The following is a 70,184-nucleotide window of genomic DNA, read 5'->3' on the forward strand; positions in this document are numbered from 1 at the left end:
AAACTCTACAATGTTGAATTGATTGTCTCCTACATGGGATATTATTTCCTGGTTATTCTTAGAGAAAGTTCGAATGATATTAATATTTTCCTTCTTTGGAATCCAAACATTCAGAAGAATGTTCAGAACCCACAAAGATGTTTTATATCAAAAGAAATACAATTATACAACTAAAATATTGACCAAATAACATAGTTTCTATGATTTGAGATTGTAGGTTGTAAATGACAAGGGGAAATTCTGATTATGTTATACTGTGATGAATGTTAACACTGTGTGTGCGTCATTCTCAACTGATCTTTTCCAACAAACCAGAGAAGCCTATAATTATGCGATTTAGTATTTGGCATAGGCCTTTTCAAATGTTTTTCTTAGGTTCTATTTTTTTTAAATATCCACTATTCTTTATATTACCTTTAAGAAATGCTATACAATTGCAGTAACTAAGGATGTGAGCACATTGTTATCAGGTTAAGCATATCGAGGGTATCAGTATAAGGAAGGCAATAAGAGTTTAAGTGGAGGATAGAGTTACTTGTATGCAAAAGAAAAGAAAAAGGGTAGTAACTCTCCGATTTAAGTTGCAATGTAAATGCAGTTTGTCTGTCTCCTTCTAAAGGGGGCTGGCAGTCCAATGAAGCAGCAGCAGCATTCAGGGAATAACACTGCTTCAAAGTCGCGTCACTTTTGCTATAAAATGTCAGGAATGTTTTCTTTCCTTTGGCCAATTATCTAATTTCCCTTGCTGCCCATTTCAGGTAATATCTGTTGGAGGAGCAAATCAGTGAACCCTGATTGGGTCTATACCGAGCTAAATTCCAAATAATCATAGCTGGGTTTTTCTTTCCCACCTTCTGTGTGGATGGGGCGGCTGGTTATCTATTGTACAACTGTGCAGACCGCAAAAAAGTTTTTGTTGACAAAAAGAGTTGATATATGGGAAAAAGAAGATGAAAATGTCAGTTTTAAATGTTTCTGAAAGCCTTGAGCTTCTCAGAAACAGGAAGTCTTCATTGCTTTCTTCAGAAATTTGTTCTGGGCTAAGTGAGCAAAACACTTTTTAATGTCAGATATTTTAAATAACTTGGAGAAAGCATTTCTATGATACTACAAAAGTCCTTTATATAAACTGGATTTCTAATATTGTGCTTAAGAATGCTCATTTGAAATATTGTTTCCGATCACTATTAACGTCACAACTTGTATTTGTTTTAGCAGAGTATTATCTTTTGCATAACTTCACAATATCTTCAATTATTATTTACTATATAGTAGAACCTCATCGTTGCTGTTTTAACAGTAATAATTGTAATGTATTTATATATGTGTGATTTATGTACTTCCTAGACAGTCAAAACCATCTGTTTTCCTTCCTTGTCACTGCTTGAAAAACCTTTGAAGAGTTTCTGATGCACATTTAAAAGTATTATTTCAGATGAAAGAGAATTCGTGATGTTAGACCTACCTCAAAAGTTTTAAGTTTGTTCTTAAGTCACTTTCAGATAAATTAACAATCTGGGAATAATTTACCCTACCTATTGTGGTTGCTAGAAAAAGGCACCTTTCTGATAATGAAACAGACATCCTTTCATTCCTGGAATTTCCTGTTGAGAGTGTAGAGTTTTCTGAGCAATATGTAACATTGGTTAGTTATGCAATATGTTGAATTTTACCGCCAGCTTTGTTTAAAAAGGGTGTGAGAGGCTTTGATCAACAGGAATGTGAAGTCAAAGTTATGTGTGGCATCATCTTACCACCTGTCACATGAATAAACCCAGTTTCATAAGCAAAAGAAAAAAAAGAAGAAGAGAAAAGAAAGAAAGAAAAACTAGCAAAGACTTAACATTTGATAAGGATGCAAAACAATATTCATGAACTTAAAGGACAAACACACAGGCACACAATCACCACCACAAGCCCCATCACCACATCAACAAAACAAAGATTAATAAAAACTGAGAATAGAACATGTCTTATAGTTGATATTTTGCCATCAAATTTTCATTAAGTCTGGTTATGAATTCCCAGTGAATAACTGCTTTCATGCACATTTTAAATGTTGTTTTTACAAGAATTGGGAATTAATAAATTGCTCACACTGACAAAAAAGATGTTGTAATGCCAAGCCAAAAGTCAAAAAATCCTAGAAATTCTGGCTAATGTTCGACCACGAGTTTCCTACTAGCCACTTTGGATTTTAAAGCATGACTTCCTCTGGAGGGTAAATTGACCAAATTGCTTTAACAAAATCTTTTATTTTGAATCATTTCAGTTTCCAAAACATTCAATGTTAGTAAATCAGACTGGGAGTCATTTCATTTGGAACAGAATGTCCCTTGGAAAGAGTTTTGGGATTTTTCTCTAATTTAAATTTGAGGCCAGACTGATGAATGCTATGACCAGGGATTATGTCATAGAACAGAGAAATATAGTAATGACTCACATATTAGAAATAGACCACAAGCTAGTATCTGTCACAATGTTGCTATATAAAAGATAGTTCTCTGTAATAAATGAAAGTTGTGAAAGTTTCATATTGAACTATATGTAGTCAGCTTTCTGTGATGGTTTGAAATTAAAATCATTACTTTAATTGAGGCAATACTTAGAAAACAATGGTTCCTTCAGCCATCCATGAATACTCTTTTTATCCAAATTTAAGTCATTCTGCTGCCACAAACTTTCTGTAGGATCGTAAACAATTTACTATTTATTTAAATGAAAACACTAATATTAGCTTTCTTCCCCATAAAACTATTCAGAGGAACAAAAAGGATAGCTGTGAAAACTGTAAAAAAATTTTTTCTTTTTTTTATGTTTTACATTGGTGTAAAATTTACATAGTGAGATGTACATATCTTAAGTGTACACTTTAATGAGTTTTGAAAATGTAAATAGCTAATCAAGAGAACATTTTCATTTTTTTTCAGAAAATCCATGCTGTTTTCCATTCATTCTCTTCTCCAGAGGAAATTGCTGTTCTGATTTTTAGTTTTGCATACTCTTGAACTTTTAAAAATGGAATCATCCAATGCGTACTCTTTTATGCCTGGCTTTTTTTTTTTGGTTCAACTTAATGTCTGTGAGATTCACACATGTTATTGTGAATATTAGTAGTATACTTCTTTGTATTCAATTAAATATTCATTGGATAATTCAAATGAAATATTCAATTGTAGAAGTATACCCAGGTTTCTTTCTTCATTCATCTGTGGATGGACAATTGGGTCATTGTCAATAGTTTGGCTATCATGAAGTGGCTGTAAACATTATTATAGAAATCTTTTTGCATGTCATAGGGAAAAGATTGCCATAAAATTATTGTCACTCTTCTTATTGAGATGTGGCATCTTTGTTTCATACTCTTGAATCTGAACTGGCCCTGTGGCTGGTTTTGATCGATAGAATTTGGCAGAACTGATGCTGTGTAACTTGTGAAAAGAGATCTACAGCTTCCACCTTGGTCTTTTGGAATGATTCTTCTTGGAACCCAACCTCTATGCTTTGAGAAGCCTGAGCTATGTGTAGAGGCCACACAGAAGAGAACCAAGGCACTCCGGCTGATAGGCCTCACTGGGCTCCCAGCTGACAGCCAGCACCAACCTGCAACCGTGTAAGCTATCGTCTTGTACTTTCCCACCCAGTCACATTTCAGATGTCTGCAACTCCAGCCACATGGAGCAAAATATCCAGAGAGATGAGTCCAGTTCCCTATCAACCCAGATAATCCTGAGGCAGTAAATAGCTATTGTTTTAATCCACTAAGTTTTGAGATCAGTTTTTACACAGGAACAATCAAATTATTTATTTTCACTTCTTGTGGATAAGTATTAGGAATAGAACTGCTGGACCATATCATATGTGTATATTAATCTTTACAGAAAATTACCAAATTATTGCCAAAGGTAGTTTTACCTTTTCATACTCCCACTAGCAAAGTAAGAGTGCTCTGGTTTCTCCATATCCTCGTCATAACTCTTTTTAAATTATTAGCTAGTGGCAGTTATTGATGCTATCCCATTGGGTTTTTAATGATTATTTCATGATTACTAATAATGTTGAAAACTTTTCCTTGTGTTTAATTATCATGTGTAAATCTTCCTTTGTGAAATCTATTTAAAAATCTTTTGTCTATCTTGTTGTAAAATGAGTTTTTGTCATTTTATATTTGTTTTTTGGAGTTCGTTGTATATGCTAGATACAAGTCCTTTCATTGATAGATAAATGTATTGTGATTATTTTTCTTTTTTCTTTTTTCTTTTTTTTTGAGACTGAGTATCGCTCTGTCGCCCAGGCTGGAGTGCAGTGGTGCAATCTCTGCTCACTGCAAGCTCCGCCTCCTGGGTTCACGCCATTCTCCTGCCTCAGCTGGCGAATGACTACAGGCATCCGCCAGCACGCCCAGCTAATTTTTTGTATTTTTAGTAGAGACGAGGTTTCACCGTGTTAGCCAGGGTGGTCTCAATATCCTGACTTCATGATCCCTCCGCCTCGGCCTACCAGAGTGCTGGGATTACAGGTGAGGCACCGCCCACAGCCCTTGTGATTTTTCAGTCTATATTTTGACTCTTTATTTTCTTAAGAATGCCTTTGAGGAGGATAAAGTTTGAATTCTGATGAAGTTAGCTTATCAGTTTTTTAAATGATTAATCATATTTTATGTTTGTCCTCTCTGATAAATTATTGTCTGCCTCCAAGGTTGAAAAATATTCTAAGTTTTTAAAAAGTTTTTGTTTACCTTTTATATTCATATATATGTAGGCCATATTGAAGTAATGTTTTATGAATGGTCCAAAATAGTAATTGCGATACATTGTTTCACTTTTTAGTATAACTATCCAATTATTATAACAAGATTTTTGAAAACTTTTCTCATTAAATTTACTCAGAACCATTACCAAAATTCAATGATGGTATACATGTGTGTCTATTTCTAGACTTTATATTATTTCATTGGTCTATTTGTCTCTTCTTACGCCCAATGTCCTTATTAATCTAGCTTTATAGTAAGTCTTGAAATCAGATGGTGCATCAGCTAACGGCTGTAGCATTGGTCAGTTTGAATGCTTTCTTTCTATCTTTAGCTTTTAAAATGGCTTCCTTCCTTTAACATCATATCATATTGAATGGAGCATCTAGAATCTCCATTTTGAAGCATATGTCTGTAGGCAGCCATAGCCCCTAAACAAATCTTAAAAAAAAAAAAGCAAACATCAAAGGCAAGCCAATCACAACATTATAGCATTATTACAGGTATTGCAAGTGTAATAGGTTAGCATATATGTGCTTGTAGAAATGAGGTGTTACCACTCTTGTAGTTTAATATGGTCAGGGAGAACTCCAGTTAGTTTCTGTTTAGTACCACCAAGTACATGTTCAGCATTTCCTTTCATAGCTACTATTGTCCCCTTAAGATTATACTTTTTATATTGAGGAAATTGTACAGGCAAACCTTGTTTTATTGTGCTTAGCCTTATTGCACTTCACAGACATTGCATTTTGTACATGTTGAATCTTTGTGGCATATCAGGAGAACCCACTCCCGATGGTTACGTGAGTTCTTTTCTATTTCCTAGGTATGTCTGCTGGTTTGAGAAATAAAGGGAAAGAGTACAAGAGAAAGAAATTGAAAGCTGGATGTCTGGGGGAGACATCACATGTTGGCAGGATCCGTGATGTTCCCCGATCCATAAAACCAGCAAGCTTTTACTAGTGATTTTCAAAAGGGGATCAAGTGCACGAACAGGGTGTGAGTCACAGAGATCACATACTTCACAAGGTAATAAAACATCACAAAGCAAGTGGAGGCAGGGCGAGATCACAGGACCACAGGATGGGGCGAAATTAAAATTACTAATGAAGTTTCGGGCGCTCATTGTCATTGATAACATCTTATCAGGAGACAGAATTTGAGAGCAGACAACCTGTCTGACCAAAATTTATTAGGCGGGAATTTCCTCGTCCTAATAAACCTGGGAGCGCTACAGGAGACCAGGGCTTATTTCATCCCTTGGCCATCCACCATAAAACATGGTCACCCTCAGGAGGCCGTTCATGGACTTACCCTCAGGGCACATTCTCTTTCTCAGGGATGTTCCTTGCTGAAAAAAAGAATTCAGCGATATTTCTCCTATTTGCATTTGAAAGAAGAGAAATATGGCTCTGTTCCGCCTGGCTCACCAGCGCACTCAGACTCCAAATCTTATCTCCCTTGTTCCCTGAGGATTGCTGTTATCCTGTTCTTTTTCAAGGTACCCAGATTTCATATTGTTCAAACCACATGCTCTACAAACAATGTGTGAAGTTAACACAATCATCACAGGGTCTTGATCATCCTCCTTAGTTTACAAAGAAGATGACGGGATTTAGAGATTAAAGTAAAGGCAGGCATAGGAAATCATAAGGGTATTGATTGTGGAAGTGATAAGTGTTCATGAATCTTCACAATTTATGTTCAGAGATTGCAGTAAAGACAGGCATAGGAAATTTTAAAAGTATTAATTTGGGGAACTAATGAATGTCTATGAAATCTTCATAATTTATGTTCTTCTGCCATGGCTTCAGCTGGCCCCTTGGTTTAGGTTCCCTGACTTCCCACAACAGTGGCAACCCTGCATTGAGCAGGTATATTGAGATCATTTTTCCAACAGCATTTGCTCACTTTGTCTCTGTGTCACATTTTGGTAAATCTTGCAATGTTTCAAAATTTGTTATTGTAATTATTTCTGTTGTGGTCCTCTGTGACCAGTGGTCATTGTTGCTACATTGTAAATGTTTTGACATGCCACAACTGTGTTCAATTACGAGGGTGAACTTAATGGATAAATGTATGTGTGTGTTTTCAGTGCTCTGCTGACTGGTCATTCCTTCATCTGCCTCCTTCTCTTTGGACCTCCCTATTCTCTGAGATATAGTAATATTGAAATTAGACCAATTAATAACCCTACAATGGCCTCAAAGTGTTCAAATGAAAGGAAGGGTCACATATCTCTTATGTTAAATTTAAAACTTGAGGCTGAGAGAGGTCAGAAGCTATGTCTCTTGCACCAAACAGCCAGTTGTGAACGAAAAATAAAAAAATAAAAAAAATAAAGTTCTGGAAGCAATCAGAAGTGTTATTCTACTGAATACACAAGCACAAGAAATAAGAAAGGAAAACAGGCTTATGGCTGATATAGAGAAAGTTTTAGTGGTCTGGATAGATCACATCAGTCACAGTATTTTCTTACCAACACCTAATCCAGAACCAGACTAATTCTCTTTGAAGAGCTGATTCAATGAAGGCTGAAAGGAAGCTAAAGAAGAAAAGTTGGAAGATAATAGAGGGTGGTTTATGAGGTTTAGGGGGAGAAGCCTTCTCCATAACGTAGAAGTCCAAGGTGAAATAGCAAGTGCTGCTGTAGAAGCTGCAGTAAATTATCAAGAAAATCTAAGATAATTGATAAAGATGATTACACTAAACAACACATTTCAGTATAGAGAAAAAAGCCTTCTATTGAAAGATGTCATCTAGGACTTTCATAGCTAGGGAGAAGTCAATGCCTAGCTTCAAAGGTTTAAAACTAGGCTAACTTTTTTATTAGGGCTAATGCAGCTGGTGACTGTAAGCTAAAGCCAATGCTCACCATTTAGAAAATCCTAAGGACCTTAAAAAGAATGCTAAATCTACTCTGCTTGTGTTCTATAAATGGAACAATGAAGCCTGGGCAACAGCATATCTGTTTACAGCATAGATTACTGAATAATTTAAGCCCACTATTAAGATCTACTGCCAGAAAAAACATGTCTTCTTTCAAAATATTACTGCTAAGTGGCAATGCAACTAGTCACTGAAGAGTTTTGATGGAGATATACAAGAAGATTAATATTGTTTCCATGCCAGCTAACACAATATTCATTCTGCAGTCCATGGATTAAGTAGTAATTTTAACTTTCAGGTCTTATATAAAAAATACATATTGCAAAGCTATAGCTGCCATGGTGATCCTCTGATAGATGTGAACAATGTAAGTTATAATCCTTCTGGAGAAGATTCACAATCTAGATGCCATAGAGCATTTGTGATTCATGGGAAGAGGTCAAAATATCAACATTAACAGGAATAGTATGAAGGAAGTTGATTCCAACACTCATGGATGACTTTGAAAGTTTCAAGATTTCACTGGAGGAAGTAACTGCAGATGTGGTGGAAATAGCAAGAGAACTAGAATTAGAAGTGGAACCTGAATATGTGACTTAATCCTGAAATCTCATGATGAAAGTTGAATGAATGAGGAGTTGCTTCTCACAGATGAGTAAAGAAAGTGGTTTCTTTAGTGGAATCTACCCTTAGTGGAGATGCTGTGAAAATTGATAAAATGACCAATGATTTAGAATATTACATAACTGAGTTGATAAAGCAGTGGCTGGGTTTGAGAGAGTTAATTCTGATTTTGAAAGAAGCTCCACTGTAAGTAAAATGCTATCAAACACTATGACATACTGCAGAAAATTTTTTTATGAAAAAAATTTTTTTATGAAAAAAAGTCAATCAACGACACTTCATCATCTTATTTCAAGACATTGCTGCAGCCACATAAACCACCTCCCTGATCAATCAGCAGCCATCAATATGCAGGTAAGACCCCCTACCAGCAAAAAGATTATGACTCTGGAATCTCAGATGATCCTTTACACTTTTTTTAGCAATAAAGTATTTTTAAATTAAGATATGTGCTTGGCATGGTGGCATGTTCCTGTAGTCCCAGCTACTCAGTAGGCTGAGGAAGGAGGATCACTTGAGTTCAGGAGTTCTGGGTTGTAGTGCACTATGCCAATTGGGCATCCACACTAAGTTCAGCTTCAATATGGTGACTTCGTGGGAGAAGAGGACCATCAGGTTGCCTAAGGAGGGGTGAACTGACCCAGGTCAGAAACAGAGCAGGTCAAAACTCCCATTCTGATTAGTAGTGGGATCATGCCTGTGAATAGCCACTGCACTCCAACTTGGGAAACATAGTGAGACCTGGTTTTCTTAAAAAAATAAACAAAGGTATGTACATTGTTTTCAATAGACACAGTGCTACTGCACGCTTATGAGACTATAGCATAGTGTAAATATAACATTTATATGCACTCAGAAACCCAAACATTTGGATGACAGCCTTTATTGCAGTAATCATTTTAGTGCAGTGGTTTGGAACCGAACCTGCAACATCTTTGTGACATGCCTGCATATACATGGGGCTATAGACAGGGCTTTGAAAAAGAGATTGCCCACAGGTTATACTTTGGAAGGAAGCTGGCAGAATATAGATGAATAGGTAGTTACAATTACTTCTCAATACTCAATGGGTAAAATGCTGAATGCTGCTAAGCATTAATGATGACAAGAAGAAGAAAATATATAATTTCTCAGCAAAGGTGACACATAGAGCTCATTTAAATGAATAAGGATGATTAATAGGCTTTAGGTGAGGTGCCATGTGGCACTGCAGGAGTGACGAGTTAAGTAGAATATGCTAACTCTGGTGCTGTGGATGCCCACGAGTAAAACACATTAGCTAGTATTTCAAAATATTATCCTGTTACATAAGTCTGCCCCCAAATTACAATAGCTGACTCTAAGCATCCATCAACTTTGATTTCAGTGTTAACAACATATTTTACAGTTGTGATTAAATATTTTCTTTTTATATTCAATGGGCAATCTAACATTCGCATTTGCTGTCTTCTGCTCTTTGGGGCCTATCAATGAATCAACCAGTCAATCAAACTTGGGCTCATACTAGTTTTAAATTCCCTTCCTGGATTATGAATTTGTTACATCAATATTAACTAATGTGTTATTCATTGTGCTTAGGCAAATTCAAATCAAAACCACAATGAAATATATACCTACAAGGATGACTATAATCAAAAGGCCAGATAAAATGAAGTGTTTCAAGGATGTGGAGAAATTGGAACCCTCATACATTGCTGGTGAAAATATAAATAATGCAATAGTTTTGGAAAACAGTTAACAGTCCTTTAAAATGTTAAACATAGAGTTTCTATATGATCCCATAATCTCACTCTTTGATATATAACCAAGAGAACTGCAAATACATGCCCACACAAAAACTTGTTTACAAATGCTCATAGTAGCATTAGTTGTAATAACCTGAAAGTAGAAACAACCTAAATGTTCATCAACTGATGAATGGGCAAACAAACTGTGTTATATTCATATAATGGAATATCGTCTAGCATAAAAAGTACTGATTTATGCTACAACATGGATGAACCTATACGAATTTTCTTATGCATAGGGAAAACATTATGCTAAGTAAAAGAAGCTAGACATTATGCTAAGTAAAAAAAAACTATGTCTTGAATGATTTCTTTAATATAAAATATTCACAACAGGCAAGCAATAGGACTGAAACATTAGTTGTTTCCAGGACCTTGGCAAGAGAAGAATAGGGAGTGACTGCTAACAGGTGTGAGTTTGGGGAATAATTACAATGGCTTTCTATTGAAAACAAGTAAGTCATAAATGCTTCATGTTGGCCCAGAAATTTCTGTACGACCTGGTCCCTGCCAACCTCTCTGACCTCACTCATGCCATGTTCCCTTTTCTAAGATCCAGCCATCAGCAGCTACTCTTAGTTATGAAAACACAGCACACTCTTTCCTGTTTCTGACCTTTACCCTCCTGTGTGTTCTGCCTGGAACCCACCTCTCTAGTCTCTTCAGGCTTGTGTCATTTTTATCCTTCCAGTGTCAGCTTACAATGTCACCTTCTCAGTGACCATTGTTATAATGTAAGCATTCTCAACCAAGTTCTGTTTTGACCAAGTCATGAGTTACTCTGCCTCTTTCTATCTTTTTTTTTTTTTTTTTTTTTTTTTTTTTTGAGACAGAGTCTCTCTCTGTCACCCAGGCTGGAGTGCAGTGGTGCAATCTCGGCTCACTGCAAGCTCCGCCTCCCGGGTTCACGCCATTCCCCTGCCTCAGCCTCCGGAGAAGCTGGGAATACTGACGCCTGCCACCATACCTGGTTAATTTTTTTGTATTTTTAGTAGAGACAGGGTTTCACCATGGTAGCCAGGATGGTCTTGATCTTCTGACCTCGTGATCCACCCGCCTCGGCCTCCCAAAGTCCTGGGGTTACAGGCATGAGCCACTGTGCCAGGCCTACTCTGCCTCTTTCTTAGCATCTACCACAGTCTCCACCAAAGTGGCAGGGGAGAAAGATATGTTATATCTTTGCTTGTTTTGTTTTTACCTCTCTCACTAAAATCTGAGGAGACTCCCAAGAGGAGAAGGTCTTGTACTGCCCTGTTCATCATGTATCTTGATCATTTAGCACAATGAAGATACTCAGTAAACAGAAATAGAGTATTTGAAGGAATAAAATGAAAATAGAGAAAGCCAGGTGCAAATGAAGAGTCTGAAGACAGGAAAACATGAATTGAGGAAGTTTCTACCAGAGAGTGAGAAAGAGAGAGAAAAGAGGAGATAGAGAAGGAGAGGGAGAGGGATGGGAAGAGGCAATACCTGAAGAGATCATACTAGAAAAGGTTCAAGTTATTGCTGGAGGGAACAGAAGAAAGAGCTAACCAAGACCAAATAAAAAGCTTTACAAAGCAGTGAATGATCTAGTAAGATCTCATCAACAGATTTTCATCAATCTGCTTTTCTTTCAACCACTTTTGCTTCTTTCTCCAGGATGATTTATCCTCCTCCCAGAAGGATGTAGTCCTTCACTGACAGCTTGGTTTTTGATACATCAAGGATTTATCATGAACATTGAGACCTATCCAATCACCAGTTCCACAGCTACAGGCCAACCTTCAGAGAAGTCTTCCTGGAATACTAAGAAGAGGCTAGGACTTTTCAGATAAAAGTTCCACTTTTTGGTTTGTTTTTAAAATTGGTGACAGTAGGTGCTGTCTTGCAGATTAATTCCAAGGTATCTTCCTCCTTTGCTACCTTGGACAGTTTCCACAAAACCTTCTAGGCCTCACTGTCTTTCAAAAAGTAAGCATTCTTAATCCAGTCTATCACTGATGGACATTTGGGTTGATTCCAAGTCTTTGCTATTGTGAATAGTGCCACAATAAACATATGTGTGCATGTGTCTTTATAGCAGCATGATTTATAATCCTTTGGGTATATACCCAGTAATGGGATGGCTGGGTCATATGGTACTTCTAGTTCTAGATCTTTGAGGAATCACCATACTGTTTTCCATAATCATTGAACTAGTTTACAATCCCACCAACAGTGTAAAAGTGTTCCTATTTCTCCACATCCTCTCCAGCACCTGTTGTTTCCTGACTTTTTAATGATTGCCATTCTAACTGGTATGAGATGGTATCTCATTGTGGTTTTGATTTGCATTTAGGGACATGGATGCAGCTGGAAACCATCATTCTCACCAAACTATCGCAAGAACAGAAAACCAAACACCGCATGTTCTCACTCATAGGTGGGAACTGAACAACGAGATCACCTGGACTCAGGAAGGGGAACATCACACACGGGGACCTATCATGGGGAGGGGGGAGGTGGGAAGGATTGCATTGGGAGTTATACCTGATGTAAATGACGAGTTGATGGGTGCTGACGAGTTGATGGGTGCAGCACACCAACATGGCACAAGTATACATATGTAACAAACCTGCACGTTATGCACATGTACCCTAGAACTTAAAGTATAATAATGATAATAATAATAATAATAATAATAATAAGTAAGCATTCATCTGAGTGCTCTGTGCAGGAAGAAAGGTGGTGTAGAGTTGTCCCAATCTCTAAGAGCTCTTGTCAAAGCAAGCTGATACAGGAGAGACCAATATGGACCCTTTAGTCTTCTTAGTTTGTAAAACCCCTTAGTTCACAGTTTGACAGTCATGGGAAGGATTGCTACCACTGATTCTATCTAGGAACAGTGATGTCTGAGATGGGGATATGTTTGGCTCTTCTCTTCTCCTCTATGCCTAAAACATCATATAAGCCCAAAATACACAAAATCTTAAACCTAGCACATTTTAAAGACTATAAGAAGCTAGGTGGACATTTGGTATGTGAGATGTTATTAAGCTAAAAAGTCAGTTATTTCCTAGAAATAACACGTGAATTTATATTCTCACCGTTTCCTAATGCCTTAGTTTCCAGGTAGTTGAAAGCAAGTTACCCCAGTTATGTCTGACTCATCAGAACCCAGGACCACACAACCTGGAGATCACCCGCTGCAGTAGTGTGTTCCGTCCTTGCATCCGTCCTGCCCTTTCATCATCATTCCTTTCTTCAGTGTCTAGGTCAACACTGCCTTGTGTTTAGGATTAAACAGCCCCAGAGGCTTGTTCTCCTCATTTATTCTCAAGGAAACCTCATTCATTTCATTTTTTCTCCTGATTTTATCACCAAACGGCCTCTCAGGGGAGCGAATCCACTCTGCTGCAAGTCTGGGGCTGGACCTCATCCTGCTAGAGACCTAGCTGATTGCTTGATAGTTCTTTTGTTTACACCACAGTTGCCATCCATAACAGGAAGTTGGGTTAGGCCTTTTTCCCTGTGGATGAACATAGACGGAGCCTTTCCAGGATGTTTGCTCCACCCTTCTTTTCTCTTTCTGAGCAAAATCTTTCCCTAGAGTCCCATATCAGATATGATGTAAACCTTGAATTTTACAGTGAAATGTTTGCTTCATGTTTAACCATGACACTGATCTGCTTCAGTGTGTGACTTAAAGATTCATTTGTTACTGGTCAATGCATCTAACATTGAGGCTCATGGAAAAACCCTGATATTTAATGACAGAGGTAAAAATGAGCTGCCTGTTGATTTAGCAGTATGAGGTGTTAAGAGTACCAAATAAAAGATCTCCAATAAAAACAATATTAATGCCCAATTACGCATTTCCAGGACTGAGATCAGCCATTTCTCAAATAAGTTTTACTAATCTGGCGAGTTTAGCTCTGTTGATACCTATGATACAAATCGTAGTATTTAACGTTTTGGTAAATACTGAAATTGTGAATTGGCTCGAAATCCATTCAGGCATGTTTATAAATCATAGAAGCTCTCTAAATAGTATGATTGGATGTGAGCTAATATTTAGGAGACTCACCAACCTATTAAAAGTATGTAAGTACATTAGAGAGGTGGGGAAAAAAATAGAAACAAGAGAGAAAATGCATTACAATTTGTTCCAACAGAGTTTTTGATCTCTTCACTCCAAGTATTGTGAGTGAATGTAAAAATATCATTTGATATCTACAAAATGCTATAATTCATCTGTTGTGTCTCACCAAATGCCAGCGTTGTAAAGAGATTTCTCACTTGTGCCTTTCTTCATCATTTGATGGTCATGTTGACTAAAGTGAGTTGCTTCCCTCTGGCAATCATTGCTGATGTTGAGTAAACTTGTTCTGAACCATTGTTAGTTATCCTGCTGGGACACACAACACTGGATAATGACATAAAAGACTAACAGGATGTGGTATAACTTGACGCACTAAATCCTCTGCTAAATCACACTTTTTGTTTTACTCAACTGTCTTCCTCTTTTCATTTGGCATTTCATCTGATTAATCTTACCTCTGTTCATGAAATATAAAGGTCTAGCTAGGTCAACACTAAGAAGATTGTGATTGTTGTTATTCTACCTACCCCTTACTCTAAATAAGTATTTTAACAGACAAGGAAGATCTTCCTTATCTAAACATTTGTGACAGAATAAGCTTAATGTCTTGGGTTTTCTAAATCTCTTTTTTTTTTCTTTTTCTTTCATTTCCACACTCACCCGCTACACTTTATCACATATAATAAACAACTAATATTTCATGACAACTACTTTGTTCCAAGTGTGTTTTATGAATTATCTCTATCTAATCCTCCCAACAACTATTTTTGCCCATTTTTCTGGATAAGATTATATAGTTTAAGAAAGGTTGAGTGACTTGCCTAAGGTCACACTGGAAATCGATGGAGCTGGAGTTCAAAACCAGGCCATCTGACTGCAGAGCCCATATAGGTAACCACTGCCTGCCATTCTTCATTGCTTCTCCTAAGGTTGACTTTGCATGTCCACAGCTTCACCTACCAAGAAAGAGACAAGCAGATATGTCAGAGAAGTCATTGTGCACTTCACAGCATCCTGCCATCCACCTGGTTCTCTGTGCCAAGCTTGTCCACCATCTCCTTTCTCTATAGACCATTCATTCATTCCTCAAATATTTTTGTTTGAGTTTCTACTAATACCAAGCAATGCTGACAGCACTGAAGATATAGCAATAAGCCAATCAAATGTTTTCTCTTGAGTAATTATTTTATTGTGGCTGATGATTGACAAATAAGAAAAAAAGGTGGTGTGTGTATGTATATGTTTACATATATATTTTATATAGAGTGGTCTGAGAAAGCCTCCAACACAATGATATTTGAGCAAAACTCTGAAAGAAGTAAAGGAAAAACTATGCAGTTCTGGAAAAAAAAATACTCCAGTAATAGAGAAAAATAGGTTAAAATATTCCAAGGTAGGAGTTTGCTTGGTATATTTAAGTCGCAGTGTGGCTGAGTGGTATTAACAAGTAGTCAGGGGCTGTAATATTGGAGGGTTTGTGCCTTGCAGGGTGTGATGAGAATTTTGGGTTTTCTTTAAGTGACTTAAAATGCCATTTTGCGGATTTTTAACAAAAGAATAAAATGATCTTTCTTCCTTTTTGAAAGTGTTTCATATGCTGTGTGAAAAATAGAATAAAGGAAAGCAGAGAAAGATAAAGAGGGGGCAGAGTAGTCCGGGTACAGACTACTATAATCCCATCACTTTTGGAGACTGAGGCGGGCTGATTGCCTGAGGTCAGGAGTTCGAGACCAGCCTAGCAACATGGCAAAACCCCACCTCTACTAAAAATACAAAAATCAGCCAGATGTGGTGGCCCATGCCTGTAGTCCCAGCTACTCAGGAGGCTGAGGCATGAGAATCACTTGAACCCTGGGGGGTGAAGGTTGCAGTGGGCCGAGATCGCATCACTGCACTCCATCCTGGGTGACAGAGAGAGACTCTGTCTCAAAAAAAAAAAAAAAAAGAAAAGAAAAAAAGAAAAGAAAAGAAAGAGAAAAAGAAAAAAAGAGAGAACGAGAGAGCAGAGAACTGTTAAAACAATTCAATTGCAAGATGACGTTGCCTCAGTCTAGAGTGAGAACCATAGAGCTGGTGAGAAGTTTTACAGTTGGGGTTGTCTTTGAACGGTGTAGCTAACAGGACTTACTGGTGAATTGGGTGTCAAGCGCGACATACATGATTTAGTAAGGATGACTCTGAGATTAGCCTAAGTGGAAGCATGAATTTGCCATCACTGTGATAGGGAAACTCAAGGGAAAGAAGATTAGATTGAAATGGCTGCGAATTTAAATTTTATTTTGGTCATGTTAGTGTTAGACATTTCTATTAGATTATCCAATTAAAGATATAAACAGTTGGATATAAGAAGGTGTAATTCAACTGAGAGGTTTGGGCTTACATTATATAAACTTGAGAGTCACTATCACAGGGACAGTATTTACAAAGAATTGGGTTAGGTCACTTCGGGAAATGAATATAGTAAAAAAGAAGGAAATCATCCCCCTAATAGTTTCTTATTCCTCTTGCATATCAGAATCCCCATTGAGCTTTAAAATACATACATATACCACAGCTCCACCACAGACCTATTGTATCAAAATCTTCAAGATCCGGGTCCAGGGATCAATTTCAATCAGGTTTCCTAGGTGATTGAATATGTAGAGACTGATATGTATTGGGCAATCGGTATTATAAGTCATTCTGTTGGGTTATAATAGGAATTAAATTTTAATGTTGAGAACACAGTTCTTTTCATAACCACAGCCATATACTGAAACCCAGGGTATAGTTTTCCCTTTCCTGGATTAATTGGGTAGCCCTCTAACTCTTCCGTCTGCAACTATTTTTACAACAATTTTTTGGCACAATTAACACACATAATCTTCAATATTATCTCATTGTTTTCAGACAACTATTCTTAACATGTCTTACCAGACCCTGTCTGGCGTTGGCCATCCTGTCTCTCATTCTCATCAGGCACCAGGCTCCTCTTTGCTGACTGCACTACTGCCACAAACTGGCCTTTCTTCAGTCTCAAGTACACATCTACTTCCTCCTATGCCCAAGTTTTACACTTGCTGTGTCCTGTTTAGCTGTTCCTTCTTTCACTTAATTAACTCCTACTCATTTTTTAACTCAACTCAATCATCACTTCCTTAGAGAAGTCTTCTCTGACTTTTCTGAGTAAGTCAAATACCACCATGGAAGTAGATTATGAAATAGATTTAGAGAGTTATGAGCAGAATTTTTTTAAAAGGGAAATAGAATGAAATAGAAAGTGTGAGTGGGTTACAGCTACGAAGGATAACTATTATCTCATTAATTATTGTTTCTCTGTGTGCTAGCAGGACAATATACCCAACTTGTAATACTTTTACAGAGAGATGGGAGAGATGAGAGAGAGAGAGAGGGAGAGAGAGAGAGATTATTATTGTCTGACTCTCTCATTAGACTGGAAGCCCCATGAGGTCAAAGGAGTGTGTCTGCTTGCTTTTCATTTAATCCATAATTTCTCATTAAATTGCTGACTCTCATTTAAGCACTCAAAGCATTTTTTGAGGAAAGGAGGGAAGAAAGAAGACAGGTATGGGAATTAACATTTGGAGCATGGAAATTTTGCACTGTTACATTTTGTAGCATGACCGCACCTAACTTGGCCCATGCAAATTCTGTAGACTTGCCAACATTATATTTGAACACGGTGAGGTTTTCCACGATGTTTATTTACTTTTAATAATTCTTTTAAATAAACTAATGCTTTTATTTATAAGTTTTAAGTGAAATGCTAAGCTCAGGAAATCTGATATTATTATAAATTGCATTACTTTTTGAAAAGAGCTTTAGAAGTCCAAGCCTTCCTGAGAACCATGGTAGAAAGAACTTTATTATTTTTTTCTTCTGAAAATGTATGGGGAATTTAGAAATGATGTCAGAACTAACAAACTGGCATCTTATCCCTGCTTGAGGATACTTTTTTCCCCATGAAGCTCTTTTAATCACTGTTTCCAGCTTTTTTCACTCCATCAGTCATTAGTTTTCTGTTTCAAGGGTCAGAACCCTAACCTAATACTAGTCTCATGGGAAAAGGTAATTAATTAGCTATTTAATTGACCATTTCAGTTTTATAGTTTGTCTCATATGAAGCTGAGACAAATTATAAAACCATAATAGTCAATTAAATAGCTAATTAGCTTATTAGCTATTTAACTAGGACCCAAGCATTGTCAGTCACCAAACACTGTTTTCTTGGTTCTACCTCTAGGGCTGGCTCCATTCTCAGGTTCCATGTAGCTGCAGGATGTGACCTGAGGCCCCATATTGTCTTGAATTTGCTCTAATGAATTTACTGGTAAAATGCTTCTTTTTTCCAGTAAGCTCCCAATCTGTCCCTGAGTCAATCACTGTGATCAGGGGAATGTGATTGTCTGATTGGCTAGACCCAAGTCACGTGCCTGGAGTAAATTCAACGTTTCCGAAAGCATGTAGACTGAGAGTGGAAGACAAGGTAGTTCCTCAGAGGGATATCAAGGTATGTCCACCAGAAGGAAAGTGTATCAAAGATAATAGTAACAGTACCTCCTCATATGCTATGCCTGTCTTAAATTATGTTTCTGCATCAATTTAGGATATTCGTTTAGCTGTGTAAATGTTGCTTCCCATACTATGTTTTTATTATCTGATTTTACTAGTAGTTTTGTGTGTATCCTGCCACTCCAAGTATACTGTAATTTCTTTGTAAGTGAACATTAGGCTATATATTGGGTGATACTTTTAACTGTGATGAGATCTTGATTTTTTAAGTGTTAAAGTAGGATCTCTCATTCACTCCCTAACTTATACATGTTTTCTTGGGAATTGTATACTATTTTAGATTTCATTATAAATAAAATGTAGTTGCCTTGAACATGGAATCAAATGATATTCCTGGGAACAGGGATGGAATTTACCCTCAGCGAGTAGAGAGAAACTCCTAAAGAATAGTAAGAGGAGAGAGATGTTAAATCCCCAGAAAGAATAAGTAACTCAAGTTATAGATTCTTGTTATTATCAAATATACTGTTTTTTCTTTAAGTTAAAATCATGATTATAATATATAGTGAGAAAGTGTCAAAGATTTAATCAACCCACTAATGAGGAGACTAGAGGGATGATGAAAATTGGTTCAAAGGAAGAGAGGAGATGTGTCTGTATGTATGTGTGAGCATGTAGATATAAGATATATAGAGATAATAATCAGTGGATAAAAGAATAGTGGAAGAAAATTGCAAAGCTACATAAAAACAGATTCACATCCTACACGATAATAAAATTGTAACAGTTGAAGTTATCTTTTCTATGGCATAGAAGTAACTTGAATCACTAGTGAATAAAAACAGTTTGTAATGATCAGTCCTCTATAACTTAACAGCTAACTTTACAGAGGCTGAACATGATCAGTAATAAATAGAAAATCAAACAGAATTATATCCCCTGGAGAGAGATTCAATTTACGTGGGCATGTTAGATAATACTTTAGTATGGCTCTAAAAAGTTATGCAGTAGCTTATTTCCAAATTTAAGAATTTTTTTTCTAACACTGTAAATTAACAATGACGTCTAAATGCCTTGTTGAAATGAGGAAGATAAGGAAGGACTATTTCAGCACAGTAGAAATATTCCAGGAATGAAGACACTTGTGTGCCACAGGGGAGGGTAAGTTGAGGAGGAAGTAATCAGTTCTCAATGATCATGTATTTGGCCTAATTGAATTGAAAATACAACTTAGCAATGGGCAAGCTGCTGGAGGACTGAGAGCAGAGTCCTCTTAGGAGGTTGACTCCAAAACTGTATGCCTAGCCACTTGAGCTGGCCTATTACTGGGGGCCAGGGTGGGGGCGCTTGCAAAGGCTTCAAGTTTACGTTCATGACATATACCCCTTACTTTGTCATCTTTGCCATCTATTTCCCAGGGGCTTCCAAAATAAAAGTGGGATGAACTAATCATAGGTGAATGGAAGAAAATATTCAAGGCCAGGGAGAGAGATGGAAGTCCCAGTAATTTTTAAGTTCCATGACCAGGACACCTATTATTGTATCCAGAGATAATATCAATCTATTCCTTATATGTCATAATTTAATAGTTTAGAAACCGACACCTGTTTCCTTCTAGTTGAAAAAGGAGTTATGTTCTCACGCTATGTGTGGCGGTATCCGTATCTTGTCTTGGTACTTTCTATGCTTTCCATTCCTGTTGAAGCCTTGGCTAATTCCTTTTGAGGCTGGGAATTTTCCCCAGGACTTCTAAGGATTCAAGAGCAGATACCTAACACTTTGTGTTATGGCTGGGAGTTAAGATAACAATCACCACACTTCCGTGGCAAAAATTACTTTCACACGTCCCTCCTCACAATACATTTTTTTTTTTTTTTTTTTTTTGAGACGGAAGTCTTGCTCTGTCGCCAGGCTAGAGTCCTGTGGCACAATCTCGGCTCACTGCAACTTCCGACTCCTTGGTTCAAGTGATTTTCCTGACTCAGCCTCCTGAGTAGCTGGGATTACAGGCATGCACCACCATGCCCAACTAATTTATATTCTTTTGATTTTTTTTTTTTTTTTAAAGAGATGGGGTTCCACTATGTTGGCCAGGATGGTCTCGAACTCTTGACCTCATGATCCACCTGTCTCGGCCTCACAAAATGCTGGTATTACAGACGCAAGCCAACGTGCCCTGCCATAATACATTCTTAAAGGCTTGAAAGATCTATGAGGGCCACAGCCATATCTGATGTTAGATTAAATTGACTTTGGGTGGGGAAATTCTAAGAACGATCTTTACTGCCTCTTTGAAAATATGGTAAATGCAAAGCTGGCACTTCTGTTTACCAATATATAAGTCTTCACAGAAATAAATTTGGCTCTCAAATTGCGGAAATGTATGATTTTTGTTAATTTTGTTTAAAAATTCTGTGTTTGGGGAGGGGAACGACACACACTGGGGCCTGTCAGAGGGTCGGGGGAAAGGGGAGGAAGAACATCAGGATAAATACATAATGCATGTGGAGCTTAAAATCTAGATGACAAGTTGATAGGTGCAGCAAACCACCATGGCACATGTATACCTATGTAAAAACCCTACACATTCTACATATATATCTTGGAAATCAAAGTAAAGTAAAAAAAAATTAAATCCTGTGTTTTTAAGCAATAGAGTATTGGAAAGTGAAAAATAAGTAAGGGAACACACAAAAATTGGAATTTCTACAGAAAGTCTGACATCCTGGAACATGAAGATCTTTTCCTATTATCCGTCTCACTACTTGTGATTTACCTTGGTTTCTCATGATCATTTTGCCTTCTTAATCATGTAACAACACAGTATTAACTTGAAAGAAAATATGCTGTTTTGTGTTCCCTTTAAAAGACCAGATGAATAAACAGTACATAAAATTTTCTGGGGATTACCCCAGATCTCCTCTTCTTTCGATGTTCCTATAAAAACAAAATTATCTGTTTTAATGGCAGTTGAATGTGTGGAAGAGGTGAAATAGGCAAAGGTTATTTCCTGTAGGTTCAGTTAATATAAAACATAATGCAAAGCCACACCTGTTTATTCTACCTGCCTAATTTCTTGCTCCACCCTGGGATTATAGGCGCACGCCACCACGCCCAGCTAATTTTTCTTTAATAGAGACAGGGTTTCACTATGTGGTCAGGCTGATCTTGAACTCCTGACCTTGTGATCCGCCCCCTCAGCCTCCCAAAGTGCTGGGATTATAGGCAAGAGCCATCGCACCTGGCCAATTTGAGAGTTTTTGTAATGAAAGAATACCGAATTTTCCAAAATGATTTTTTTGCATCCATTAAGGTGATCACATAATTTTTATCTTTCATTCTATTAATGTGGAGAATCACATTTATTGATTTTCATGTGTAGAACTATCCTTGCATTTTATGGAAAAATTCCATTTGATTATAATGTATGATTATTTTACTGTGTTGTTGAGTTCAGTTTGCTAATATTTTCTTGAGATTTTTTGCATTTAGGTTTATTAGAAATATTGGCCTGAATTTTTTTTTCTTATAGTGTTCTTTTTTGCTTTGGTATCCGAGTAATGCTGACCTCATAAAATGAATTGGGAATTATTTTATCCTCTTCAATTTTTTGCAGAGTTTTGAGAAGGATTGGTATTACTCTTTTTTAAACTTTGGTAGACTTTACCAGTGAAGGCATCTGGTTCAGGGGCTTCTCTTTGTTGAGAGATTTATGATTAGTGATTCAATCATTTTACTTGTTATTGACCTATTCAGATTCCCTATTTCCTTATAATTTAGTCTTTATAGTTTATACGTTTCTTGGAATTCATCCATTTTTTTCTAGGTTATTCAATTTTTGGTGTATAATTGTTCTGTATATTTTTTGTGATATCAGTTGTAATGTCTCTATTAAAAATTTTGTTTATTTGAGTCCTCTCTTATTTTTAGTCTAGCTAAAAATTTGTCAATTTAGTTTACCTTCTCAAAACACCCACTCTTAGTTTTATTGCTCTTTTCTATTAACAAGTCTACAAGACTATTTTCAGGTCTTCGTTTCATTTCTGCTCTAATCTTTGCTACTTCATTTATCTAACTTTAGCATTGTTTTCTTTTTCTAATTTCTTGAAGTGTAACTTTATATTGCTTTTTGAGATCTTTGTTTTTTCTTAATGCAGGTATTTATACTATAAACTTTCATCTTAGATTTGCTTTTGCTGAATATTATAAGTTTTGGCATGTTCTGTTTCCATTTTTATTTACTTCAAGATATTTTTATTTTCCTTTTTGTTCATTCTTTTACTCACTTGTTCAAGGCTTTGTTGCTTAATTTTTATGTACTTGTGAATTTTTTAAATCTTCTTCCTGTTACTGATTTCTAATTTCATTCCACTATGGTCAGAAAATATACTTAATGTTCTTTCCATATTTTTAAACTTGTTAATACTTTTTTTGTGTGTCTGTTTTATAATGTTCTGCTTTGCTGTATAGCGCCATAAGTCCCATAGTCTTTCTTATTGTTTGTTTGTTTGTTTATTGTTCTTCTGGCTGGGTAATTACAAATGATCTGTTTTTGAATTAACCGATTCTATATTCTGCTTTATGCAGTCTGCTATTGAAACTCTCTGGGAGACTTTTCACTTTAGTCATACTTCAGCTCCAGAGTTTCTGTTTGGCTCTTTATGGGGGGTTCTTTCTCTTTGTTGAGCTTCTAATTTTGTTCAAATATTGCTTTCCTGATTATTTTTAGTTGTCTCTCTGTGTTTTATTGGAACTCATTGAGCTAGTATAAGATGGGTATTTTGAATTCTTTGTTAGACAATTTACAGATCTCCATATTTTAGAACCAGTTACTTGTTCTTTATTTTGTTCTTTTGATGCTATTATGTTTCCCTAATTCTAGCACAAGGGGCATAGCTTTTGGCCGATCCTGGTTTTTGATATGCATTCATCATTAAGTTTAATCATTTCTACCTTTTGTTTTAAGGTGAGAGATACACAGCCGTGTCTTTTCCTTGAACATTTGGAAGCCCTTATAGGGTTATTAATTGGCCCAATTGTAATATCACCGTGTCTCAGGAAATAGGGAGGCCAAAGGAGAGAGAGATAGTGAAGGGTCAGTTTGAATAGCCATGACATTTATCGATTAACTGTCTTGTTTGGGTGCAGTTCGTGAAGCCCTAAAATGATTACAATAGTAACATCGAGGATTACTGATCACAGACTATCATAACAGATATAATAATAATGAAAAAGTTCTAAATGTTGCAAGTTACCAAAATGTGACACTGGGACACAAAATGAACACATGTTGTGGTAAAAATGACATCGATAGACTTGTTCAATACCGGGTTGCCACAAATCCTCAATTTGTAAACATTACAGTGTCTACAAACCAATTAAGTAAAGTACAACAAAAAAAGGTCTGCCTATATTCTGCTCCAGGGTCGGAATTTCCACCTCAATAATTACTGGTAGATGACATATAATATGTTATCGCCTTTGATTTTTATTGGTACCAAAGAAGTAAAACTCCAATACATATTAAACACCACACACAATTTTTATAAATATGATAGAATTTACTTTTTCCCTGTTACCTAAACTGACTGACCTGAGGAAAAAATTATTGTACATGGAAATGAACTTTGGCTAAACAAAACCCTGTAATACAAAATTTTTGTTTTACCTTTTTTTTTTTTCTTAGAAGGAAATAGAATGAATTTTTGGTGTCTTGTATAATTACTGGATATTTTCTGATTCCAATTTCAGCAATTTTAACTGCAAAATGTGAATAAAAGTAAAGAAGTCTCATCTTGATTATGACAAAAGATTTATAAGTGACCAAATTTCTGAATTTACACTTTGTTTTTCCCCTATTGATCATCAGTACATTCTTATGGGGGGGAAAAAAAGACACAGAAATTTGAAGGAAAATCAATTTGTTTTAAAAAGGAAGTAGGAAATAAAAGATAATCTCGTTTATAAAATATATGACTAACTCATTGGTAATTGAGAACTTGTTATTTAATTTTTCTGAGATTCTTAGTTGGAAATACTTTGTTTTCTTGAAATAATCAGTGGCTCAGAAATATAACAGCAATTCCTTTAACATCAAAAATATGGCTTCAATTTTCTAACTATGGATGTACACCTGCATACCCACTTAATGGAGAAAATTTACTAAGTGCAGAAAAGATTAAGAGATTATTTAAGTTATTTTAAGGTTAGTCCAAGGAAAATACCTTAGCAGATAATGTGCTTCTTTCTTCAACATTCTGTTCAATGTATAACTGAAACATTTTACCTATTTAGAAGATGCTGAGTGAACATAGTTATGATAAATAACTCTTTGATGTAAAAGGCAATGTTCAAAGTTCTTAACGTGTATATAAAATGCACTTAATCCTTTCAAACACCCAAGGAAGTGGTTACCAGGTTTTTCCCCATATTACAATTTACAAGGAAATGAAGAGGCACGGAATTTATGCAATTCGTCTGTTTCACAGTTAATATTTCAGAATTTGAGCTCCATGCAGTATGGCTGTAACCACTACACAGTTAAAAAAAATTTTCTGAGATAGGTGATTGAGAGCTTTAGGAGAGCAATTTTTTTAATGTTTATTATTCTTATGCTTAAATAGCTCAACTTTCTTTCCTAAAACATAGGAAACTGCTCAAGTTATTTCACTAATGGAAACAACTGTTGTGCCTCTAAAATGATATATTTAAATTTAATGAAATCTACATCTTTTTATCTATCTGTCCCCTATTCCAAGTCAATGTATTTCACCTTCAAAATCATGTCAGTGGAAATTCATTCTGGACCTTAGGAGTTTGCAGTAAGTGGAAGTAGGCATCTTGGTTGGCTCTTAGTTGCTGAGTTAAAGATTATAGTTTTCTGCTGACCCAGTTTGTACACTTTATCATGTTTTAATGAATAAAATACTTTACCTTCAGCATTAATAGGAAGCTGTCCAGGCCTTTACTCTCCTTATAACTTAAGAAAAAAGAAAATATTTGCTGTAATGACTTCCAGATCAAATCAAAATATCGGCATAAGCAAATATTTAGGATGAATAGACCATCAAAAAATTTACGGTGGTAGCCAAAGGGATAAAATATTTCAAGAATCCACTTTGTAGAATGATCTATAGCTATGCCTAAGACTTTCATAATAAACATTAGTTGCTTATGTAATGAAGTGTAAAAAAAGATTTTTCCCACCTTTAATATATCTGTTCTCATAATTCAATTTCTAATAGCCCTATATTGATTTTTCAGAACACCAAGAAACAATGATGTTCTACCAACATAATCCGGTTCTTTCTTGTTTTAATGAGTGCCTCCCCCAGCCAAAGACATGTTGTATGAGCTGAATGGCAGCTCTATATGCCCAAACATTGAACTTACAGAAACTCCAGTTTTAAATGAATAGAGAAATCGCTAAATAAAAATATTGGTTTCTAAATTCCATTTTGAACTAACATATTTATTGTATCCTGCAGCTTTGATTGGCAGTATCTTATATACCTATAAAATCCAGAGTTGCTTCTGTATCCTAAGTACGAATGAAACAGCAGGAATGGGCAGGCAGTATAGTGTTGCTCTAACCATGCTTGCCTTGGGGAACTGTGCTTTACAACTGTGCTTGGGGAATGTGCCTTGGGGAACTTGCCTCAGAGAACTCTGCCTTGGGGAACTGTGCTCAATTCTATTTTGTTGCCATTACTACTACTATTGATGCAGATGTCTGAAGGTGGCATTAAATATCTGGATGCATCCATTGGTCATTCCAGATTATTTCATCAAGTGAAAATGTCATCCACTTGGCCTAGCCTTTAGTACATTTGTCCTCTCTGCCTGGTTTGAGTCCCTTCTACCTTCTGATAACAGAATCCTGGCTTTCCTTCGGAAACCATCTCCCCTTCCTTCTAGTCTGGGTGGTTCAGATAGGCTGACTCCACCCTGAAGCTCCGGGAGTGAGCTGACATCCCAAAGTAGTAATGGCCATTTCTTTCAACCCTGAGCCACCCTCATAGCTCAGAGGTGGACAAGTGATCTAATAAGCCTGGCCAAGTCAGAAAAATTCCCTGAGACCACTTTGGTAGGAAATGGCTGGAAAAATCGTTCCTTGCTTCCTGCTGGGTTATAGCTTGGAGCTTTGCCAGCGCTTTGCATAAAGGAAAGCCAGCACAGAGAAAGGCAGCTAGACCTGCAGTGAGACTGGTTATTGAAGAGAATTTTTGGACTCTAGAATCCAGGTTTATCTCATGTACACATCAGTCAAAGTAAATGCTACTCTCTATTTCAAAGTGTTATTATGATGAATGTGTCAATATTTATAAAACACCAATATATTTCATAAGGAAATGAAGTAATTACCATTTTAATTAAGCAAGTTTGAGTTTTTTTTTTTAACTGACTGTACTGACTGCTTGAGTTATCTTTCTAACCAGAAGGGCTTTTCAACTTGAATTTAATTTCTCTTTTCATTCGATTCAACATTTTTATTGATCATTTTCCCAGCATTGTAACACAGGAATGAAATTAGGTGCCATAGATACAAAGACAATTGATACAGAATCTGCTACCTTCTAACTCTCAACACCATACAGGAGATGAATGTACAAATAGAAGATTTTAGAAGAGCCTGGTGAATACCATGACAAACTATGCACAAAGTATTAGAGGCAAGGATGAGTATCTCGTACAGCTCTTACAGGTTAACGAGTGGGTTTGTGAGAGATGTTACAGAGGTTTTCCTACAAGAGGTGCTTACTTATGTGAGTTTTAAAGGCTGGAGAGTTTTCCAGTAGGTGGGACAACACTGAGGAATGGAAAATGGTCCAGTAGGAGACAATCAAGCAATCAAAGGCATGAAAATTGGAAAGTGCATGGAAGTCCTAGAAGCAGTAAGTGACTCAGATAGATGGAGTTCATCCTGTGGGCAGGGAGAGGAGAGTAAATGAGGCAGGAGGGGAGATCAGGATTCCACATGGGAGGCCATGTGCTGTAGGATCTTGCTTGTCTGTCAGTTTGGATGTTGCCATCACTGCAAAGCTTTCACGTGTGCCTCATGGTGTTTTCATCTCCCTTGTGGACTGATTCCTTTATTGACTATCTACCATAGGGACAGTGGGAAGTCAAGAGTAACCTACAGGTTCAAGGCATGTGTAGAAAATAAGGGATGGTGGATGTTAAATTCAAAAGACATTTACAAGATGCATACAATATAAAAGGGATTGTGATCAGTTTTGTAAAAGATAGTGGATAAAGACAAAACTTCAAACATGAAATTCTTCTTTGATACTTAAGTCGGACACTTCCTTCTGTAACATTGCTAGTCTACTAGTTCTGCAGTAAAGACATCCTGATTATTTCAACAATCTATAACTATTTAAGTTTATTGGAAATAACACCAAGCACCATCTAATATATAGATGTGAACATCATTCCAAAACTTAAAAAAATTAGCTTTTAGTATAAGCTTTATGTTTGCCTTTTCTTAAGACTGTTGTTTATACTTTTGTGGAAAATATTGAGTAATTAAATTACATTATGCTCATATCATGTAATCCAAGAAATACAGGAATGCCAAAATTACAAAAGAATGTGTCAGAAAAAACACAGCAAATAAGCAAACATCTCAATGGAAACATTTTTACCATACTAGATGATTATACTGGTCACTATGATGACTCCAGTATTATGGAAGTACAATGTAGGAAGTTGAGATGAGTTATAAACCACAGCAAACATATCACACACAGTGTATGAATACATAGTTCAACTAGGACAGTTACAAATCATCCTAAAAAACTTTGATGATCAGAAAATGACTTCTGTAATGTTTTAACATTTTGAAATGTTTTTATGCATTCTTTGTGACTCATCTATGTTCTCTTTGGAAAGACAAATATGTTTTATGCAATTGCTGGGTAAATTCCCAATAGATGTCAGTCAAACTAAGTTGGTTGTTTATGTTGCTTAACTCTTCTGTACTGCCACTGAATGTGTACTGCTTTGCATATTAAGTGTTGAAAGAGTTTCTTAGAATCCGTAACTATGATTATACATCTTTCTATTGCTCTTTTATGATCTCTTCATTTTGCTTTATGTGTGTGTGTGAATTTTTTTTTTTCTTTTAGAGACAGGGCCTTGCTCTGTCACCCTGACTGCAGTGAGGTGGCACGATCATAGCTCACTGCAGCCTCGAACTCCTGGGCTCAATTGATTATCCCACTTCAGCCTCACAAATAGTTTATGTATTTTGATAATGTTTTTCTAAGTTCATAAGAGCTTGGGAACGGTTGTCTCTTGTTGAGTTAACCCCTTTTTATTTTAAACCATCTTTTTTTTTAATCTCCAAGACTATTTCTTTCCTTAAGGCATAATATATTAATTAAGCCTTCATTAGTATATCAATTTTCAATAAATATACTTATTATTTATATGAATAGTGTATTAATAGTTTTTAAGTAATAAATATATTAATATATCCAGATCAGGTTTAAATATATTAATATATCCATGTCAGCCCATTTTTATATGATATAACACTATTAATTATTTTCATTTCTAGAAACCTGGTGCCCAATTTGTTTTCACTTTTAATGTCTTTTTATAATTGACACATAATTACTGTACATGTTGATGGCGTACATAGTAATGTTTCTATATATAATGTATACAGATCAGATCAGGGTAATTAACATATCCATCATTTCAAATATTTATCCTTTATTTGTGTGGGAACTTTTGATATCCTTCTAGCTGTTTGAAACTATATATTACTTTTAACTATAGTCATTCTACAGTGGTATAAAACACTAGAATTTTATCCTCCTATACAGGTATAATTCAAAGTGTGTCTCTTTCAAGAAGCATAAACATGTCATATTTATGTAGTCTGATAATGTTTGACTTTTAATTGCAGTGTTTATTCTGTTTAAATTTACTAGAATTCTTAATATAGTTGTATCTAAGTCTACTATCTGCTATTGTATTTGTCCTATCTCTTGAAAAATAAACTTTTAAATTTGGAATAAGTTTAGATTCACAAAAAATTTGTGTGATCAACGAGAGTTTCTATATCTGACCTTTAGCTCAGTGTCCCCTTGTTGACATCTTACATAATTGTAGTACATTTGACAAAACTAATAAATTAACATTGGTACATTGCTGTTAACTAAACTCTTTATTCACATTTCATCAATTTTCCAGTAATGTCCTTTTTTCTCTTCTAGGATCTAATTCAACATACCACATTGTATTTAGTCCCCATATCACTTTTGTCTCCTCAAATCTGTGACAAGTTATTGGTTTTGTCTTGTTTTTCATGACCCTGGCAGTGTTTAAGAGTACTTATGAGGAGCTTTGTAAAACATCCCTCAGTTCAGATATTTATGATGTCTTTGTTATGATTATATAAAGGTTATGCATTTTCTGGAAGCACTTAAACGGAGCGGAAGTGCCCTTCCATCACATTATATCAGGGGATGAGTGATACTCACATGCCATAACTGGTGACAATAACCTTGATCACCTGGTGAAGATTGTCTGCCAAATTTCTCCACTGTAATTGTTTTCCCTTTTTCTTAATTTTTTCTTTGGAATCCAGTCACTAAATCTAGCTACACGCACTTGGAGAGGGGAATTACGCTTCACCTTCAGGAAGGAAGAGACTATACTCATATTATCAGCAATTCTTCTGTAAAGCTGTGTCTCTTCTGCCCTTGATCCATGTGTTGGCTCATTCCTGCATTTCTGTCTTCTTTTGTATTAGTCGGGAATTTTCTATTATACCATTTTATGTCCTTTTCAGATTAAGTCCAAAATTTTGCATTTTCCTTTGAGTTGTTGCCCTACAAATTACAATATTTGTTCTTGTAACAATTTTTGCTTAATACTTTCTCTAACAATTGAAAAGACATGTTAGAGTCTAAACCCATTTATCTCCCAACCTGTCTTTCGTGCTATTTTTGTCATATATTTTATATTACAGTATCTCAATAGGTCTTTATTATTCTTTAAATATCACAATTTTTTTTAGTTCTAAGCAGAATCAACTTTTCTACCTTTTGTTCCCAACCTCATTAAACGGAAAAGAATTGCGTGTGTTTGAAAAACCGCTTCTGAAAGCATCTAGCAGATTTAGCAGAGGCCCATGTTAAAATATCAATAACATTCAAAAGTTTGTAAAGAACTAATTTTGAATAACAAATTGGTCAGTGTGAAAAACAGCTATATGTTATACAAAATTAGAATTATCAAAGTAGTTGGGGGGTAGTGTGTACTTTCTAAAAGCATCAGATAGTCCGTTTTGAGTATGAGAAATATAAGGGAAATGCCAGCTAGAAGCAGGCACAGATTTAGATAGAATCTGCAGTCTAACTGTGTAACACCTTGGGCACCTGGGAAGAACTAAAGGTCAAGAAGAAGTTTTGGAAAAACCACATAAGCACTTTTTTCATAAAACTTTTATTATCATGTCATTTGTAAAAATGTAACAGTAATGGTAACTTCGTTTTTCCAAGGCAAAGAGAAACTCTGCAGAATGGACATTAAACAAGGCATTATGCCTTACAAGCGAGACATAAAATGTCAAGGGAAACTTCAGCATAAAAATGTTGAACACATAATGTGAGATAATTTCAATACATAACAACTTACATTCTTCTTTAAAAAAAAGTATAAAAATACAGATGTGCACATACATTCCCTTACCCTAACAGTGATCCACTCATTGCTTACATTCCAAACCCCACCCTCCAATTCCCCAACCTATCATTTATCAAGGTGCCTAACACGTTATGGTCTCCCACTAAATAGTAGTTTAATGACACATTTAAAACCCATCATATTCCAATTAAATAATCAGGACTGAGCTGTGTTTGATGAAACACACTCATATCTTTAAATAACAACATGTAAAATATTAAAATACAAGCTTTCATAAATAAATAAGTACATAAATTAAGAAATAGTCAAACACATTAAGTCCTTTCCAGGTGTCCCTAGAAAGCAGCTGTTCTCTTTTTCATTTTCAGCTCTGGTAAGGGCAGGGACCATCCCGCAGGAAGTGTCAATGTCAGGCTGATAAGCTTCTTACTTCACTCCTGTCAGTCGGTGCTCCCCCTGTGATGAGAAAAGGGTTACTGTTGCAGGTGCTAAGGAAGGCTGCTCTTCTGTCACTCTGGTGGCTGAAGTTGCTTGGAGGGATGTCCCCATGCAGACTCTCGCCCAGCCCTCCACTCAGGGAAGGTCTGCCTGTACCCACTGCCCTCTATAGCAGAAAACTCGCACTCCTGAATGCTACTTTTTTTTTTTTTCAAGAAAGAGGTGGCTGTGGACTCAACTAGATTCTTGGTTTGAAAAGCCAAAACATATTGGTCACTGATTGTCACATTGGGTTAGAAATTTCCATTCATGATCTCCCTTAAGCTGCACACAACCCTATGAAATAACTATCATTATCTACCCTATTTTGCTAAAGCTCAAAGAGATTAAATAAGGTTCACAGGGCTCCTAGCCTTGAACTCACTGGGGGTGTCACTGCAAAGTTTCTGCTCTTCACCAAGAAGGCTGAGAGGCCAGAAGTGGCCAAACCAGACATTGCATTTTTAGGTCTGAAGCCCCTTAGGGACTGAGGTAAACATCCTCTCCAAACAGGCAGGGGGCATTTTAGCATTGTCAGTCAAATCTATTTGGTATTCTAGAAAGGCACATTTACCCTCACTTATTTCAGTAGGGGTTAGGCCTGCGAATGGAGGGCACTGAAACACGGAAATATCCTCTGGCATCAGAGCAGACTAGTAACCTTAATGGCAACTTTAATTGTGAAAATAATAATTACAATTTCTAGTCCTTCAGCTAACTCCTGGGTTGCCCCAATTTTATTTTTAGGGGACAGATGCCAGTATTTCTGACCAACGGCTCCTGTCGCCTGTGTGTATGGAAATTACAACTCACTTGTTCAGTATCTTTTCGATGATTTTCTGAACCATGGGGGATGCGGGGTTGAGACAAGCTTTCTGCCCATTCTTGAGTGTGGCTCTGCAGAGAGAAGGGAATTCCATGAGGCAGGAGGTCGGGCTGGGCACAGGGTTTGGGGCAGCGGGAGAGTCGGGGACCCCGGCGGTGACAGCGGCAGCGCGGGGAGGAACTTACATGACTTCGGTTTCCGCGCAGTGGGGTCCTGGGGCCTTCACAATCACACTTTGGATGTTCTTGGGGTGAATTCCCTGCAGGGTCTGCAAGCACTGGCAGCGCAGTTCAGTGGCCACAGGTGCTCCTGGGGAAGAACAGACTCGCTGATTGAGCTGGGCTGTCGGCGCGGGGCGCCCACCCCAGCAGCGTCCGACCCGTGGACCCCAGCGGGAAGGGACCCACCTGTTGCCCGCCTTCCGGTGGCCACCAGGAGCAGGAGCAGCAGCGCCACCTGCAGGAGCCGAGGATTGCTGGGGGCTGCGGAGAGCGCGGCGCGTGCCATGGGGCTCAGCAGACGGATCGGGAGGCTGTGCGAGAAGCGGGAGAGCTGGCGGGGAGGTGCCTGCGACCCGGGCTCTGTGGCTTCCCCAGATCGGCGAACCCTTTTTATGCATGCTTGAGGCTGGAAAGCCCGAAGCGGCCGGGTCAGGGAAATTCCCAGAGCTCCAGATCGATCCCGAGTCCTGAAGGAAGGCGACGGCCCCGCCCCCGGGGTAAGGTGGGGTACCGGTAGGGGGAGCCCACTGGTGACGACTGAACCTCTCCCTCCAGAGTAACTCCCATGGACTCTGGGACTTTGTGATATTCACTTTCTGCCCCAAATTCCTGGAGGGGCAGTGAGGAAACCTCGCTGGAGACACAGCCTGTGAGGGGGACCTTAGCTCTCTGATGACTCCCACGTACGGGGTAGGGTTGGAGGAAAGAGCTGGGGGGACCCGAGAGAACCAGGACAGGAAAGGCATGACTTCTTTAGAGGAAGAGAGCTTTGTCTCCTCAGTTATCAGATTTGCTGGGGACCCGGAGATAGGCGAGTTTTACCTCAGCTATCCTCTCTCCGTATAGTGTATCCTCTATGTTAAACTCCCTGTCTCTGCCTCTCTCATTTTCGGTTTAGCGTATTTCATGTACATCTAACATCAGTGCTCTCTGTGAAAGTACAGCCATCATCTCAGATTCCAGAGAAGAATGTTCTGCTTGTTCCTTTTTTGCATATGCTCTAAACACACTTAGAACATCTTCTTTACGTCCTCCATTTGGTGGCAACAGATTATCAGTGTCAAAAGTTGAATCCAGTATTACTGTCAGTGGAAGCCAGGGCTGTATAGCATGACCTCTTCTTTAGTTTCCTGCATAACTTCCTTTCTCCCTCTGAAATGTTGGAACTTCTTAAATCCCTTGGAGATCTTCTCCCTGTGGGAGGGATTCAGATTCGATCTAGAAATATGACACTGGCTGTCACTCTGAAGCTGTGGAGGGGCAGGGTCCAGCAAGCTCATGAGTTCAATGTTTCTGGTTCTGTCTTTGCAAATGACACTGGAGAGTTGGTATCTGGTGTGCAAGCACCATTCCCACTGGAGAAGCAAACAGCTGCCTGCTGATGGCATTTAAACACCAGATCACACAAAAAATCACATTCCAATTGCTATACAACTTTCTGGTCTTCAGTGATGGGCCCTCGTTCTCTGGAAACATTAACAGGGCTCCATTTTTTCTGGTCTGGAATTTCAGTCTTTTAACCTGACACCTTTGTCCCTTTTTCAACAGTTTTAGATAATTAATTTTGAAATGTCATTAGGTTTTAGAGGGTTTAAGTGTGGTTCTACAAGTTGCTCTCAGACGTCTCTGAGACCTGGAGTAGGATGGAGGAGAAGAGACAGGAGTGGCAGCTGCTTGAAGCACAGGGCTCTACACAGCCCAGCTCCAGGGGTAAGAGTCCTTGCCCGTAACCACAGAGCATGCAACTCTGCTGCCCGTATTTAGTTGCAGAGTATCACCTGCAAGTTGTTAAACCTCTCTGTGCCTAGCCCAAGGTGGTTATGAGAAACGAGTTAACATTTGTAAGGGACATCATGGATTAAGTGCCTTATTAATGGTTGTCAAATAAATGAAATGGACTATTTTCATTTTCAAAACACTATTTCTTTCCTGACATTTCCTAAACTAAAACTCAACCTGCTATGAATTCTGCAAAGGAAAAAGAAGAATCTAATGCAAAGTTTTACTCCCCAGTGTTTTTCATGTTTAGAATTTTCTGTATCCCTAACTGCCACCCAACTGTCCTTAACTGTTCCTAACTGATATAAAGCAGTGTGAGTCCTTAAGAAATCAAAGCAGAACCTAGAAAGAAGAATGTTCATATAAACACCACAATCCCAGTTTCCAAAATGGTCTTGTAGTTACTGGTGCTCACAGGTATCTGTGATGTCCTTACAATAATCTTGGAAAAAGGATAGAAAGGTGTGCTAAAACATCCTGTTACTTTAAAATAGACACTATAGGTAATATATATGCTCCATTCTCTTTCAGTGATTTCCTCTCTCACATCTTGCTGACTACTTAAATTCCTTGAAAGAAAGGTTAGATACAGAAAAAAACATTCATCCAGTGGAGGCCAAAATACAGTGTCCCAAATGTCTTCTGCAGTTTCAAGCTGTAATAAATGCTGCAAACTTATAAATGAAAAATAAAGTTCAGTTAGGAATTTATAAAAAATAAAAAAGTTAAATGTTTTTAATTTAGGAAGGCTTTCAGAAAGGAAGACAAGTCTGTACTTTATTAGGAGATGCACTTTGATGGGGGGACATTTTTTATTTTTGAGATGGATCGTTGATTTATTTTGTAGACTTTCAATCACTTCATCTATAAAAAAGGAGTTTGAATAAAAAACTTATCTTATTTATCGGAAAAGATGTACAACACAAAGGACCTATAAAAATACTTGAGTATGAGCCTAAGAGAAAAACCAAGAAAATTAAAGGGAAATTCAAATGTGTATTTGAAAGCAGGAAATGACATATAACCTAAAGGTAGAAAACATGTGACTAGCTCATGTATAATTGAAAGTTTGTGTAGTTACTCCTCTTGTTATCACTCTTTTTTTTTTGGAGATTTGATGGAAAACTGCCCCAGAAATATGAAAATGATTCTTTAAAACTTGAAAAACCTTTTGTTTTCTAATTGTTGTAATACATGTTCATTTTATAAAAACTATAAAAATCAGCAAGACATGAAGAGTTCATTTTCTCTAAATCTATTAACTTTTGTCTATGAAACAAACTTTAACAGTCACTAAAAATTTGTTTGTTTTTCTTCAGAAAACATAAGGTAAATGATAAGAGCTTACAAGATTCTGGGTAAATATGGAACACACTGCTTTTTTATTTAGTAGCTTCATACTATGGGCAAGTTAATAAACCTCTGCACCACAGACAAGGGGCAAATAATTTATTTTATGCTCTTCTAAGCGTTTTGCAAATATTGACTCATTCAATCTTCCAAACAATACTGTGAAGTAGATATAAATTGTTATCGGTATGGAACTTAACGGTTACAAACAAAGGAAATGAGGTTCAGAGATATTAAGTCACTTGCTTAACTTCACACATCCTTGCGGCTGGAAATCAAACCCAGAGAAAATGACTCTTAACCATTAAACTATGGTAAAAATGCACTATGGTATATAATTAGTACTTTAAAGGAAAGGAAGGATTTTTTAAAATGTATTTGTTTTTAACCTAGTTGAATGGCTTAAATTTACATATTTTAAAATGAAAATAAATCAATATGATAATCTTATCTTTGTAGTTTTGTTTCACTAACTGTGTAACTCTCTCCTGTGGCATTGATACAGCTCATTATCTTCCCTTAAGGTGCCCAATTCTGAAGAATAAAATAATCACTTTTCCAAGCAGAAAGCTGACAAACTACTTCTTTAAAAAAATGATGAAGGCAAACATCTTCAGTGTGATGTCATATGGATATTATGTACCGGCTTGATATGACGTCATCAGAATGCATAAGCAGGATGCCTCTTTGGTACGACTTCCAAAAATTCATCACCCAAATCTAGTCATGATAAAAAACCTTCTTCAAACTCATGCTGAAGAGTCTTAAAGCTGATCAGCGTTCTTCAAAACTATCAAGGTCATGAAACAATAAAAGACTGAAAAAGCATCACAGTCCAGAGGAAACTGGAGACGTGACAACTCATTGCTGTGTGGTAGTTTGGATAGGATCCTGGGACAGAAAGAAGACGTTAATGAAAAAACTGGTGAAACGCAACTTAGTCTGGAGTTTAGTTAAAAGTAACGTGTCATTGGTGGTTTCTTAGCTTTGACAGGTGTTCCGTGGTGTTGTAAATGGTTCACTGTCGAGGAAGCAGGATGAAGGACACACAGACACTGTACGATCTTTGCCATATTTGTGAATTGAAAATTGTTCCAAAATAAGTTCATTTATTTCTAGGTTTATTTTTCTAAATCCATTTAGAATACCACCAAAAAGAAATTACGGCACGTGCAAGTTTTACCTGCTAACTTTCTAGACAGGAAATTGAATTTTTATTTAGTATATATTTGCTCAAATATGAAAATTCAAAATATCTGGTGCCGCACTTTGGACAGTTCATCATGATTCATAGAGTTAAATACTTTTCCTTCAGCATTATGTTGTCCAGATCTCTCCTCTAGTTCTAATAACTGAAGAAAATAAGAAAGTGTTTGCTATCATGGTCTCCAGACCCAACACAAGAAGAGCGCCAAGAGAATAAAGTGAATGAAACATGTCAAGACCCAGTGGATGTTTGCAGGTTATGCAGAACTTGACTACTGAGGAAAATGTCATCAAAATCACTTGTTTTTGTAAATGAAGTATAAAGCAGAGGATTTGTTGTTGTTGGTGGTGGTGGTGTTTTTCCCTACATGCAACTTGTATCAATGAGATCTTCATAAGCCAAAGCTTATAACGCTGTTGACTACAAAAATAAATTGTCTCGTTAGAATAAATGTTTCTCCAAGCGTAATTTCTGTTCAAGAGTTGAATGCCAGGATTTTATGCAGTCTTTAAACTCATTCAAGCAACAATTCTTAAAGAAACAGAAGAATCTTTAAAAATGGAAGCTTTGGTGGCTAAATTCCATTTGCCCTGTAATCGTTATGGAACCTTACAAAACTGGCATACAGTCAAATCTTGATGCTCACATCTCCTAGGCCACCTGTTCTCCAGTCACTGCTACAGCACGAGCTGCCTGCAGATGTCACCTGGAAACTCCTTGCCTCAGCTGAACCAGGTGTCTTTCACTTTCTGGCCCAGTGTTTCTCTGTTGCTGCCAGGAATCATCCCTTTCACAAGAGGAACTGGAGTCAATGGATAAATGTTTCCCCATTTTGCAAGTTTTGGTCAGAAACTCTACACCATTTTTCAGAGGGTCCCCAGTAGAATTGACCTCCAGCTGCCCACGTCCTCTTTTCCTATTTTGTTCTTCCCAGCTTTCAAGTCCTCTGTATTGGTAATATGTCCCCAAATAAATTACCTGCATGGCAGGCTCATGACTCAAAGTCTGCATTTTGGAGAAGTCTAAACTGAGGCACTGCTCCATCATGAGAAATAACCATGCTCAAATAAGGAGGGCAACCCTGCTCTGCCCCAAACTGACTTAGGAACTTCTTCCTCACAACTGCCGTCCCTATTTCCCTATACTCATCTCTTCCAATGTAATGACTCTGGCTCTGAGGGGAGAAGAATGAAGTTGTGTGAACATGACATTAAATTCCTCAATCAGTCCACCTCCAAAGTCCTTGGGCATGGTGTGTGCTGGATTCGTGGTCAGCCTCTCTATTTAGCCTCCCAGAGACTGCTTGTCTGGCAGCTTCTCTTTCTTCCGATACATTTAAAATTAATATGTGCATATAAAGCACAGTGATAGGTTTAGTAGAAGAGATAAAGTTGGATCAAATCCAACTTCTAACATAAAATTCTTCATTTAGTCTGTCTACTTTCTTTTGCAATGCTAGATCATTTATTTTTCTATTCCTGGCATAATAACCTCATGATATATATGATCAGTATACAAGTACTTAAAATCATTCAAGAAACACTGAAAATCATTCAATATTTTAGCTTTGGTCTGTTTTCTTGGGTGGGGGGTGGAAGAATGGGCAATTATTTATATTTAAAAGTGTTTTTATAAATTGTTTTGCCTCTTCATTTTCTTAAGATTGGTTCCTAAACTTTCTGGAAGTGGCATCCATTAAATAAATAACATAATGATCATATATTATGAAAAAACCAAAACGTAGGATGGCCAAACTTGCAAAAGAATAAGGAAATGAGAAAATTTTCCTTGGAAATTATTACCTAAGAAATTTATTTTGAAGATTAAAACATCACTATGACTTTGGTATTCTGGAAACAAAATTTAGGAAGTTAGGAGATGAATGTAGAAACCACAAGTGAAAATAGCATGCATAGCATAGAAACACAGATTTCATCTAAGAAAAGTTTGAATCATCGTAAAACCTTGATCTTAAGTTTCCTATATGTAGTGTGTGTATATATATATATTTGATTCAGAGTCCTGCTCTGTTGCCCAGGCTGGAGTGCAGTGCTGCAATCTTGACTCACTGTAAACTCTGGATCCCAGATTCAAGCAATTCTCCTGCCTCAACCTCCTCAGTAGCTGGGATTACAGGTGCGCACCACCGTGCCCAGCTAATTGTTATATTTTTAGTAGAAATGGGGTTTCACCATGCTGGTCAGGCTGGTCTCGAACTCCTGACCTCATGATCCACGTGCCTCAGCTTCTCAAAGTGCTGGGATTACAGGAGTGAGCCACTGCGCTTGGCCAATCCATAGTATTTTTCAGTGTTCATTATTGTCCAATTTCTTGGTCAGAAATATTTTTGTTTTGATTTTTTCCTTTTGGGTTCTGTCCATATATTCAGTAGAGACTTCTATACAATACTGATTTAAGAGTTGCTCTACTGGTGTTTTACTGAGCTAGTTCATTGATTGACATTTTTGAAGTAGTTAAAGACACAAAAAATATGGGATCCAATTAGACATTATAATTGGATGGAAATTATAGTGAAAATTATAGTGAAATGGAGGAAATTATAGTGAAAATGGGGAAACAAGAGCTTGGTTGTGTGTCATTTACTATCTGTATGTTATACATAGAAATAAATGTCTTCAATCAAATAATGCTTAATGTGCGCATATTAGCATCTGTGTATGACTCGAGCTTGTGGGTGGACAGACTCTTATCAGAATCCCCAGTAGCTTCAAATGTGAGTCTAAGTAAAATATCACACAAGTCACTGACAGGAAAAAGAGCATAAGGCTGTTGGAATGTCTGTGACTAACTTGTTGAGACCTGTGAGCCTAACAAGATCAGGAGTTGGGAAGATGCTGTCTTCAATGTTCAACCAACTTTCTGTTAGCCGGGTGCCTTATCCTCAGTACCCACCTGCACCGTTACATTGCAGCACTGACTGCAGTATTATTCCTCCTGATGTAATAAATATTCGACAAACATTTATTTAGCACCTACTCTACCTGGCATTTTTCTGAGATCTAGAATGAAGAGATGAAAAAGTCTTGACACTTATTCTCCATTTTAAAGTAGAAAAACAGTCAGATAAATGAATAATCAGAGTGCAACTTAATAGGTATTCTGATGGATATGAGTACAAATTTCTTTATGTCTTGTTTCCTAATAGTTTCTATAGTCATCTCTAGATTGAAAAAAATACTGATTTTCCAACACAGCTGATAAGTAAAACTGATTTTTTTTCCAACTCTGCTTGTTGTCTGCTCTGCTTTCAGATTTTATTGCCTCTCATTATGGATGCAGGATAATGATATAATCCCCATGTTGTGTCTGACTCAGTGAAGAAATAAATATTTGGCACATTGACATCCAAGATGTATTTACTTTGTCTTGTTTTAGAACTTAGAGAAAAGGCTTTCTGCTTTTCTCCACTCAGCATTATGTTGGCTCTCAGTTTGTCATATATGGCTTTTGTGATTGTAAGATATGTTTCTTCTATGCACATTTGTAAACAGTTTTTATCATGTCGAGATACTGCATTTTATCAAAATATTTTTCTGCACTCATTGAGATTGTCACATGGTTTTTATACTTCATTCTGTTGAAGTAATATATCACATTTATTGATTTGTGTATATTGAACCATTTTTGCATCCCTGGTATGAATCTCACCTGATTATAGTGTACTATCTTTTTGATGTAGTGTTTTATTCAGTTTGCTAGTGTTTTGTTGAGGATTTGACATCTCTGCTCATCAGGGATATCGGCTTGAATCTTTCTTTTTATGTTTTGTCCTTGTCTGGTTTTATTGTCAGAGTAATGCTGGCTTCATAGAATAGGGGGAATTTCCTCCTCAAGTATTTTGAATAGTCTCAAGCAGATTGGTATTAGTTCTCCTTTGTACATTTGGTAGAATTTGACTGTTTATCTATCTGGTTCTGCGTTTTCCTTTTTGGGGCTACTTTTTATTCCTGATTCAATCTAGCTACTCATTTTTGGTGTGTTTGTATTTTCTATTCCTTCCCGATTCAGTCTTGGTGGGTTGTATGTTTCCAAGAATTTATTCATTTCCTATAGGTTTCCCTGATGGTCAGTCTATAGTTATTTATAATACTCTGTGATTATCTTTTGTATTTCTATGGTATCAGTTGTAATATCTCCTTTTTCATTTCTAATTTTGTTTATTCTGATTTTCTCTTCTCTCTTCTTGGTTAATCTAGTTAGGGGTTTTCAATTTTGTTTATCTTTTGGAATAACCAACTCTTTTGTTGATCCTTTGTGTTTTTTTGTCCCTGTTACATTTAGTTCTGCTCTGATCTTTATTTGTTTTCCTCTATTATATTTGGCTTTGGTTTGTTCTTGCTTTTCTGGTTCCTACAGGTGCATTGCTAGATTGTGAGTTTGTGATTATTCTCCTATTAATGTAGGCATTTATTGCTGTAATCTTCCCTCTTAGCACTGTTTTTGCTATATCCCACACATTTTGGTATGTTGTATTTCCATTTTCTTTTTTTTTAAGGAATTTTTAAATTTCCATTTTAATTCCTTTCTTCTCCGAATCATCATTCAAGAGCATGTTCTTTAATTTCCATGATTTTCTATTATTTCCAGTGTTCCTGTTGGTATTGATTTTTCATTTTATTTCATTTTGATTTGAGAACATTCTTAATATAATTTTGATTTTTAAAAATTTGTTAAGACTTGTTTTGTGGAGTAACATATGTTCTATTCTGGTAGTAGTCCATGTGCTTATAGAAAGAAGGTATATTCTGCTGTTATTGGATAAAATGTTCCATTAATGTCTCTTAGGTTTATTTGGTTTAAAGTCCAGTTTAAACCCAATGTTTCCTTGTTTATTTTCATCAAGGTGATCTATTTAATGCTGGGAAAGGGTGTTGATGTCCCCCACTTTATTGTATTGCAGTCTTTCTTTGTTTTGATCTAGTAATATTTGCTTTATATATCTGGGTGCTTCAGTACTGGATGAATATATAGTAAGAATTATTACATTCTCTTGCTGGATTGATCCCTTGTTCATTGTGTAATAATATTCTTTGTCGAAACTACCATCAGTGTGAACAAGCAACCTCCAGTATGGGACAACATTTTTGCAATCTACACATCTGACAAAGGACTAATATCCAGAATCTACAAAGAGCTCAAACAAATTTACAAGAAAAAAATCAAACAACCCCATCAAAAAGTGGGCAAATGATATGAAGAGACACTTCTCAAAAGAAGACATTTATGCAGCCGACAGACATATGAAAAAATGCTCATCATTACTGGTCATCAGAGAAATGCAAATCAAAACCACAATGAGATACCATCTCACACCAGTTAGAATGGGGATCATTAAAAAGTCAGGAAACAACAGATGCTGGAGAGGATGTGGAGAAATAGGAATGCTTTTACACTGTTGCTGGGAGTGTAAACTAGTTCAACCACTGTGGAAGACAGTGTGGCAATTTCTTAAGGATCTAGAACTAGAAATACCATATGACCCAGAGATCCCATTACTGGGTATATACTCAAAGGATTATAAATCATGCTACTATAAGACACATGCATATTGCAGCATTATTCACAATAGCAGACATGGAACCAACCTAAGTGTCCATGAATGATTGACTGAATTAAGAAAATGTGGCACATATACACCATGGAATACTATGCAGCCATAAAAAGGGTGAGTTCATGTCCCTTGTAGTGACATGGATGAAGCTGGAAACCCTCATTCTGAGTAAACTATCGCAAGGACAGAAAATCAAACACCACATGTTCTCACTCATAGGTGGGAATTGAACAGTGGGAACACTTGGACACAAAGTGGGGAACATCACACACCGAGACCTGTTGTGGGGTGGAGGGCACGGGGAATGATAGCTTTAGGAGAAATACATAATGTAAATGATGAGTTAATGCGTGCAGCAAACCTACGCAGCACATCTATACATATACAACAAACCTGCACCTTGTGCACATGTACCCTGGAACTTAGAGTATAATAATAATAATAATAATAAAAGAAACACACACCAATGAAAGTTCCAAATTTCCAGTGGATATACAATTAAGCAAGTATTGATTTATTCATTACTAATCATAAACAAGTGCTATTTAAGCACCTAAACAAATGGCAATTATTTACATTTGAATTGAGATGACTATAGATAACAAACTGTGCAAACATTTTTTTTTTTTTTTTTTTTTTTTTTTTTGAGACGGAGTCTTGCTCTGTCACCCAGGCTGGAGTGCAGTGGCCGGATCTCAGCTCACTGCAAGCAAATGTTTGTTCTTTAGGACCCTCAGAGACTATAATAAAAAAGGAACACCTTTATATATATAAATACTACATTACATTTGTACAAATAAACAGAATTTTTAAATAATAATACTAATCTTCTTTGCCTTTTTCACTGTTCTTCATTTAAAGTCTCTGTTATATAAATGTAGCTACTCCTGCTTGATTTTGGTTTCCACTTGCGTGTAATATGCTTTTCTATCTCTTTACTTTCAGTCTGTATGTGGCTTTACTGGCAAGATGAGTTTCTTGCAAACAGTATATAGCTGAATCATGTTTTTTAAATTTATTCTGACATTCTATAATTTTAAGAGCAGAATTTAATGCATTTATGTTCAAGGTTGTTATGGATATACAACGCTATGTCTCTGATTTATTGTTAATTATTTTTGGTTGTTTTATATCTTCCTTGTTCCGTTCTTTTTGTCTTATCGTTTTCTCTTGTGGATTGGTGGATTTCTGTAGTACTGTCATTTGCATCCTTTCCCTTCCTCTTGCGTATGATTGCTTCACCAGTGAGTTTTATAATTTAGTGTGTTTTCATGATGGTAAATGTCATCCTTTCACTTCTAGGTTTAGAATTCCTTTGAGTATTTCTTTCAGAGCTAGTCTAGTGGTAATGAATCCTTCAGCATTTGTTTCTCTGTGAATGACTTTATCTCACCTTCATTTATAAAGTGTAATTTTGCTTGATGGAGTATTCCTGGATGGAAGATTTTTCCTTTCAACATTTTGAATATATCTTCCCATTCTCTTCTGATGTGGAAGTATTATGTTGAGAAATCCACTGTTAGTCTGATGGGGTTTTCTTTGTAGGTAACTAAACACTTTTCTCTTGCTGTTTCTAGAATTTGTTTTTAATTTTGACTTTAGACACCCATAGGGAAAACCTTTTTGCATTGTATCTGTCTGGGCACATTGAGCCACCTGAATCTGAATGTCTAAATCTTCTGCTAGATTTGGAAACTTTCTTCTATTTTTGCATTGAATAGATTTTCTAATCTTTTGTTTCTTCACCCTCAGGGGTACTGATAATTTGTATGTTTGTTCATTTTATGTTGTTTCAAATATCACAAAGCCTTTACTCTTTCTTTTTTTATTATGTTTTCTATATTTTTATCAAACTGAATTATTTCAAAATGCGTGTCTTCAAATTTTAAGATTTTTTCTTTTGCTTGAGCTAGTCTATTTTTGACAGTTTTAAATGTATTGTATATTTCCTTTGATGAATTCTTAAGTTCTAAACTTTTCATTTGGTTAGTATTAAAAATATCTATCTTTTTGGTAAACTTACCGTTTATATTCTGATTTTTAAAAACTTATTTCTATTGTCTTTCAGAATTCTCTAAAATATCCTTAAAAATCAATATTTTGAATTTCTTATTTGGAACTTTGAAAATTTCTTTTTGATTAAGATACATGCTGGAGAATTAATGTTTTCCTTTTGAGGTGTTATATTTTCTTGTTTTTTAAATTTTTATTTATTTATTTATTATTTTTTTTTGAGACGGAGTCTTGCTGTGTCGCCCAGGCTGGAGTGCAGTGGCACTATCTCGGCACACTGCAAGCTCTGCCTCTTGGGTTCACGCCATTCTCCTGCCTCAGCCTCCTGAGTAACTGGGACTACAGGCGTCCGCCACCACGCCCGGCTAATTTTTTGTATTTTTAGGAGAGACGGGGTTTCACCATGTTAGCCAGGATGGTCTCGATCTCCTGACCTCGTGAAACGCCCGTCTCGGCCTCCCAAAGTGCTGGGATTACAGGCGTGAGCCACCACGCCCGGCCTTTTCTTCTTTTGTATGTTTCCTGTATCCTTATATTGATTTCTAGGTATGTGGTATAAAAGGTACCTTTACCTATTTTGGAATTTTCTTTAGTAGGGGAGAACTTTTTTCTGAAGATGTATTTATGGTGGTTGGTGAGTCAAGTACTTTGGCTTTGATTCTGGGTGCATGGAGTACCACAGTCTGTGTGATTTCTTTGACTGTAAACATCATTAGTTGTATCTGTGATGTCCCCTACACTACAGTAGGTGTACAATAGGCTATACCACTTAGGTTTATGTGAGTACATACTATGATGTTCAAACAATGACAAAATCACCTAATGAGGCATCCCTCAGAAGGTACTCCTATTATTAAGTACTGCATTTTTGAACATCCAGCATCCAATCCAATAACTGTTGTGGAACTTGCAAGTGGTGGAGCCAGGTTAGCCCATTATTCTGACTCCAGAGGATGTGCTTTTAGCCAGACTTAAGAAATGAATGGAAATTTTGTTGATTAAAAAAAGAATTACTAGTCTAGTAAAGGTTAAGTTCTACATTGTACTTATATACAAAGTCAATATAATGCTAGAATTGTAACCGTGTAGATGTTAACTAAATGCTAATATATACAAACATGTCAGGGTAAAACATTTAACCTCAAGAATTTTTTTCCTTTCCTTTCATTCTTGTTTCAAAAAATATCATAGGTTGCTTAATAGGATACATTAATTCATTTCCATCATCTATTTTTCATTCTACCGGGGGTAAATATATATACTTCAAAGTAAAAAAGCAGACTTTACAAGACTTACATTCTACAACTTTATTATTTTTAGGGTTTGAAGGCTAAAGCAAACATCAGAATAAACTTTCAGAAGATGTTTTAAGCAAGACATACTAGCACTAAGACACTAAAAGACCCTATTAACTTCCTGAACATACTAACAAAACTTTATTGAGCAAATATTTTATGCTGGGCTCTGTGTGATTCCTAATATCATTAATCATTATTAAATCTGTTTATTATCAGCAGCAGGTCTAGTCTAACAGTAGAGTTGGGTTGAAAAAATCAATAAAGATGTGTTTCTATAGAAATTTTCAAATAAATAAAAGGAAAGTACACTACAATGTTTAACCAAGGATTGAGGGTAAAACGTATATTATATGTTGAAGCATGGCTTGCTTATTTTCATCTTCTTTCTGTTATCTTTTATCCAGTATTCTTAGAATAAAATGTGATTTTTGAAACAGAAGAGAACTTAGATAAAAATTTTAATACCATAAGAAGAAGTATCCTGGATAAATAAGAATTCAAGAAAGTCAAGGATTCAAAATTCTCCCCTTCCAGTGAAAAGCTTTAGCAGAAAGTTAACAAATAAACCAGATGAATTCATCACCTTTCAACATTTTCTGTACAATTTTATGGATTCTGGGAGCATCTGGGTCCAGGCAGATTTTTCCTCCCATCCTTCAGAGTGGCTCTGCAAGACAGAATAGAATTATCTGTGGGTGTCCTGGTCTGAATATCAGAAAGGATCTGTGAGACTGGAGGAAATGAATGCAGATGGGGATGGAGGTCGAGGGCTTCCCTGATGAGGCAACAGCACAGAAGCAATGGTTTACATTACTTTGTCTTTGCTGCAGTGGGATCCTGCTGAGACCAACTCCAAATTGTGGATGTTTCTGGGATGAAGTGCAAAGGTTGACTTCACACACACACAGCGCAGTGCAGTGTGCAAGTCACTGTCTACATTTACAGCTGGGGTAAAATGTGATCTATTAGTGGTCATGAATATTTTTCTCAGTTCTCTTAATTGTAAATTGAAGGTAATTATACCTGCCTCATAAAGCCATTATGAATATGATCTGTAAAGTTTCAGTAAAGTGCCAGCAGAATGCCCAGCATATGTAAAGTGCCCCCTCTCCGTGACTCCTCCACTTGGAATTGTTGTTATAATGGCACTCTCCAGCTCCAGGAGCACCGAGCCAGTCTTTCTCCCAGATACAGGTATAGCAGAAGCAACAGCAGGTGCAAGGAGCAGGTCTCTACATTTCCCTTTCCCGATGTTTCTCTTAGTTTGTCCATTGGTGAAGGAACCCAGAATAGTCAACAGCAGCACCTGTAAGGCACGAAATGATCTGGCACTGCCACAGGGTGGCATTGAGTCTGAGGCTTATGGTGCAGAAGCCGAAGTTAAAGATGTTTCTAGAGCCTGAAGACTTCCACTTGAGGGTGAGTAGCTGCATACGAGCATGCAGTTAAGTGGCTTTTCATACCCCATAGATGTCATTTATATGCTCTCCCTCGAAGTCAGTAGGGAGAAAGAGGTAGGGAAGGGGAAGTGAGGGTATGTGGTGATACACACACACAAGCGTGTCAAGCTGTGCCCAAACCAGACAGGTCAAAATTCCTACTAAGTTGCATGTTATGCATCACTTCACATTCCCACTCTCTCTCAATACCTATCTTCCTTACACATGTGTAAGAACTCTACTTAGGAAGGTAAGAACTAAACTGAAACACTACATGGATTTTCTTTGTATGAGTCTGGAACAATATGTGCTGCCAGTCCTACAATGCAGTTTATAGGCTTTGTTTATAGGCTCCTATACACACTTTAGGGGCACCTGAAACCACGCATGTATGGCCCTTGAAAGAGATCATTCTCTTTCATTTCTAGTGCCAAAGACAGCAGATGTTCTTTGGGACTATATGGATAAAATAAGAGCCAATTACCATCAAAGGTTTACTTTGGATTTTAGCTTATTGAATTCTTTCTGCCTTAGAAATAAATTTTATAATTTTATCAAGAAACTACAAACAAAAGTAATTCTCATTTTTTTTTTTGAGTTTTCAAACCAATTTTTCCTATTGCTTAACAATTATTCACTATGTCTACTGAAGTTCTTGGGTAGTGTTATTAAGTGTGATAAACTCCAGGTCACATTTTACAGTTTACATTAGAAGTAAGCAGACTTCCAAATTCACCCACCTTGGAAAGGTTTGGTGATTTGATGTTGACATTCTATCTCTGAGCAAAGCATTTTATTATGAGTTCCTCAAGTTGCTGATGTACTGAATTATGTAGAACCTTATGAAACTGAATAGCACAATGATTTATTTCTTAGTTGCGCTGAAACAAGAAATTTTACTGATTGTTTTACAGGTAGACATTTAGCCTGTATGTAGTAATCTAACGGTTGTAACTCCTTTATTTGATCCTCTAGTGAAAAAGAGGACAACTCTGGTATGAGGAGTCTTCCTCTCTTCTTCTAAACTTTCCCATAAAGCCCTTCGAGCTTGTGAAAGACTCTAGAACACCCCCAACTTTGTTGATATGTCTTTCCAGGTCTGTCTTCCCATCTGGCTTTCAATAAACTTTTCTAAAATTATGCCTCAACAGAAATAATTTCAGTAGATAAAAGAATTTCTTATATTTTTCCACCCTACTTAATTTTTTCATATAAATTAGAGTTCAGCAGTAGAAAATATTAAACTGAAATAATTTGTCCTCCCATCTCAACACAGAAATGTCTACTCTTAAGCAAGCTTAAAAGAAGGGCACAAGCTGAGAGTTTGGATTCTTCTGAGAGCTGAGATGTGGAGTCAATTGCAGAGAGAAGCTCAACAGGACACAGAATGAGGAGAGCAGGTTTCTTTCTAGTTCCTCCTGCAGGATGACTTTATAACCTTTTCTTGTTATTGAGATTGAGATATTGTGAATTCTCAAGTCAGATACATTTTCATTCAATCATAAGATCAAAGCCATTTCCAGAGCCGGAGATAAAGGTTTTTAACACTAGTATCTTTCATTTTCTGTTTCACTTATGTTTCATTTTAACATAGTATCTTTCATTTTCTATTCAACTCCCTAAACACATATCTGAGAATATTTATTGGCTTCACTGGACACTTTTTTTATTTTCATACTAACCCTATCCAGATATCTTTCCTCGTTCATTAGTAGGATTTCCAAGAAGTTCCTAATCCTTTTGAGGAAACTACAGGAAAAGTCTCCTGAAGTGATGATGTTTTTGGGTGAGTTGACAGTAGGAAAGAGATAGGCGTGGAGCACAGTATATTTGAGTCATTGCCTTAATCAGCAAATGTGGCTGGTCACAACAGACACATGGTCAGCAAGTGTCATGAGGAAGTAGTACCAAATTTCTTGAGTCCTCAAAATTGTATAAGCCTATTAGTCAACCTTTAATATAAAATAACTTTTTGCTAACTTTCATTTACTCAAAAAATATTGATTAAGCATCAGTTATGTGCCAGGCTTTACAAAGTTCGTTCTTTGCATGACTTAGTCATTATAACTATTTCTTTTTAAAAAATGAGGCCTAAAAACTTTGTGCAAAGTAATGGGCTATGAGTAATACTCTACTATTATGACAGTGATGACGACTGCTACTGTTAACTGCTATTACTGTCATTTGCATTGTTCCCTTCGATTTCCAAGATGAGAAACACTATACTCACAGTAATAAACTGTACAAAAATAGTTAAAAGATATTTTTTAAGTCAGTAATTCAGATGAAAGCAATTAGCTTGTGCAAAATTATGATTTAAATAAATGCCAGAAGTGGAAAAAAGTCACGTTTTTGGTTTTAAAATAACTTCACAACCTGTTTATATATCTTGCATTGTCACTTTGGCTTTGTGTATGTGTGTGTATTGCAAGAAGTAAGTTATTTTATCTCTTTTCCCTTTAAGTCGTCTTATAAATGCAGAATCATTCAGGAAACAAGCAAGTTATCTAAGACCTAAAGCCCATCTTATGTGAGCTATTTTAAAACAAATTATCTAGAGACACTGCAGGACCACTATTTATAAAATTAAGACACAGACTACTTCTTTTCTGCCTCACACAGAACATTCTTAACACACTTTTCCCAAATCCTTCTTTCAAGTATGAAGGAAATAGACTGACACCTGCAAATCAATCATAAAAACAATTGCTTCAGAAAATGCTTAGGGATACTACAATTGTGTATAAGTTTGTTAAAGTATCTTAATCAATAAATTAAAATACTAACAAAAGATTATCTATAAGTGCTGAAACCAAATGTGCTTTCTGTGTAACTGTTAGTTGATAAGAATTGTCCAGATGTCAATTACTCTGGCACTCAAGTTAATTGAGGTTTTACTGTCTACTGCCCCGAGGTGAAGCATGGGCTGAAAGTGGGAGGAGAGTGGGGAGGGTGAAGGAGTTGAGGGGGAAGTATCTCCCTGGGTGCTATTACTTACACACCAGTACTTCAAAGTTTTGCAGGCCTCAGAATTTATACTTTAGATTATGTTGATAAATGCCATTTGTTGAATCTCAAGTGTATGAAAGTTACACAGTTTCTCTACATACTCGTACATTTGAGGAAATTCTAGCATAATGTTGTTCTAAGCCTGCAAACATATTAAATTGTTACCAAATACCATTAAACCTCTTTTGTTGTGTAATAAGTCAACCTTATTTTCAGTGGCTTAAAATACATTTATTATTTCTGATATATCTGCTGTTAATGTGAGGTTCTTCTGTTAAGCTCACTTAAGTGAGTGCAGTCAGAAGCCACTGAAATGGCTAAAAATAAGAAATGGCCTCATTTACATGGAAGGTGGTTGGTGTTGGCTGCTGGCTCTGATTTCTCCTGGGGTGATTGGGTCCTTTCCCTCCTCTTTTTTAAGTATAATTATGTTAGTTCCATGAATAAACAGAAACAAGGCATGGTGGGAGGGAAGGAGAAGAGATAATAGAAGGGGAGGGAAAAGAAGAAGGAAAAGGAAAGAAGTAACAAATTAGAAAGAAAACAAAAAGACAACATAAGACCCTTCAACTCCCTCTTCCTCTCTTCCCTCTCTCCTCTCTTCTGTCTTCTAGCCCTTCTCACCTCTCCTGCCCGTTTTTGATCCCTTTCCCTTACTGAAAAATCTTTAATTTCTGTGGGAAAATGGAGTATATTTTCTGCAAAAAGATCTTAACTTAGACCTAAAGCTCTTTACCTTTGCAATTTCTAGATGATAAGGATTCTGCACAGGGTCAGGTGTGTAACGAGATTTTTAATTAATACCAATAAATTAATATTTGATTGATGAATGTTTACATGAAGGAAAATACATCATACATTTTGGTAATACCTATGTAATTGACAGAAAACATATAATGAATATACACTTAACAGTGCTTTGTTTTAAAGACTCACAGCTTATACTAACTTATGAAAATCTATGCTAGTATAAACATACATAACAAATGAATCCAACTGCAGTTTGAGTGTAGGTATATACATACTAATAGGATTAGTCTTTCTTTCCTTTTCTTACTTTTCCTAAGATTTGATATTTTATATGAAACTTATTTTTAGTAATGTTCTCTCCATCACCTCTAATAAGGAAAGCATAGAGTCTTAGAGCCAGATACTTCTAGGAAGTTAAACAGATATTTTCATTTGATTCAACAGAAAGTTATTTGACACTCCACAATCTAAATACTATATACATCTACTTACATTTTAATTTCACAATTTATACAGTTTGATTAATTCCAATACAATATCATTACATCTGGAATCTTTTCTGAGTTTGTCCAGTCCCTAGAAGGAAAAGATAAAAGCCATAGTTGGCTTACCAAACACGCACAGGACAAGGAAAGCCATTGGAAGAGTGTTGGTGAGTTCTGAGTACCCATGTCTGTCCTTGATCTTGATCCTGGTCTGGATGGCGGAATCAATACTGCAGCCCACTTGCATGTGCTCTCTGTAACCCTGAGAACTTTTTATTGCTCTCCTTGTACTCTCTCTCTTTGCTAAAGAATAAAAGGTGAAGTTTATCAAGTGCCATATTTGTCACTCACAAGCCAATAAGGAAGCTGAGTTTGTTTTTCAAACTTTGTTTTAATTGGGTCATTTGGAGCACGATGAGATGAACTTGTTAAATAGAAAAATGTATCTGTTATTTCCTGGGGTGAAACTGCATAATTGTGAAAGGGTCAATGTTAGTTGCAGTTAATGGTGACTTACAGAATGGAGTCTTGAAAATGTCTTTGAATCTTTACCAAGGACATGTTTGTACAAAACAAGGAATTAAGATGCTTTTCCTTAGCAAGTATTTGCTTTTGAATTTTGTACCTATTTGCGTAATCCTATTTAAAATCTCAATATAGATTTCCAAACTAAGTCTACTTGCACAGTCTAGATATACTGCAGAAAAAAATTGAGTTCAGAATACAACATATTCCCTCTCAAGAATTGAAAACTACAATTTACTTATTGTTTGAAGATAGCAGTTTCCATGCGCTTCAAGCTTAATTAACTAACAGTGAACTATGAGCTTTCATTTTATTTTTTAAATAGTGTCATAAGTGACCTTAATTATTCTATACTGAGTACAGGTTTTTTTTTTTTTTTTTTTTTTTTGGCATTAACAAATCAAACAGTCAAATATTTGAACTAGTTTTCTAGTGCTACCATAACAAAGTACCACAGAGTGAGTGGCTTAAATAACAGAACTTTTTATCTTACAGGTCTGGAAGCCAGAATTTCACAATCAAGATTTGACAGGTTGTTTATTTCTTAGGACTGTGAGAGAAGGAGTTGATCCAGGCATCTCTGCTTGCTTAGTAGGTGGTCATCTTTATGTTTACATGATATTCTTCTTGTATGCTTGTCTGTCTCCAAATTTCCTCTTTTAATAGGAGCACCCATCATATTGAATTAGCAGTTTACCCTAATAACCTCAATTTAGCTGGATTACCCCTTTAAGGACCCTCCTTCCATATAAGGTCACATTCAGAAGTACTAGGTGTTAGGATCTTGGCATATAAATTTGAGTGGGACATAATTCAGCCCATAACAGCATTTAACTGAAGAATTGGTGATAACTAGAGGGTTGATACAGTCTAAAGGTAAAACAAGCCTAAATAGTAACTTCTCTTTTTCTTTTATGCTAATTCTCATTGTGCATTTATTTCTTGCCAGAATTTTTGCTTGACGCTATTTGAAGATAACAAAAGTTGAATTTCTGCTGTTGACTGTATGGAGAGACAGACAGGTCAACAGATTAATCTAGAGGTGATCTGTATTATAATAGGTGTATATCTGTGACACTGTGGAGGGAAGGAGGAGGGAGAACTTCCCCAGGGGAGTCAGGGAAGACTTTACAGGAGAGGTAACATTGAACTTGTGAAAAGACAACAGAAACTCATTATTACTTTTATTTAAAAGGCTGATATGAATTTGGGATAGAGAAATGCATAAAGTGGCACTAAGAAGATCCAGACATGTTAAGAAGGGAAAACACTCTATTTCAATCTGAAAAGGAGACGTTGTAATAACTTGACAACATTCAATTGACTGACCAGATCTTGGCCTTTGTACAAATCAAGAAGTAGAACAAAAGCTAGAAGTATTACTCAGAAACAGCCCTGTTTCCATTGAATCCATTTTTCTTCTGTACAAAGTGAATGTAACAGAATTTTGTGCTAACATTGTGTACATGTACTACCATGATAATAAAAAGTACATTTAGATGTTGTATTCTTTAAAATATTTATCTGTACTGAGACCCAATCATAACAACAATTTTGTTATTGTACTCTCCTTTGTGCTAACATTGCTCTACGACTTTTTGTAAGTCTGGAAATTGTGCAAGGGGTATTTCTAACTTAGAAACAAGACAATAAAATATGAAAAAGGTGAAAGATTAAAAATACCCATGCATTCTTAGCAGCTTCTCACTTTAAGAGGAAGAATCTGTTTTCCAACCCCCTTGATTCTGTGCTGACTTTTTGACTTGCTCTGGCACTAGGATATTTTAAAAGTGATGCTGTAGATGTTGAAGGTGAACACGGCAAAAAGCCTAGGAGCTTCTCCCCTGCCCTCTTAGAATGCTGCTGCCAAGCTCATCAACTAGAGACACTAGGACCAGGAAATGGGTAATACCAACAACCAGACACGTGAGTGAGGCAGCCCCAAGCAAGTCACCAGGAAACTAACTACAGCCCCATGAGTGACCTCAGGAGACACCATCAGAAGAACCACCCAGCTGATCCCGAGGTTTTTTCACCTCGCCCAAACTGATGATCTTCAGAGTCATGAGTCAGAATAAAATGGTGATTGTTTTAATGCACTGCATTTTGGAGAGACAATAGATCACTGATAAAGTAGCAAGTCAAATAAAGTGGTGTATTACTCTGCTCTAGCACTGCTATAACGAACTATCTGGGACTAGATAATTTTGAAGAAAAGAGGTTTAATTGACTCAGTTCCACAGGCTGTACAGGAGGCATGGTTGGGGAGGCCTCAGGAAAGTTACAATCATGGCAAAAGGCAAAGGGGAAGCAAGCATATCTTACATGGTGAGAGCAGGAGGAAGTGAGAGAGTGAAGGGAGAAGGGACCACCCTTTTAAACCACCAGATCTCATGAGAACTCACTCACTATCATGAGGACAGCAAGGGGGAACTCTCCTCCATGATCCAAACACGTCCCATGAGGACCCTCTTCCAACACTGAGGATTACAACTCGATGTGAGATTTGGGAGAGAACACAGAGCCAAACCATATCAAGTGGCCTAACCCATTTTATCCTTGAATTGTTTGACTACAATGTGCATTGCTTTCTTTAGATTGTCCTAAAGGAGCTCATGGTATAAATGGCTATTAGTTATTACTTAGAACCCTGACATTGGTTCTACAAATTTTAGAAAGCCAATTCTACAACCAGCATTCAAGCTAACAATCTTTAGCAGTCATGAAAAAATCTACTTTTAATGAAAATCTCCCTGTGTTAAACATCAGAAAACTGAAATCTACCCCAATATTGTAATAAAATAGTTCTGTGACATTTGGTAACTCCTTGCAGGTCTCTGAGACTTCACAATTCCATTTATAAAATAAGAAGACTGGTTTTTTATTTATGTGATCTCATATTGTGAATCAAATTCCTGTCTGGCTATCAAGGGATCAGTGTCTGGCCTTAATCTTTGATTGGTTTGTTCATCTCCCATTCAATCCGGCTTCCTTTTTGGGGATTGTTGAAAGCAGCAGGAACAATTATAACTAAACTACACCTATAAAAGAAAAGATTTACCACTTCTAATGTGGAGGACAAAAATGACGATAGGAGTACTAACCTCTTCACAGGTCAACATGAGGTCCGGGATGTAGTTCGGTAAACTCTCTTCCCCCAACTTGAGGGCCTTATGAATTGAGATTCCAGGTTTTAATATTAAGTATAACCAAGATGCCCCGCTAGTAGGGTGATTTGTGACTCTCCTGTAAACACAGAACTACCATTCCTTGGTTTGAGTTGGTTACAGTTTCTGCAGAAGAATTCACACTTACAATCGCCCCTTTGTGAGGTCAAGAACTCAGTTGTCTGCAGCAATAGCCAGTGTGGTTATGCTCTGTCCTATTAGGATCTTTCACTATTTTCTGCCTCATTTCCCATTTTCCTTCCTCCTGGTTCTCCTTAGTAAAAGAGTAGGTGCATTTGGCCCAACAACCCCATTACTGAGTATATACCCAAAGGATTTTAAATGATTCTACTATAAAGACACATGCATAAGTATGTTTATTGTGGCACTCTTCACAATAGCAAAGACTTGAAACCACCCCAAATGCCCATTAATGATAGACTGGATAAAGAAAATGCGGCACATATAAACCATGGAATACTATGCAGCCATAAAAAAGGATGAGTTCATATCCTTTGCAGGGACATGGATCAAGCTGGAAACCATCATTCTTAGCAAACTAACACAAGAACAGAAAACCACACACCACATGTTCTCATTCATAAGTGAGAGTTGAAAAATGAGGACACATGGACATGAGGGTGGGAGACGTCACACACTGGGGCCTGTCGGGGGTTGGCTGGGGGAGGGGTAGCATTAGGAGAAGTACCTAATGTAGGTGATGGGTTGATGGGTACAGCAAACCACCATGGCACATGTGTACCTATGTAACAAACCTGCACATTCTGCACATGTACCCCAGAACTTAAAATGTAATAAAAATGTAAGTAAATAAATAATAAAATAGTAGTCATAAGCCTTTGCTGTCAGGTATAATTTCTGGGGGGCCCAATATGTTCAGGCTCCCCCCAAATGGAGTCTGACACAAAGACTTAAGTCTTACACAAACCTTGTGCAGTGGTCCTCAGAATTGTCCCACTAAGGCTTCAATTTTGAGGCGTATTGAAGTAAAACAGAAGTTTTAACTTCCTGTCTTAAAGAACTAGAAAATCCAAAGAATATATGAAGCAACTCCTTTTACACATTAGACAACAAGCAGGGGAACATTAGAATCCCTGAGTAAAGGAAATAAACAAGATGAGATCGATGAGCACCCTGGATGTTTTGCTGGTGCAATTCTGGACCACTGTGCAGGAGGAGAGATCCAAAGCAGACCATGGTAGTCTTGCTGAGTTGAGGGAGCACAGATTTGAATAGAGGATAACTGGGGTGACTAGAAGTTTAGGAAGAGTTGGAGGAAGGAGAGATCTGTGCAGGAAACCTGAGCTCCAGAAATCTGCCGTGAGGTCCCATTGGGTCTGTTTGATCAATATTAAGTCACGCATGCATAGGATGAAACTCCTTAAGACAAGCAAAGAGTAACCAGAAAATTGTTGGCTGAGGAAATCTCAGACATAACATGGAGTGGGCAGATATTTGAGGTCTGGCCTGTCAGAGAGAAGAGAACTCATGAGCACTCAGGGCAACACTAAAGGCACGGGAGGGCCATGATTTAGTACTACAGCTAAACAAACCCTAGAGTGAAGAACATTTCTAGACCACCCTAATGAAGCTCAACAACAAGTCTCAAACAGATAAAGGTGATGCCCTAGTGACTTAACTACTTGACAGAACAAAGCCCAAGACTCTAAAGAAGGAAAACAAATATTGACACTCAGCAACACAAAATTCACAATTTCCTGCAGACATCAGCATAAGCCATAATAAGTAAAACAAAATAAAGTCAGTATAAAATCAGGCATGACAAAATGATAAACTAGTGGACAAGAATTTTAAAATAATTATTACACATATGCTCAGCGACTTAAAAGAAGGTATAATCATAATGAAGAGAGAAGTGGAACATTTTATATATTTATATATTTATTTTATTCTATTTTTATACCCTTTTATTCTAATATAAAATATTTAAAATATATACAGAAATGTAGGAAGAGAGAAAAAGAGAAAGAAACTTCTAGAATTATCTAACCAAGAGACTGGGAAAATTGAATATTCATCCATTAACTTCTGCCCATCCTCTAAGGGTTTGAAATCACAGGCCAGCCTGCCTGTGAGCTCTCTCTGACAAGCCTGCTTTCCCATCGCCAGTTGGAGAAAGCCCTCGGGAAGAGAGGCATTGTAACAGGCAGCTAAAATTGCAAAGCTGTTGTCTGTTGCAACCACTGAACTCATTGGTGAGTGGAGGAGATATGCAGTGGAGCATCACTGGCGAAGACAGGACAGGTCATTTTCTTTATTATTTGTATGGGTAGCCAGGAAAGACAAACAGTGTGATCTGTTTTTCTGGATTGCCCCCACTGTGCTATTGTGGGTCTAACACGTCCACCATCCCTCAATGTCTCTTCAGTTACTTCTGGAACACCTGAGAAGGTGTCTCAGGAGGACTCACAAAGAAGGACTCACGATGACAGAATTAGTGTTAGACATGTCTCCTCCTCTCCTTCTCTAGCTGCCACAGTAACATAGTCAGAGGTGTTCGAACCAAAGTGACTCTGTCTTAAATGAGGGCTAGGAAAAATAAGGCTGGGACCTACTGGGCTGCATTTCCAGAAAGTTAGGGATTCCTAGCCTCTAGATGTTTAGAGTTAAGAGAACAGATTGATCACATTTACTAAACAGATTGGAATTAGGAGTTTCCTGATATCCCATTATCCTGAGAACAGAAGCATTCCTAATTTTGCTTTAAAGATACCAATATCAATTCTTGCAAAATATAGTATTTAATAAAATTAATTATTTATCCCAAACTCTTGTAGCAGAACACGTTTCCCCATGATCATGTGTTCTTCTATACATAAACAAGCATTATATCTAGGGTGAACACGGGCCTCCTCTTTCTTTTGGGAACACCTAACTCTGCCTTGGAGTAGCTGTTCTTACACCACTTTCTTACAAAACTTGCTTTCACTTTGCTCTGTGGGCTCATCCTGAATTCTTTCTGCCCAAGATCCAAGAACCCTCTCTTGCGGTCTGGATTGGGACCGCTTTCTGGTAACATCTTTCTGGCGACCATGAAGGGACAAAACTGAGGAGACCCTCGACCCAAAGGATATAGACTGCAGTACCAATTAGCTGATTATGGGTATGCATTGGCGTTCCAGGGTAACGGATGGGATTGGGTTAGAGGCCCAACTTAGGGGAGTTAGAGTCTCTCCTGACAGAGAGGATTAAAAGTTCCTCTTAATAAAAGGCAAGGACCCTTGACCGAACCTGGGTTCCTGGCCTAACGTTGGAGGTTAGAGCCCTTCTTAAGATTTGTGGGGTTAGAGGACCCTCTCAGTAAAGTTCCTCTTGGCTAAGAATAGGTTTGGCCTCAGGGGATGTTAACTGCTATGGTGTCAGTATTTATCTGCCTTGTCCTCTTTGCTGCATGAATCCATTTTTTGAGCACTGTCTCTGTTTACTGTCATTTTCAGGAGAGTTCATTTAACTGATCTTAGAGATTTTAACTTTCTCTAAAATTGCTGATGAAGATTTGGTATTTAAGCAATAAGATTACATAGGTGTGGTTATGTTTTGTTGCAATCACTAGGCGTGATTGAGAATCACTAGGATAGAAATAGGGGACCTTTCTCCTTGCTGTTTTGTTTGGTTTGTACACTAAAAACATTTCTTATCTTTTCAAAATTCGGGCAAATCAGCTTTGCTTGTCCAATCCACAGTGCAACTACTGCCCAGAGCCTGCTTGCTCTGGCCATTTCCATCTAACTCCCCTTCATTTCCTTTGCCTTATTTGACATTTCTTTCATTGGATTCTATGTTGTGGTTTATCTAAGAGTCATGGCTCAGCTCATGTATATTATTTGGCTAGTGTGGATAAGAGAATTCCGTTTCAGCTGCGATCTCCTCATGAATGCAGCTGGCCTTAAAAACGTCTCCTTTCCTTTTTAGTGGAACTTGGCCAGTGGCAATACAATCTCACCAGTTTGGAACTTTTCTTTCAACATCGCCTGCCTCCTTCATGGGAACCACAACGTTGATCCCAAAGGACTTATCACTAGGATGTATCCTTCCACACTGAGATCAGTTTAAAATAAATGGGAATAATGGAGAAAATTGGTGAAATTGGTGTTTATGTGTAATACTGTTTGGCCTCAGTATTATTTGGAAAAACAAAAGAAATTGTCTCCTATTGAAAATATAGCCTTTAATAATATAGCATATAATTAAATATATAGTATTTAATATTATAATATATTATGCACTATAATAATATAAGTATAATATTCGATTACACTTCCACTTGGTTTGTTTTGTAAGTGGGATGAAACATGGGATGAAATACCACGTGTTAAGCATTTTTGCTGCTCAGTCAAGATAAAACCCTGCAACAGGCATGTGCATGTTTGATGAAAGGAAAGGAAGAAAAAGAACTAGACACACTAGACAATCCCTTGATGCAAGCCCCCACAGTCCAGCAGACACTTTTGGGTGGAGCAGAACCTCCTTCTCTCAGCTAGGAAGGTTCAGGTATGTCAGCCCATTCTCACCTCTGTCCACCTGAAAGTTCTGCTGAGACCCCTTAGTCCCTTCCTCCTTACCCATCTAGTCCCACTCTATTCCCAGCACTCCCTGAGGAACCTAGCCCTGTGGGTACTACTTGTAGTGGAGCCTCTTATCAACCTCCAAAGGGAAATGTTTAAGAGAGGTGGCAAATGGAGAAGAAGGCACTGTAAGAGTACATGTCCCCTTTTCTATGTCTGATTTGGCTCTACGTAAAGAAAAGTTGGGTCATTTCTCTGAAGATCCAGGAAAATTCATAGATGAATTTGAGAAATTAACTCCCACTATAGTTTGACTTGGCAGAATCTGCATGTTGGTTGTCTCTGTGTTGTACCGTGGGAGAGAAACATTGCATTTTGGTGACAGCTGGGACCCACACAGATGAGATATTGGCTCATAGCCCTAACCATAATATATATCAGGCAGGAGATACAGAAGTTCCACATCAAGATCTGGAATGCAACTATCATCAAAGGGGCAGTGAGGACTTGGGGAGGGTGCTCATATGGTTCCTTGTTCGTTAGAAGGGATGAAGAAGTGGATGAAAAGCCTATTAACTATGAAAAGATTAAGGAAGTTTCTACGGGTAAAGATAAGATCGGTTTTGCATCACGGATGTTTAGTTGAGGCAATTAGGAAATGTCCCTAACACAAATTCTGAATCACAAAAAAGGACAAACCCCTTTGGGAGTACATTTTATAACCCAATCTGACCTTGATATCCGTATGAAACTACAAACAGCAGCTATGGGTCCCCAGACTCCTATGGATTAGCTTTTGTTGTTGTTGTTATTGTTATTGTTGTGGTTGTAATAACCTTTTATTTTATCGAAAAATGTAATTATGCAATGGTTATCAGGGAAGTTAATTCAGTAATAAGTATGTAAGCTAGGGAATAATTTTCAAATATTCAGCCAATACCAACAAGATCCCGTATGATTTACAGAACTGATCAAGCAAACACAAGAAAACTCTGATTCAATTTCTATGAACTATCAAAAGGACAAAATGTTCTTCTATCTCAAATAAGCCAGGTTTGAATTATAGCTTTTCAATATAACAAAGACACACACACACACTCACACACACACAATAAAGACAAAATATCTCTTCTCATTCTGAAACATTTCCTTTTTTAGTCCTTATATACTTTGAATAATCTTGTATAGTAAATTTTTGCTGCAACAGACAATGTTCCAAATCAATCTCTCCTGGTTTGGTGTTCTAAGAAGCCAACAGCCACAGCAGTAAGAGTATTAATACTACTTCCAGAATCTCTAAAATCCCAATGCTACTGCCAGGCAATTAAATACCAAGACTGCAAGATAAGGAACTGTCTCAAGTTTGTTAGACTCCATCAGTGTTTTTAAGGAAGCAATTTCTGCATCAGTTTTATTACTGGTCACTGAAATAATACTTTTGGTTTGGGGATCCGTTTTTGTAAATTCTGTAGTTGCTTCCTTAAGTTGCTTTTCTTAATCTGTAAACATGTCTGTAACTCCGCTCCTTTCTAGGTTGATATCCATTTTATTATCTGCTCTGATTCAACTGATTTCATGTATTGGTGGTTGCTTAACTTGGTCTAATTCAGTTTTCATTTTCTCATTCTCTGCTCTCAGATTTGTGAATTCACTTTTCTCTAGGATGACCATTTCTTTACTGATAGAGCCCAAATGAGCCATTGGCTCTTGTTATTTCCTGTGGAGCTTGAGTGACCATCTTTTTATTGGTAGTATCCAGGCTGACATTTGATAAAGTAGTTAGTGCTGATACTGTAGTTTCTGCTTGTGTTTTGTCAAATCCATGAGTTTCCAAGTCCTGAACCAATGCATGGGTATCAAAAGTTAATTTCCTTTCTTCTAAAGGAGTTATAGCCACTGGCGGCCTATCATATCCCTCCTTGCTTGTGGTGCTGAAGAAGTCTCTCCCCAGGCTTTTGAATATGGCATTTTTCGTTTTTAATAACAGGGGCAGAACATAGGAAGCAGAAAGAGCAAAAAGGACCTCCCAAAAGGTGCAGCTCTTGGCTGCAGCCTTAAGCTCACCTCCCACATGGGATTGCCCTCCTGGTTCTTAGCCTAAACAAGGGAAGCGAAAAGGTGGAACACATAAAACTGGGCATCCAAGTCACCATGCCTTGGGCATAAATCATTGTGTACATTGTAAAAAAAACTGGATATTGGAAGAGGAAATGTCCAGCACTCCAAAGGGAACCATTGGCACCTGAACCAATGATGGCTGAAATAGCCAAGCAAGCCCACCAGACCTTCTGCCACATCTCCCATTGGACAATGGAACGTATCTCCAGAGGAGCCATAGGTAACCTTTGAAGTGGCAGGTAAGAGTATTAACTTTTGGGTTGGGTAAGGTGGCTCATGCGTGTAATTCCAGCCCGTTGGGAGGCCGAGGTGGATGGATCACCTGAGGTCAGGAGTTCAAGACCAGCCTGGCCAACATGGTGAAACTACTAAAAACACAAAAATTAGCCAGGTATGGTGGCAGGTGACTGTAATTCCAGCTATTCAGGAGGCTGAGGCAGTAGAATCACTTGAACGTGGGAGGCAGAGGTTTCAGTGAGCCGAGATTGCACCACTGCACTCCAGCCTGGGGGACAGAGTGAGACTCGGTCTCAAAAAAAAAAAGAAAAGAAAAGAAAAGAAAAAAAGAGAGAGAAAAAAAAAGAAAAAAGGAAAAGAATATTAACTTCCATTTGGACATGGACTAGCTTACTCAGTTTTAACCCATTGCAATGGGCTTCCATCACCCCAAAACTGTAAGGTCACGGGGGTAGATAAACAAGTTCATACATGCCATTTTACCCACCTTTTAAGCTGCTCTTCAGAGACTTTAGTTTCCTCACATACCTTTCTTCTCATGCCTGAATGCCCCACTCCCTTGTTGGGAAGGAATTTGATGGCTCAGCTGCAAACAGTGGTATGTCTTGGAAATCACAAGGCAGATGACGGTTTGTTCCTTCTGCTTTCCTGTGATAAGGGAGGAAAGACAATGGGAAACTTATCTACTTCTCAAGTCAATCCTATAGTATGGGACACTGAGATCACAGGCAAAGTGTTAAATGTTCCCCTCATCTGTATCCAACTTAAACTTGATGTCCTGTACCCCTGGAGGAGACAATACCTCTTCAAGCCAGAGGCACATAGAGGAATCCAACCATTAATAGCTAATAGAACTTTGGGAAGCCGAGGCGGGCGGATCATGAGGTCAAGAGATCAAGACCATCCTGGCCAACGTGGTGAAACACTGTCTCTACTAAAAATACAAAAAAAATTAGCTGGGTGCGGTGGCGCGTGCCAGTAGTCCCTGCTACTCTGGAGGCTGAGGCAAGAGAATTGCTTGAATCCGGGAAACGGAGGTTGCAGTGAGCCGAGATCATGCCACTGCACTCCAGCCTAGGCAACAGAGCGAGACTCTGTCTCAGAAAAAAAAGAAAAAAAAAAGAAAAAAAGGCTCACAGCATATTCAAATTTATAGAAGTACATGCCAGTATAAACAGGTATAATATAATCCAACTGGAGTGTGAATGTATGCACATACATACTAATATGATTAATCTTCTTTCTTTCCTTTTCTTGTGTTTCATAAAAGAGCAATTTCATATAAATACCTATTGTTAGGTATTTATATAGTAAATTTGAGGACAAGGGAAGTTGAAGTACTGATCAGGGTTGGGATGAGACAACCTCATTTGTCATTTAGATAGGGAAATGTTAAGTTAAAATACCTAAGAATGTGTATGTAAATGAAATTGCTTTTTTAATTTTAGAGTGACAAGGGGACTTGTTTAGCCTAGATCACTTGCTTTTTGAATATCTTGTATGTGCTAGGCACTGTCCTAGGAACTGAGATGAAGTTGATAATCATTGTCCCTGCTCTCATGAAGCTTACATGAAACTAGAATAGAGACACCCTAAACAGATGACAATAAACACATAGACTCAATAAACTCTACAGTGACTTTGGTGAGAAAACTTTATGAAGGAGAAGTATAGAGTGCTAGGAGAGGGTATAAAAGGGGCCTCATCAAAGGTAGGAGTAAGGGTTGGAGAGGTTTCCTCAAGGAAGTAAAAGGCAAGCTATTCCAAAAGGAAGGATGGTAATTACCCTGGTAAAAGTGACGGGAAGTATTATAGATTGAGAGGACTGTGCATGCCAAATCCCTTGTTGGACTACTGCTAGACAAGGCGAAAAGAGGGTAAACAAGTTATAATTTAATTAAAACCAAGCATGGTGACTCTTGTTTGTGATCCCAGCATTTTGGAGGCTGAGGTGGGCCGATGACCTGAGGTCAGGATTTCAAGATCACCCTGGCCAACATGGTGAAATCCTGTCTACAAAAATAGAAAAATTAGCCCGGCATGCTGGTAGGTGCCTGTCCTCCCACGTACTCAGGAGGCTGAGGTGGGAGAGTCACTTGAACCTGGGAGGTGGAAGTTGCAGTGAGCCAAGGTCACGCCATTGACCTCCAGCCTAGGCAGCAGAGCAAGACTCAGTCTCGAAAAAAAAAAAAAAAAACCAAAAAACAAACAAACAACAAGAAAAACACCTATTATGAGCCAGGTTATTGAATTTAGAACAGTATCTGACAGCCTGAAGATAGGGATAACTTGTTAATTCATTAAGTCCTGCATTAATGCTACATTGGGGATGCAGAGGTAGATATAATATGGTTAATGCTCTGGGAGAGCTAGAGTGGATGAAGAAACCTATAAATAAGTAAGAGCAATGCAGTATTTTTGTTGTAATTCAGATAATGAGATGTTATGGGAACATCAAGTTGGAAGCTATGAGCTCTGCCATGGAAAACACAAAGGAGATATTACTTGAACTGAGTTCTTAAGGTTGAGTAAGCCTCCTCTTATATGCAGGTAGTGGCCCTAGCAAATGCAAAGTCATAGGCCTAGGAAAGAACATGCCCAGTTAGGGAACTGAACACCTGACTGTAGTGAATTTGAGGGACAAGGGAAGTTGAAGTGCTGATCAGGATTGGGATGAGACAGAAAGAACATCATCTGTCATACTTAGAAACCTTTATTTTATTTCTAGGAAACAATTTAGATAGGGAAGAATTTAGAGAAGGAAATCTTTGTGTTTTCCAAAGACCCCAGAGGCCATTGGGGCTGTGAAGGAATAACTGGAAGGGAACTGAGCTTGGAGACAGTTTGAACCAAAGCAATGGTGTTGGGGAACGACGGCCTTCTCTGCCAGGCACAGAGGAGCAGAGTTAGTGTTTTAAATTATATAGAACTAAAGATAAGTAAAATGTATTATAACAGTATAGGAAGGAGAAACAATAAAAGTGAAGTTTACAAATGTTTTAATGCTTATTCAAAGGACAAAATAAAGACTATGAACCAATGAGACACATAATAAAAATGTACAATTTTAATATAGTGAATGTAATGCATATGTAATTCATCATAAAAAAATGGTCAAAACCTTTAAAAGATACACAACAGGCATCTAAAAATCTTAGCAATGCTAAATATGTAATAAGTATATATTATATATAAATATATAATATATAAATACAAATGCTTTTTACCAAGAAATGTTTTATTTTTCTTGCAGTAGCTTTGTTAATTGCACAAAATTATGTTTTGTTTTTGCCATTTAAGTGTTATCACACAATGCTATTCCAAAAGACAAATGTTCATTAAAAACAAAGCAAAAATAGAAATTCACATCCATTAATTACCTAGATTTGCCATTTAAAGGTTTAAAGAAAAAAAGGAAGGAGCTTTCCTACGAGCCTTTTCACAAGGGTCACATTTTCTCCTTAAAAGGGAAAGATTTGCAAACAAAGGTGAAATAGCTTAAACAGAAATATTTATAAAAAGAAACTTTACAGCATTGTCAAGGATATTAAGACTACATGGACTAACCAGTTTCATTACTGCATCTTCCCCCACCCCACCCTCAGTATGTCCCACCAGGACTAGAGCAGGCTTTGCATTCAGAGAGAAATGCTTCAAAATCCCAGTGAAATGAACTGTGCTAAAAACCCGACCAGCATCTTCCCTGCCCTCCCCCCTGGTCTTCTGCAATCCTCTAACCCGGGTTCTACTCTGTGAAAGGGGCCAAAGGTGGGAATGGGGAGGAACCATGCCCCAGTGTGGCCACCTTATATATGATTTTGTATTCCACCATAAATGCTGGCCTTCTGCAAATTATGATTTTGGAAAATCTAGCCCACGCAGAGGGATAAAAAATGGACATCCCTTGGATGACCTCTCCTTTTTTTTTTTTTTCAACATTCCAAGACCTCTCTGGTCCCCTGTCCAAGAAGAAATGCTAGGACCTCGATGATGTCGCTATCTATTTTAAAAACTAAATGGTAAATTTATATTCAAATTGTTTGGATACGTTTCCAAAACTTTCAGCGTACAAGTCATTGCTAAGTTTGCCTTTACTTTAAAAACTGAAAGAATACATTTTAATGTAAAGTAGCAGTCAGGAATGTGCCTGTTTTCTCGCTTCTTCATCTACCTAAAATATATATTTAGTTACGAGAATTAGAGTACTCCTAATAAAATCATTAATAAATAGCATGTGAAATCAAAGGTTTAAAGTAAATGATGGCAGTTTGCTATACTAAGAAGATAAAGAATGTCTAAAATTATAGGAAGATATGAGCCCCCATAGAACTGAAACTTTTAGAAATTCTGAATAAGGAAATATATTCTACATAGATAAGGTGTGATACACTCAGCTTTCTAAAGCAAAATAATTAAATAGTATCCCACGATCAAGAGTAGGGAAATTCTCTGACATATTCCCCATGAAACATTAAAATATTTCCTATTTCTTAAAAAGGTGAAGATAACAGTGTATCTCCATCGACAGCATTCTTATGAAACATCATTTCCATATTAAATCCACAGCCTTCTCAGTTAATACCTTAAGGAATATTTCTTGGAGATATAATAGTCACCTTCAATTCAAGACACTTTGAAAGATTAACAACCAGTGATTCTTGGCTCACAGTATAGTCAATTGCCAAAAACTTCAATAGCATAGCAGATAAAATAACAGCAAATAGCAGAGGTACTGTGCTAAACACTTCATTAGCTGAGCTGAAAGCTTAAGGGGCAAACATAGGTTTTCCTCACACTCTTCAAAGTGAAGAATCCAGGAAGAAATCTAACTACTGGAAAAACAAACAAACAAACAAACAACAAAATCCTTCCTTCTTGTCTTCCCTGGGTCCAGAGACCTCCAGAAAACTGCTCTGCTGAAGACTGGGAAACGTTTCTATGCCTACTCATTTCTCTTCATCAGTTGTCCTTGTTTTCACTGTTGAGAAAAAGATGATATTAGTTTAACCATTTTTCGCACTCCTTTCTACTACACCCTGGTGTCAACACTCAGCGTTTATAATGCTTGGTAAAAAAGGAGTATACAAAAATCAATACAAGCAATGGGGAAACACAAAGCATAACTAGCGACAAGCTGTGTGTAATTGCTCAAGTAATTACATGTAAGATTGGTAATAAAGTTTTTCCCAAGACAATCCAGAAAAATGTTCCCAATTTAACAACCTTTTAATTGTAAACGTGAAAAGTGTTACTTAAATAGTACGGAGAGTAAATACCTTGTGAAGTCTATGGCCTCCCTAGATGAGATTTTAAAACCACAAAGATCAAAGTGACAAGTACCCGTCAAAAATTTTCTGGATGACTTTCTTTAGAAAAGGGGCTTGTGGATCGAGACAAACTTCCGTCCCGTTCTTCAAGGAGGCTCTGAAGGAAAGAAAATGAAGATACACTCATGAAATAGCAAGGTTGAAGACCCAGGCTGCGGGACTTCCCCCTTGCCAAGGTCAAGATAGACAGAGCAGCACAGAACTTACACCACTTCCACCTCGGAGCACTGCGGGCCTATGGCGAACACCTGCAGATTACTGATCATTTGGGGTTGAACTCCCTGCGTGGTCTGCAAACAACTGCAACGCAGCTCTCTCAAGGCAGCAGCGACAGAAACACCTGGGGAAGAAAGAGAGACACCTTTATAGGGCAGGTTGCTTGGTGAGTTCCCTGGAAGGCAGCTGCCCCGCAGACTCTGGGATGCACTGCTGTACCTGAATGCGTCCCCCGCGCCAGGCGCTCTCACCTGGGCTGAGGGGCCCTGGCGGCGTCAGCAGCAGCAGCAGCGCGAGCAGCGTGCACAAGGAGCCCGAAGGACCCGGGACACGGGCCGCGCGGCTGGGCAGGAGGCTCATAGTGGTCAAGAGATCGCTGTGAGCGGTCCAGGGTTCCTGAACTGAGTGGAGGAGCAGAGATTGGAGATCCGGAGCACTGAATCTTCCTAGTACCTTTTGCACTCCTTTTATCTACATTCATCTCTCCCCACTGACAGGAAACTCAAGCTTTGGGACGCTGGAGAAATTCCCTGAATTCAGGGGGCAGTGTGGAAAGAAGAGGTTGAGGGAGGGGGGCTGACAGTGGGGAGGGTGGCCTGGAGGAGCTGTGGGCACCTCTACCTAGACGGACATTCTGGACCTGCTCCGTGGTGGACGGAGCTGTGACTCCAGCCAGAAGGGAGCAGTGATTCAGCAGGGCCTCAAGCCCTGGGCCTCAGGGGGCTAGGGTATGCTGGGGTTTCTGAGGCAGGCAGCCCTACGGGAGATGCTGCTCCTCTCCTTCTAGAGAGAAAAGGTGGAACCAAAGTAGCAGGAGCCTTGATTTGAGAAAAATTTCTCAAAGTCAATCCTTTCTAATTATTATTACTAGTAATCCAGGAAATGTTATGCATGTTTGAATTGCTCTAAACTGAAAGTCCTTCCTGTCTTCCTGGCACGCAGGTCATTCTAGCTTTCTTGAATGACTTTATGATTCTCTGGACTTCAGCCAGGATTGGAAGCCAAGATAACATGATAACAAGAGACCCTTGTCTCTTGCCACTTGAAGTTAGTGGCCTAAAAGGACTACCACTGAATTTTGTTGACTCCCCACGGATCACCTTCTTTGGTGAGTAAGTCTACTTACTGAGAATTCTGTACTTGTAGTATAGCAAGTATATGTGTGTCCAGGTGGTTAAACAAAAATCTTCCAAAATCACCCAGCAAATTGCCACGGAAGATACCTTGCTGTTGGCAGTTGCTATGCTATTGAATTGGAAGAGGTTTTGGTCGACTTGGGGCTGAGGTGTAGTATGGTAAGCACAGGCTAAAGCTTGCTAGGGATCCCAGGCCTGCCCCAGCTCTGGACCCACCCCCAGGTGTGTATTTGACATCATTTGGAGATGCTGTGGGAGGCTGATGAGTTTGAGGGGCTCATGTGAAAGCTTCTTGTAGGCGTTTGTATCAATTTGGCAGCACAACAACACCCAGTCTGTTTTCCCTCAAACAACTTCATGGCGGGGCAATGCTCCCCACAGGCTTCTGGAACTCTCGAGTTTCGTGATTGCTGGTGATCAAGGCTGTTCCCACAGGCCTACTCTAGTCCCCCGTGAGCCCTGCACTGCTGCCTGAAATTGAAGAGTGCAGTAACTTCCAGCTTCCTCTCCCTCTCTCCTTCTGTTATCTGAGGAGGAGTTAAAGCGCTGAAGGTTTAAGGGTCTTCCACTGTCTCGCTCCATGCAGGAATGGCTATGGTATTGGAATGACTCGGCTTGCTTTCATGGAAATCGAACTCGATCCTCTTCTGGCTGGTTCTCAAGACCCCTGCCCTCACGGCAGAGCAAAGGTAATCAGTAAACATGATTGCAATGAGAAACCAGTCATGAAACACAACTCTTTCCCTTGTCTCCTGTGATTCCGGGAATTTTATTAACTCCTCCATCCATCACCTCCATTGGTGAGCAAGAAAGAGGTGTCATAGACGATTACAACTTTTATTCTGGAAGGAAACTTCAGAAATTCACTAGCTGAGTAAGGTTGGGTGGTATGGGCCTTACTCTGTGGGAAACTAAATGAGAAGTCCTCACAGCTTCCTGCCGTCATCAGCATCATACCTGACTTGGCAAATGGAATTCTTCATTTTTCTGGGGAGTGATGATCTGTAGAAAACAGCCTGCAAATTTAGTCTATTGCCATTTTAGAGATTAGAGTGTATCTAAAGACAAAAGTTAACACTTGGTGAAGTGATAACACTTCAAAAAATCTTGGGCAATTAAATTCAACTTAACCACAGGGAATAAACCATAGGATAAGCCTTTGCTTAAAAAAAAAAAAAACAGTTTGATTACATAGGT

The 70,184-nt window shown here is 37.6% G+C and overlaps 2 protein-coding genes and 1 pseudogene across 2 annotated transcripts; all 3 read right to left on the reverse strand.

Annotated features, from left to right (window-relative positions):
• Nucleotides 1-31,417: 31,417 nt before the first annotated feature.
• LOC126955314 (growth-regulated alpha protein-like) lies at nucleotides 31,418-33,290 on the reverse strand. The gene is made up of 4 exons (XM_050791754.1): nucleotides 32,999-33,290; nucleotides 32,777-32,900; nucleotides 32,579-32,662; nucleotides 31,418-31,744 (listed from the first exon to the last, which is right to left on the reverse strand). Exons 1-4 carry the CDS (start codon nucleotides 33,096-33,098, stop codon nucleotides 31,729-31,731), a joined length of 324 nt encoding a protein of 107 aa, XP_050647711.1. The 5' UTR covers nucleotides 33,099-33,290; the 3' UTR covers nucleotides 31,418-31,728.
• A 27,944-nt stretch (nucleotides 33,291-61,234) lies between these two features.
• LOC126954441 (coiled-coil domain-containing protein 90B, mitochondrial-like) lies at nucleotides 61,235-62,848 on the reverse strand (annotated as a pseudogene).
• LOC126954442 (C-X-C motif chemokine 5-like) lies at nucleotides 62,845-68,211 on the reverse strand. The gene is made up of 4 exons (XM_050789959.1): nucleotides 68,103-68,211; nucleotides 67,843-67,975; nucleotides 67,649-67,732; nucleotides 62,845-62,956 (listed from the first exon to the last, which is right to left on the reverse strand). Exons 1-4 carry the CDS (start codon nucleotides 68,209-68,211, stop codon nucleotides 62,845-62,847), a joined length of 438 nt encoding a protein of 145 aa, XP_050645916.1.
• Nucleotides 68,212-70,184: the final 1,973 nt, after the last annotated feature.

This window comes from Macaca thibetana, chromosome 5, assembly GCF_024542745.1.
Source record: "Macaca thibetana thibetana isolate TM-01 chromosome 5, ASM2454274v1, whole genome shotgun sequence".
In the NCBI taxonomy this organism is placed as follows: Eukaryota; Metazoa; Chordata; class Mammalia; order Primates; family Cercopithecidae; genus Macaca; species Macaca thibetana.

What these genes read in the sequence shown, in the direction of transcription:
- LOC126955314 (XM_050791754.1), bottom strand. Translation starts at nt 33,098, where the DNA reads ATGGCACGCGCCGCGCTCTCCGCAGCCCCCAGCAATCCTCGGCTCCTG. An exon ending in CACCGGAAGGCGGGCAACAG is followed by an intron (nt 32,901 to 32,998) that starts GTGGGTCCCTTC and finishes GTTCTTCCCCAG; the next exon opens with GAGCACCTGTGGCCACTGAA. An exon ending in TGCGCGGAAACCGAAGTCAT is followed by an intron (nt 32,663 to 32,776) that starts GTAAGTTCCTCC and finishes TTCTCTCTGCAG; the next exon opens with AGCCACACTCAAGAATGGGC.
- LOC126954442 (XM_050789959.1), bottom strand. Translation starts at nt 68,211, where the DNA reads ATGAGCCTCCTGCCCAGCCGCGCGGCCCGTGTCCCGGGTCCTTCGGGC. An exon ending in GCCAGGGCCCCTCAGCCCAG is followed by an intron (nt 67,976 to 68,102) that starts GTGAGAGCGCCT and finishes TTTCTTCCCCAG; the next exon opens with GTGTTTCTGTCGCTGCTGCC. An exon ending in TGCTCCGAGGTGGAAGTGGT is followed by an intron (nt 67,733 to 67,842) that starts GTAAGTTCTGTG and finishes TCTTTCCTTCAG; the next exon opens with AGCCTCCTTGAAGAACGGGA.